The sequence below is a fragment of the Anomaloglossus baeobatrachus genome, chromosome 9 (assembly GCF_048569485.1).
Source record: "Anomaloglossus baeobatrachus isolate aAnoBae1 chromosome 9, aAnoBae1.hap1, whole genome shotgun sequence".
Classification (NCBI taxonomy): Eukaryota; Metazoa; Chordata; class Amphibia; order Anura; family Aromobatidae; genus Anomaloglossus; species Anomaloglossus baeobatrachus.
In genome coordinates, this window is record NC_134361.1 from 166,275,389 (window position 1) to 166,345,403 (window position 70,015).

Sequence of the window (70,015 nt, forward strand, 5' to 3'; positions counted from 1 at the left end):
CGAGTCGACTGTAAATTTTTTAAACGAATCTCTCCCGTCTTAACCACTGACGGTATCTTGAAACCAAAACTAAAACCATCACTCAACAATTCCGCCGACCCCCGATCCGGGTATCTACTTAGAAACGGCGCCATCCGATCTACCCTCACCGGGGTCCTCCCTTTTTGACGAAGACTCAGCGGCCTTTCCTTTTCCCTTCCGGAAGCACTTAAGGTGACTGTGGGCGCCACCACAGCCCGAACACTCGTGCTTGAATCGGCAGGAAGACCCAAACCGGCATTCCTTCTCATTAAACTGCCAGCAAACGCCCTTTTTGGGCCCCGACGAGGTGCCAAATGATCCCCCGCCGGTGCCCCCTGGAAAGGACTGTGATGCCGACTTCGGCGCAGCCATCAGCCGCATCCATAGACTAATTTCTTTGTGGTCCCACCGTAAACTGGGTCTGACCGCCTTCCTCTGGCGAAACTGCTCGTCATACCGTAGCCAAGCAGTCCCCCCATAGGTCCTATACGCCTCACAGATAGAATCCAGATAACAAAAAAGCGCCGTACAGTTATCCGGAGCCTTTTCCCCCACCACACCGGCCAGTATCACAAAGGCCTGCAACCAGTTCTGAAAAGTGCGGGGAATAAGGCGATAACGCCGCCGTTCTTCCTCGTCCTTTTTGCTCTCATCCGGTTTAACCCGATCCAGATTAAACTTTTCCAACGGAAGCAATGAGAATATTTCAACATATTCATCCTTCCATATTTTTTCCCTGGTCTCCTGCTTCAGATGCGCCCCCAACGGGCCATCAAAGCAAACATACACTTCCCCTCTCGCCTTGTCATCCAATCGAACAATGTCCACTGCAGCCGCAGCTGCGGCAGCGGGAGCCGCAGCTGGGGCCGCGGGAGCCGCCACCACCGGCTCACCAACCGCATTGCCACTAGCAACCCCTCCAACCGCAGGAGTCGCAACCTCCTGCCCCGTCGCTCCCTGCCACACCAAGCTAGGGCCCCCCACAGGGGCAAACAAACCCCTAACCAACCTCAACAACTCGGATGCCACACTGCCGTCACCCGTCACCACATTCACGACCCGCCCACCACTCGGACCACCAAGTAAACCACCCGTACCACCAACCACATTCACGCCCTGCACGCCATCCATATCACCAGACACACCATCCATAGCCAAACCAGATGCACGAGAAATAGAAGAAACCGTGGTCTTACCAGGCTGACTCCGAGAAGATCCCGAAACAGCCGTCACATGTCCTCCGCGTCGCACTCCAGCCGCCTCGCCGACCTCCACGATCTGGTCCCCGGTGCCGTCCTCCGCGCCGTCCTCCTCCAGGGTGGCCTCATCGTCCTCACTGGACCCAGGCCCAGGGAGCCCGCCGTCCGGCAGACTCGACCTTAGGCCCCGTCCGCCCGCAGCACCATCCATCCTCCGCGACGATCCAGACGCTGGCTCCGCCACATATACACCGCCTGGGGCATGCCGTCCGGCATCCCCGCGTGCTCCGGCTGATCCCGACGCCGTCCCATCGTTGTCCCTCCGCTGCGATCCCAGGCCGGGCCCCGCTGATCCGGGCCGTCTCCGCACGGACTCCCCCGCCGACACTGGGACCCCATGCTCCTGCAGGGGCCCCGCTCTGCTCCTGGACCTTGCTGCCGCCGCCACTGTGGCCTCATCTGCGCCCCGCGATCCCGCTGGCCCGCGCAACCCAGCTGGCCCCCGTGACCCCGCTGGCTCATACGACCCCGCTGGCCCACGCGACCCCGCCGACCCACGCGACCGCGCCGGCCCACGTGACCGCGGCGGGTCAGGTGACCGCACCGGGTCAGGCGAGCCTGCCGGATCGCGGGGACGCGCCGGGACGGGTGAGTACGTGGGGTCACATGACCGCGCCCGGTCAGGTGACAGCGCCCGGTCAGGTGACAGCGCCGCCCCACGTGACCGTGCTGCCCCACGCGACCGCGCCGGCTCACGCGACCGCGCCGCCCCACGTGACCGCGCCGCCCCACGTGACCGCGGCGGGTCAGGTGAGCGCGCTCGGTCAGGTGAGGCCGCCGGAGCACCAGGGGACGCCGGGTCACGTGAGCGCAGCGGAGCACGTGACCGCGCCGGGTCAGGTGACCGCGACGGGTCAGGTGACCGCGCCGGGTCACGCGGCCGCGACGCGCGCGTCACTGCCGTGCGCCGCGAACCGGAAGAGGAGGGGAGGCCGGCCGTGTCGCTCACCGCCCCGTTGCCTTGGCGCCCGCGGCCCGACTTCCGGCCGGGGCCTCGCGACGTTCCGGCTCCCGGATCCACCGCCGCACATCCACTTGGGTTCCGTCTCCGCTGCCGGCTCCTCGGCGTCATCTCCGGGCTGAGGCGCTCCGGGGGCCGAGTTCTTCGCTGCCGCTTCGGAGGCAGGGGGGTCCCATCTTCCTCGCCGACGCCGGACCATCGCTGGAGCTGCTCGTCCATCCAACGCTGCCCACGCTGCTCCGCCATCCTCTTCATCTGTGCCATGAAGTCCTCCATCTTCGGGATCCAGCCACAACGATTCCAGTCACCGTCCAGGTAGGAATGACCCACCCCCCCTCTGACCTGCCCTATATACTACCCCCTATAGCCACCACCCCCTGACCAATCAAACTGACCCCTGATCCTAACTGCCCCTTAGCACCACCCCCAAATTTCGCGCCCAAACTGACTTTCTCCATTAACCCCTTATTAACCCTATGGCCTGGCATCCCTCCTAGTCATGTAGCCCTCCCTTAAGCCCCTTCGGGTCAGCAGTCCGGGCTCTTCCTTTCATAGTATAAGAAGCATATATGTGAGATTATAAGATGTCAGTGGGGAGATGTGAAATGATGGGCCAGGGGCGCCTCTGACCTTGTAGTCGTGGCCCTGGAGGACTGACTTACCCCCGGCTCCACCATTACAGGAAAATCAGTCTCTGCTCTTGTGGGGCAGTGTGTGACGGTGTCTTCGCCGGATGGGACACAAACAGTCTTCAGGCAAAAGCTGGTGCTAATAAAAGATGACATTTATTTTCACAAGAAAAACAATCCGGTCAGCAGAATTCGGCACTTTCTGTGGAGCTGGGGACAACCTGCCCAAACGCGCCCTCTGGTGGGGATATGCCCTGGGTACTCCGCTTCTCCGGGCTCCCACTTCTAAGTCAAGCACACACTGGACCCACACCAGCGGATTCAGACCTTGAGGTTGCGTCCTCCTCCGTAACTCCGGCGTCCCCTGATGTTCCGCTCATACACACTGCCACCGATGATCACACACTGCTGTCCCGGATCCGACTCCCTTCCACACACACCGACCTTCCCTAGACATCCAGCCGACTCCTCCTTCCCCGGTGGCAACAGCCGTCCCACCTGGCCACTAGGGGGTGCCCTAACACTGCAACATATTACAATACACTTTTATTAAAACAGTTTTAACAATTCCGGGTTAACTATGCTGGTGCTGGTAGGGGGTAGGCCCACCCACTACATGCCTCCCCTCTTAAAATCCGAGCCTCCCGGCAAGGCTCTACTTATAAAACATGTAAATTCAACAACAACATAGCGTAAAAGACTACCCTTCGGCCCAGTCCACAATGGGCGACGCAATAGCGCTCCCGGTCTTTTGGAAACGCCCGGAGGCTCAACAGCGCTCCCGGTCTTACGACGGCGCCCGGAGGCTCAACAGCGCTCCCGGTCTTACGATGGCGCCCGGAGGCTCAACAGCGCTCCCGGTCTTACGATGGCGCCCGGAGGCTCAACAGCGCTCCCGGTCTTACGGTGGCGAGCAGCAGGCATATCAACTGCAAACTTGCACAAAACTTTAACTTTTGGAAACAAAGACTTCTGCCGGTCTAAGAACGCTACCGGTCTTCAACCAGATTAGCTGCGGAGCTCTATTCTGGAGGCCAGGATCGCTTCCACTCCTCCGCTTGTGCCTGTATGTAGGCTCCCAGAGATTGCCCCGGCTGGCGGCGTATTCTCCGGAAGGACACGGGGGCAAAAGGTGGCTCTGCTGACACAGCTTCATCAGCTCCCGGCGGGGATGATGGCGTCGCTACCCGGGATGGTGGTGGCGCAGGTGGCGGCGCGTCCACGACTATGACCGGTCTGTTGGTCACATTCTGACTCACCGCTACCACCGGAGCAGCTCTTTCCGGGTCGGCGATCGTGCCAGATGGTACTTCCGATGGAACCGCCAAGGTGCGCCTGGAGTGAGGGGCCGCGGTCGGCACCGGCTTTGGATGGTTCCGGCGCCGTTCCTGTTGTTCCTCCCACTCCAGCTCTTGCTGCCACTGGGCCGCTTCCCGGGCGGTCGGCATCCGCGTGACCCCCACCGCAAACAGGCCGCGGCTACCGGCATCGGGCAAAAATTGGACCTTCTCGCCCGGATACAGCGTGTGGAGACGTTTAGGCAGCCCCTCCACATCCAGGTGGACTCTATTATAGAAGTAGTCGTCCCCGGTGTTAACTTCGCGGATGAACCCGTAACCCTCCTGCTGATTAAACTTCACCACCACTCCGGTGGTGAATTGCAGGGCCAGCTCCTCAGCGCCGGGACCGGACAGCATCTCCCGGACAATGGTTTCGGCAAGGAGGCGTTCCCGGACAGGGTCGGGTGCCGGGGACGGAGCTCTGGGGTACGGTACGGTGGGCGGGACGATTACCGGGTCCCAGACGAAGCCCAGGTGGTCTTCCTCCAGTCGCTCGGCAGCCACTTCAGCCGGCTCCCGCACGGGGGCAGATGGTGCGGCGGCGGCGCCAAGCTGTGGGGTCTCCCAAGGGAAGTCCGTAATCCCCAAAGGCCGGCTTCCTGGTGGCGGCGTGGCATACGTCGCCCGTACTTCTGTAATGGTACTTCCGGTCTTCGCATCCCAGGTGGTTTTCCAGGACACCTTCTCAGGACGCGTGGAACCTCCCGGTCCGGTCGGAAGATCTGCAAGGGATGCCTCACTTGCGGGAGCAAACTTGGGGCGCCCCCGGCCTAGGCTGACCAGAGCCATGGTGGTAGCAAGTTCTTCCGGTTGTCCAGAAGCCTCCATCTCTGATCGCTGTACTGTAAATAGCGGCGGCGTCAAAGCTGAGACTGAGGAAAGAGGAGGCGGGCCTTTGTTTCCCGCTCTTAAACAGAATCCTCCCCCAGCCTCACGCATAATCTTGACTCCTCCGCGGCGGTACTTCTTTTTCTTCCGAGCACCGCCCACTTCGTATGTCTTCCTCAATGCCCTGGAGCTGGCGCCTCCCCTCTTTGGGCGGAGTACTCTGTACCTCTTCTTCGGCACCGGCCAGCCCCAGGCTCTTCTTTTGGCGCCAACTTTTCGCGCCTTTTCTTCAACTTCACAGATAACGGCCCGGTCCAACGCTGCGGGCACTGTGTACTCTTCCCACCAGGGGACTGGAAATCTTCTCCCGTAGTCGGGATCCTGTGCTCCAGGCACGACCTGATCCCCAGCTTCTTGGGTTCCTGGCAGGGAATTCGTATCCTGCCGACTACGCCACATGAAATGATGGGCCAGGGGCGCCTCTGACCTTGTAGTCGTGGCCCTGGAGGACTGACTTACCCCCGGCTCCACCATTACAGGAAAATCAGTCTCTGCTCTTGTGGGGCAGTGTGTGACGGTGTCTTCGCCGGATGGGACACAAACAGTCTTCAGGCAAAAGCTGGTGCTAATAAAAGATGACATTTATTTTCACAAGAAAAACAATCCGGTCAGCAGAATTCGGCACTTTCTGTGGAGCTGGGGACAACCTGCCCAAACGCGCCCTCTGGTGGGGATATGCCCTGGGTACTCCGCTTCTCCGGGCTCCCACTTCTAAGTCAAGCACACACTGGACCCACACCAGCGGATTCAGACCTTGAGGTTGCGTCCTCCTCCGTAACTCCGGCGTCCCCTAATGTTCCGCTCATACACACTGCCACCGATGATCACACACTGCTGTCCCGGATCCGACTCCCTTCCACACACACCGACCTTCCCTAGACATCCAGCCGACTCCTCCTTCCCCGGTGGCAACAGCCGTCCCACCCGGCCACTAGGGGGTGCCCTAACACTACAACATATTACAATACACTTTTATTAAAACAGTTTTAACAATTCCGGGTTAACTATGCTGGTGCTGGTAGGGGGTAGGCCCACCCACTACAGATGGATAGAGAGAGACAGACAGAGAGAGAAACAGACAGAGACAGACAGGGAAAGAGACAGAGAAATAGAGACAGACAGGGAAAGAGACAGACAGAGACAAACGGTGAAAGAGACAGACAGAGACAGACGGGGAAAAGGAGAGACAGACCTGGAAAGAGACAGGCAGATATGCAGACAGGTACAGAGACAGGAAGACAGGGAAGGAGAAGACAGCCAGAGAGACAGACAAAGATAGATGGAGAAAGACACTGACCTTGATAGAGACAGAAGGGGAAAGAGACAGAGAAATAGAGACAGACAAAGACAGGCAGACAGGGAAAGAGACAGACAGGAAAAGACACAGACAAAGAGACGGGGAGACAGACGGGGTAAGAGACAGACCTGGGAAAGAGACAGACCTGGAAAGAGACAGATGGGGAAAGAAGCAGAGAGATAGAGACAAAGAAAGAGACAGAGACAGGCAGCGAGGAAAGAGGCAGACCTGGAAAGAGGCAGACCTGGAAAGAGACAGACCTGGAAAGAGACAGACCTGGAAAGAGACAGACAGAGACAGACGGGAAAGAGACAGATGGGGAAAGAGACAGATCTGGAAAGATACAGACGGAGCACATTACTTAGCTAATTTAGTTAAATCTGTGTGGAATATCTGTGGTGTTGAAATATATGTTCTGAAATGCTTCTATTAGCTTAGTTTTTGCCTTTTAATAATTACATTTCTATCTATTTGTTTTGTTGTTTGTGTTTGCAGAATACATTTTTGTTAATGTATTCTATTTTGTTAACAGCAGTTATTAACACGGGTAAAACCGGGTAGTACAGCTAGTATAATAATAAAATTGTAACCTGTGGAGCTTATTGGACAACTTTTTATGATTAAATAAATAAATGGGGGAAAAAAACAGCGTGGGGTGCCCCTTATTTTTGATAACCAGCAAGGGAAAAGCAGACAGCTGGAGGCTGTTATTATGAGGCTGGAAAGGCCCATGATTATTGGCTCCTTCTTAGACTAAAAGTAACAGCCCGCAGCCACCCCAGAAGCGGCACATCACATTAGATGCACCAGTTCTGGCTCTTTGCCTCAGCTCTTCCTGATTACCCTGGTGCGGTACAGGCCAATAACCATGGGTCTTCCGAGACGAAAAATAGCAGCACTCAACCACCCCAGAAGAGGCGCATCACATTAGATGCGCCAATTCTAGCGCTTTGCATGGTTCTTCCCTGGCGTGGTGGCAATCAGGGTAATGGTAGTTAGGGTTAATGGCACCTGTGTAGTGTTAGCTGGCATCAAGCCCAGGGATTAGTAATGGAAAAGTATCTATCAGACATCGCCATTACAAACCCAGTAATAAAAAAAGATACACACGTAAAAAATACTTTATTAAAATAAACACTTTCCATCATTCAATACTTTACTAAAGAAAAAAAAAACAGCAGGACCACCGTAGTCCAAGGAATTTGCCATATTCCACAAATGGAAGCCTGAAAACATAAACATAGAGAAATAAAAACAAGACACAGTCCTTTGTTCACCAATTTATTAAAATGCAAAGTTCCCACCAAAGTCTGACATAGTCCAGTGCTTCCCAGGACGTTTCTCCACAATAAAAGACTATGGAGGCTCAGAATAAGGCTCAGAATGAGGCTCAGAACGAGACTCCATAGAATTTGAGAAGCAGCCGCTCCCGCCTCTTGCCGCACACAGCGAAACCCGGCAATTCTGATGAATGGTAATGTCAGGAACGTCACTTATATGCAGTTGTATACCTTCTATGTCCCCCAAAATGTACTCGTGCCCCTTTTCGTGTTTCTACACAATAGCAATGTCCCTTTTTGAACACAGTCAACTTGGAATTGTTTCGCTTTTGTGTTCCTACACAGCAAAAATGCCCTGTGTGTGCCCTACACAATAATAGTTCTTCTCTTAGGGCTGTACAGTTATATTACACCCTATGTGCCCCCTTTAGTCCCCAATACTGTTGTAATGTCCCCGAATGTTTACCCACACAATAATAATGGCCCTTTTTTCAGCCACATTAATTGGTATTGTTTGTCCTTTGTGCTCCTACAAAGTAAAAATTACCTCTCTGTGCCCCTATACAAATGTAATGTCCCCTTCCATCCCCCAACACAGTAGTAATGTCCCTCTTTGTTTCCCACTTATACTACAACATCTATCACAGGCAAAAGCTGCCCCCTCACTTCCTCCCAGCATGCTCTGCAGTGTGGATCTAATTTGCATATTGAATTATTGCACCATATCTCTTATTTTTTCCCTAATTAGCTTTTTTACAGTTTGATTTCTTCATTAATAGGATATTACCTAAAATCTTTCAGAATTTACTGTAAAAAAATAAATAAATTAAAAAAATAAATAAAATGATGTCCATAAGTTAAAATTTTTTAGGCCTATATATAGCGGTCAGGTCCACTATCAGTTAGAGCCTACTTTGGCAGCACATATACTTTGCTTTTGGCAGCACATTTACTAAACTTGGTACGATACAAAGAATATCAGCATAGCCCCTGCACAAGGATGACACGCAAATTCATGAAGCGTTCCATATTTTGACGCATTTATTAACCCAAATGTACTTTTTTTTCGTCAATTTTTGAGGTAAGAACATTTCTGGCCTTGTTAACCCCTTCAAGGTATGGCCATTTTGCTTTATTTCCTTTTCGTTTTTCGTCCTCTTCTTCCAAAAGCCCTAACGTATTGATTTTTCCACGTGAGGGCCGTGTGTTGTACTTTTGAATGACATCACTCATTTTTCCATGTAGTGTACTGGAAAATGGGGGAAAAAAATCCAAAAGTGGAGAAATTGTAATTTAAAAAGTGAAATTCCACAATTTAGGGGGTTTTTTTTGCTTTTTTCCTGTCACCACGTTTACAATTTGGTAAAAGTGACCCGGCATTATGATGCCTCAGGCCGGTGCGAGTTCGTAGATACAAAACATGTATACTTTTACTTTTATCTAAAGGGTGAAGAAAAAGCAGAAGTTTGTCCAAAAAAAGAATAGCGCCTTGTCGCCATGTTCGGAGACCTGTAGCATTCTCATTGTTCGGGATCTGGGGCTCAGTGACGGCTTTTTTTTTTGCGTTTTGAGCTGATGTTTTTAATTATACCATATTTGTATATGATGATTTGATCGCCTGTTATTGCATTTTAGTGCCATGTTGCGATGACCAAAAGACATCATTTTGTCATCTGGAATATTTTTTCTCGCTACACCTTGTACTAATCAGATTAATTGCTTTTATATTTTTATAGCCCAGGCATTTCTGAACTCAGTAATACCAAATATGTGTATTGTCGCACCCCGGGGCAGCCGAGCTGCTCGGATCCGGGCAATCCGTGGCTCGAGGGGTCCCAGATCCAGGGGCACGTCGATCAGTTTTTAAATAAAATGGGAAAAATAATAAAAATAGTCCGACTACGCCACACGCGGTGCGCGGCCAGGGATGTCATCTGCCGGTCTTCCCTGGGGGTGATGGATGGGGCAGCGTGGATGGTGAAGCCCTACGTGAGCAGGGCTTTTCCCCAGGGGTAGGTAGGGGTTAATGTGGAAGTGCAGTGAAATACCTCAGTCCAGACAGGGGAGTGCAGTTTGGTCGCTTTACTTACAGCTAGGTTCGGAATCTGGGGACGTGCTGGATCCCAGGTGCGCCCGAGTCCTGTGTCCCTGTGCCAGCTGACCTGGTGCCACTCGCCCACCGATGCACTTGTGTGTGTGTGTGTGGGTCCTCCCTGGCATGGAGCACTTGGAGGTCCTCCTGGTGTCTGGGTCCTGCCGCAGGCAGTTTGGACTATTTAAGGGAATATGTCCCGGTCCTCCCTTTGCTGCTTATGCCTCGGATGTTAATGGTGGCAGATGAGTCCTGGAAACCCACCCACCTGGCAGAGTTAATAGACGGCTTGAAGTCCCGGTCTGTTCTCGGATCTGCACCCCGTGCGTGCAAAGTACTAGGAGCCCTGGATTTCCACTCCCACAGCATTCCACTGTCCCTGGAGCTTGACCTCTCGTTCTCCAGATACTTTCTCCCCTGAGTGGCTGCTGTTTCTACTCAGGTCTTGGCGGGGTCTTTGCTACTTTCACTGTGTTTCAAGATTCCTTTGTCTGTCTTGACACCTTTACTGACAACTCATTCTCCTCCTTGCGACTGCTCACTTTCAGTCTCTCCAGCCCGCTAACTGACTTCTCCCACACTCCCCAGGCCATCCACTCCTCCCCCAGGTCTGATCTCTCCCTACCCAGTTGGCTGCCTGTTAGCTCACAGTGCCCAGCCCTGTCACCTGGTTCTATGGGAGTCTCCCGCCCTGGTTTTGGAGTGTATGTGTCCTGGTGTGCTGGTGTGTGTGTACTGACTGGCACAGTTATGTAGGACCCGAGCTGTTGCAGTGATGTTACCTTGTTTTGTGACACCTGGTTACCTCAGGGACGTCTCAGTTTTTTGTTTTGTTTTTTAGTTTTTCAATTGTTTTGCTTTCAATGAGGCAAAAGGGGGGTGATTTGAGCTTTAGCTTTTATTTTTTCATATTTTACATAATTATTTATTTCTTTAATTTTTTTTACTGATTTTATTAGTTGCCCTAGAGGACTTTATGACTGTACACTGCGATGGCTTTTCCTGTTCAGAGCGATGCTGCAGCATCGCTCTGATCAGGAGAAATGCTGGTCTCCTGAGAGTGCTGGCGCTCTGTTGTCTCTCACAGGAAGTGATTCATGACAGCATCAGGAGTAATAATCTGACCCCGAGCTGTCATGGAAATACAACGGCGCCCCGTGATCGCATCACGGGGCCACCGACGGTGGCGGGAGCAGAGTTTGACAGTGTGTTCTAAAGAGTTAACACACGCACGTCTGCTGATCAGATCCGCCGGAGCCCATGGTAACCGCAGGGACACGACCAATGGCGTACTAGTGACGGAGTTAAATAAATAAATAAATAAATAAATTACCGTCGTTAATTAAAAAACTTGCATGGGTTCCCTGCTATGATTGGTAACCAGCCAAGGAAAAGCAGACAGATAGGGCCTGATAGGCTGGGAAGGTCCATGGTTATTGGCTCGTCCAAGCCTAAAACTAGCAGCCTGCAGCTGCGGGAGAAGTGGAGCATCACACTAGATGCTCTAATTCTGACGCTTTGTCTGCCTCTTCCTGATTGCCATGGTGCAGTGGCAATCGGAGTAATGGTAGCTGGGGTTGACGTCAGCTGTGTAATGTCAGCTGGCAGCAAGCCCATGGGATAGTAATGGAGAGGCGTCTATCAGGTACCCCTATTAATAACCCAGTAATTAAAAAAGACAACATACACAATTTAACAAAATGATTTATTAAAATGAACACTTTCCATCATTCACTACTTTATTAAAACAAACAAAAAAAAAAGCAGGACCGCCGTAGTCCAAGGAATCCGCCATAGTCCACAAATGGGAACCTGAGAAAGATAAACAGAGAGAAAATAAAAACAAGAGACTGTCCCCTGTGAGCCACTGTATAGTATTAGTAGCCCCATGTACAAAAGTAATGCTTATCAATGAGCCCCTCTACAGTAGTAATGACCTGATGTACAGTAGTAATGCCCCCTGTGTTCCCCAGTACATGAGTAATGCCTCCTGTACAGTAATAATGCCCTCTGTGAGCCCCTGTACAATTATAATGCCCCTGTACAGCAGTAATGTCCCATTGTACAGTAGTAATGCTCTCTGTGAGCTCCTGTACACTAGTAATGCCCCCATGTACAGCAGTAATGCCCTCATTCACAATAGTAATGCCCCCTGTACAATAGTAGTGCCCCCTTGTGCAGTAGTAATGCCCCATGATCAGTAGTAATGCCCACTTGTGACCCCATGTACAGTAGTAATGCCCCCTGTACAGTAGTAATGCCCCCTGCACAGTAGTAATGCCCCCTGTACAGTAGTTATACCCCCTGCACAGTAGTAATGCCCCCTGTACAGTAGTAATGCCCCCTGTACAGTAGCAATGCCCCCTGTACAGTAGTAATGCCCCCTGTACAGTAGTTATGCCCCCTGGACAGTAGGAATGCCCCCTGTAGAATAGCAATGCCCCCAAGATCAGTAGTAATGCCCACCTTTGACCCCATGTACAGTAGTAATGCTCCGTTGTGCAGTAGTAATTTCCCCTGTGAGCCCCACTACAGTAATAATGCCCCCCTGTACAGTAGTATTGCCCAACTGTCACCCCCATGTACAAAAATAATGCCCCCTCGTACAGTAGTATTGCCCCCTGTGAGGAGCCTCTGTACAATACTAATACCTCCTTTACAGTAGTAATGCCTCTTGTGAGCCCCTGTAAAATTGGAATGCCCCCTGTGCGTGCAGTAGTAATGCCCCATGTACCTTAGTAATTCCCCCGTGTGGCCCTGTACAATAGTAATGCCCGTTGTACAGTAGGAAATAGGCCCCATGTTCTCCCAGGATCCTGTGCGGCGGCGCGGATCTCATTAGCATATTAATTAGTGACAAATTATTACCTATTTTTTCCCTGATTACATTTATTACACTTTAACTGCAACATTCATAGAGTGCTACCTAAAACCTTTCAGAATTAACTGATTTTAAAAATAATCTCCCTAAGTTAAAATATTTACTTTTATAGGACTATATATAGCGGATACGTCGGATGGCAGTTTGTGCTAGCTTCGGCAGCACATATGCTGAAATTGGAACGATACAGAGAAGATTAGCATGGCCCCTGCGCAAGGATGACACGTATAATCGTGAAGCGTTCCACATTTTCACGCATTTCTCAACCCCAAGTTTTTGTTCCCCTCATCTCCCAACATTTCTGGCCTTGTTAACCCCTTACGTTTTTTCGCTTTTCCTCTCCTTCTTATTCCAAAAGCCATAACGTTTTTTTATTTTTTCGACAATATAGCTATGTTTGGCCTTGTTTTTTGATAGAAAAGTTGACCTTAATACTATTAATTTATAATTTTATTCTTTAGATAGCGCTATTAATTCCACAGTACTTTACATACATCAGGAACACTGTCCCCATTGGGGCTCACAATCTAGAGTCCCTATCTGTATGTCTTTGGAGTGTGGGAGGAAACCAGAGTACCCAGAGGAAACCCACGCAAACACAGGGAGAACATACAAACACCTTGCAGATAGAGTCCTTGGTGGGTTTTGAACCCAGGACCCCAGTGCTGCAAGACTGCAGTGCTAACCACTGAGCCACCGTGCTGCCCGTGACTGACATCTTTGATTTTATTTTCTTTTTATTTTATAAAGTAGTGGAAAATGGTAAAAAAAAATTCCAAGTTCGGTGAAATTGCTAACAAAGTGAAAGTCCGCATTGTTTTGGGGTTTTTTACTTTCCATGTTCACCATATGGTAAATCAGACTTCGCAGCATGATTGCCCAGGTCAGTACGAGTTCTTAGATACCAAATATGTATAATTTTTTTTTTTTATTTAAATGGTCAAAAAAAATTCAGAAATATGTAAAAAACAAATAAATTTACCTTTTCGCGATATTTTACAGGACCGTAATGTTTTTATTTTTTGGGGATCTGGGACTATGGGAAGGCTTATTTTTTGTGCCCTGAGCTGACTTTTTACTGATAAAACTGGGGGTAGATATGTGTTTTATTACAATTTAGGCTATGTGCACACGTAAAGTATTTTGTGCAGCTCCACTTCTGCATCTTTTTGCAGGAAAACACGTTTTTGTACAAGGTTGTGCACTTGCACTACATCGGATTCCCTGGACTATGTCAGATTCCCTGGACTACGTCAGACCTGCCTGGGTTTTTATTTTAAATATATTGGTCAACCAGGGAAAGAGTTGGAGAGTGGGGTTTTTTCAAATAAACTATTTGTGTGTTTTTTCTTTTTACTTATCGGGTTAATAATGGGGGTGATTGATTGACGTCTCTTCATTAATAACTCCTAGACTTGATGACAGCTGACATTACAAAGCTGACATCAACCCCAAAAATATATTACCCTGATAGCCACCACACCAGGGCAATCGAGAAGAGTCAAGCAAAGCTCCAGAATTGGCGCATCTAATGTGGTGCAGAAATTCTGGAGTGGCTGCGGGCTGCTATTTTTAGGTTGGGAAGGGCCAAATAACTATGGGCCTTCGCAGCCTGATAATATCAGCCCCCTGCTTTCTGCTTTACCTTGACTGATTATCAAAAATAGGGGGAATCCCACGTAATATTTTAAAATTATTTATTTATTTATTAGGTTAAACAAGACTAAAAACATTGTTTAGTGCCACGTGAAAGGCTCTAAATGGTGCAAATGTATAATATGTAGGGGGGTTGTGACATTATATATCTGTAGGATAGCAATCTATTTTGTCTAAAATATTTCTATCATCTATCTAGCTTTATCTTTTATATTTTTATTTTATATTTGTACATGTGTTTTTGTGTATTTTTAGATGTTGAATTCTTTGCTTTTGACAAAATTCTGTTTTCTCTGCTGTCTTTATTTCAACAAACTGTATTATTAAGACAAAAACACGTCAAAACTGCATCAAAACACATGTAATAAAAATGCAAGGCAAAAGCGCAAATAAGCTAAGGTACTGAATTGGTGCAGAAATTCTGCAGTGTCAAAAACTCAACAAACCCTTGTCATGGGAACCCTGGGGTATGTGCACACATTAGTATTTGGTGCAGTCATTTCTGCACCATTTCTGCATCTCTTGGCAGGAAAAACGCAGCAGAAAAAAACCCCGTTTCCGATACGTTTTTCTGGTGTTTTTGGACAGCAATTGCTATAGAGATAGATAATAGATATAGAAAAGACAGTACACGGACAAATAAACATATAATTGCACAACCTCCAGACATCTAATATATAAAGCTGAATGTGTGTATGTATGTGTGTGTGTATGTCCGGGATTGGCATCTGCACCGTCGCAGCTACAGTCATAAAATTTTGAACACTCACACGTCTGGACCCCGAGAGCGTCATAGGCTATGTTGTGAGGCGAAATTTTAACCCCGCGCGTTCCAATTTACCAATCAATTTTGCCCTTGTCTACATAATGGGGAAAAAGTGAAACGAAAAGTGTATCCGCACCGTCGCATTTACAATCACAAAATTTTGCACAGACACCTCATGTGACCCAGGGAACGTCGTAGACTATGTTTTGACAGGAAAATCTAACCCCGCGCTTTACAGTTACTCTCTGAAAAACATGCCTTCATTAAAGTAAATGGAGCCTGGAACTTCAGGTTATTAGTAGCAGGTTTGAGTGGTTGCTACAGGAACAAAAGACATTCATAGTATAAGAAGCGTATATGTGAGATAATAAGATGTCAGTGGGGAGATGGATAGAGAGAGACAGACAGAGAGAGAATCAGACAGATACAGACAGGGAAAGAGACAGAGAGATAGAGACAGACAGGGAAAGAGACAGACAGAGACAAACGGTGAAATAGACAGACAGAGACAGACGGGGAAAAGGAGAGACAGACCTGGAAAGAGACAGACCTGGAAAGAGACAGACCTGGAAAGAGACAGGCAGATATGCAGACAGGTACAGAGACAGGAAGACAGGGAAGGAGAAGACAGCCAGAGAGACAGACAAAGACAGATGGAGAAAGACACAGACCTTGATAGAGACAGATGGGGAAAGAGACAGAGAAATAGAGACAGACAAAGACAGGCAGACAGGGAAAGAGACAGACAGGAAAAGACACAGACAAAGAGACGGGGAGACAGACGGGGTAAGAAACAGACCTGGAAAGAGACAGATGGGGAAAGAAGCAGAGAGATAGAGACAGACAAAGAAAGAGACAGAGACAGGCAGCGAGGAAAGAGGCAGACCTGGAAAGAGGCAGACCTGGAATGAGACAGACCTGGAAAGAGACAGACCAGGAAAGAGACAGACCTGGAAAGAGACAGACCTGGAAAGAGACAGACAGAGACAGACGGGAAAGAGACAGACGGGGAAAGAGACAGATCTGGAAAGAGACAGACGGAGCACATTACTTAGCTAATTTAGTTAAATCTGTGTGGAATATCTGTGGTGTTGAAATATATGTTCTGAAATGCTTCTATTAGCTTAGTTTTTGCCTTTTAATAATTATATTTCTATCTATTTGTTTTCTTGTTTGTGTTTGCAGAATACATTTTTGTTAATGCATTCTATTTTGTTAACAGCAGTTATTAACACGGGCGAAGCCGGGTAGTACAGCTAGTATAATAATAAAATTGTAACCTGTGGAGCTTATTGGACAACTTTTTATGATTAAATAAATAAATGGGGGAAAAAAACAGCGTGGGGTGCCCCTTATTTTTGATAACCAGCAAGGGCAAAGCAGACAGCTGGAGGCTGTTATTATGAGGCTGGAAAGGCCCATGATTATTGGCTCCTTCTTAGACTAAAAGTAACAGCCCGCAGCCACCCCAGAAGCGGCACATCACATTAGATGCACTAGTTCTCGCTCTTTGCCTCAGCTCTTCCTGATTACCCTGGTGCGGTACAGGCCAATAACCATGGGCCTTCCCAGACGAAAAATAGCAGCACTCAACCACCCCAGAAGAGGCGCATCACATTAGATGCACCAATTCTAGCGCTTTGCATGGTTCTTCCCTGGCGTGGTGGCAATCAGGGTAATGGTAGTTAGGGTTAATGGCACCTGTGTAGTGTTAGCTGGCATCAAACCCAGGGATTCGTAATGGAAAAGTATCTATCAGACATCGCCATTACGAACCCAGTAATAAAAAATGATACACACGTAAAAAATACTTTATTAAAATAAACACTTTCCATCATTCAATACTTTACTAAAGAAAAAAAAACAGCAGGACCACCGTAGTCCAAGGAATCTGCCATATTCCACAAATGGAAGCCTGAAAACATAAACATAGAGAAATAAAAACAAGACACAGTCCTTTGTTCACCAATTTATTAAAATGCAAAGTTCCCACCAAAGTCTGACATAGTCCAGTGCTTCCCAGGACGTTTCTCCACAATAAAAGACTATGGAGGCTCAGAATAAGGCTCAGAATGAGGCTCAGAACGAGACTCCACAGAATTTGAGAAGCAGCCGCTCCCGCCTCTTACCGCGCACAGCGAAACCCGGCAATTCTGATGAATGGTAATATCCGGAACGTCACTTATATGCAGTTGTATACCTTCTATGTCCCCCAAGATGTACTCGTGCCCCTTTTCATGTTCCTACACAATAGCAATGTCCCTTTTTGAACACAGTCAACTTGGAATTGTTTCGCCTTTGTGTTCCTACACAATAAAAATGCCCTGTGTGTGCCCTACACAATAATAGTTCTTCTCTTAGGGCTGTACAATTATACTACACCCTATGTGCCCCCTTTAGTCCCCAATACTGTTGTAATGTCCCCGAATGTTTACCCACACAATAATAATGGCCCTTTTTTCAGCCACATTAATTGGTATTGTTTGTCCTTTGTGCTCCTACAAAGTAAAAATTACCTCTCTGTGCCCCTATACAAATGTAATATCCCCTTCCATCCCCCAACACAGTAGTAATGTCCCTCTTTGTTTCCCACTTATACTACAACATCTATCACAGGCAAAAGCTGCCCCCTCACTTCCTCCCAGCATGCTCTGCAGTGTGGATCTAATTTGCATATTGAATTATTGCACCTTATCTCTTATTTTTTCCCTAATTAGCTTTTTTACAGTTTGATTTCTTCATTAATAGGATATTACCTAAAATCTTTCAGAATTTACTGTAAAAAAATAAATAAATTAAAAAAATAAATAAAATGATGTCCATAAGTTAAAATATCCCATTTTTTTAGGCCTATATTTAGCGGTCAGGTCGGATATCAGTTTGAGCTTGCTTTGGCAGCACATATACTTTGCTTTTGGCAGCACATTTACTAAACTTGGTACGATACAAAGAATATCAGCATGGCCCCTGCGCAAGGATGACACGCAAATTCGTGAAGCGTTCCATATTTTGACGCATTTATTAACCCAAATGTACTTTTTTTCGTCAGTTTTTGAGATAAGATCATTTCTGGCCTTGTTAACCCCTTCAAGCCATGGCCATTTTGCTTTATTTCCTTTTCGTTTTTCGTCCTCTTCTTCCAAAAGCCCTAACGTATTGATTTTTCCACGTGAGGGCCGTGTGTTGTACTTTTGAATGACATCACTCATTTTTTCCATATAATGTACTGGAAAATGGGGGAAAAAAATCCAAAAGTGGAGAAATTGTAATTTAAAAATGAAATTCCACAATGTAGGGGTTTTTTTTTCTTTTTTTCTGTCACCACGTTTACAATTTGGTAAAAGTGACCCGGCATTATGATGCCTCAGGCCGGTGCGAGTTCGTAGATACAAAACATGTATACTTTTACTTTTATCTAAAGGGTGAAGAAAAAGCAGAAGTTTGTCCAAAAAAAGAATAGCGCCTTGTCGCCATGTTCGGAGACCTGTAGCATTCTCATTGTTCGGGATCTGGGGCTCAGTGACGGCTTTTTTTTTTGCGTTTTGAGCTGATGTTTTTAATTATACCATATTTGTATATGATGATTTGATCGCCTGTTATTGCATTTTAGTGCCATGTTGCGATGACCAAAAACCATCATTTTGTCATCTGGAATATTTTTTCTCGCTACACCTTGTACTAGTCATATTAATTGCTTTTATATTTTTATAGCCCAGGCATTTCTGAACTCAGCAATACCAAATATGTGTATTGTCGCACCCCGGGGCATCCGAGCTGCTCGGATCCGGGCAATCCGTGGCTCGAGGGATCCCAGATCCAGGGGCACGTCGATCAGTTTTTAAATAAAATGGGAAAAATAATAAAAATAGCCCGACTACGCCACACGCGGTGCGCGGCCAGGGATGTCATCTGCCGGTCTTCCCTGGGGGTGATGGATGGGGCAGCGTGGATGGTGAAGCCCTACGTGAGCAGGGCTTTTCCCCAGGGGTAGGTAGGGGTTAATGTGGAGGTGCAGTGAAATACCTCAGTCCAGACAGGGGAGTGCAGTTTGGTCGCTTTACTTACAGCTGGGTTCGGAATCTGGGGAGGTGCTGGATCCCAGGTGCGCCCGAGTCCTGTGTCCCTGTGCCAGCTGACCTGGTGCCACTCGCCCACCGATGCACTTGTGTGTGTGTGTGTGTGGGTCCTCCCTGGCGTGGAGCACTTGGAGGTCCTCCTGGTGTCTGGGTCCTGCCGAAGGCAGTTTGGACTATTTAAGGGAATATGTCCCGTTCCTCCCTTTGCTGCTTATGCCTCGGATGTTAATGGTGGCAGATGAGTCCTGGAAACCCATCCACCTGGCAGAGTTAATAGATGGCTTGAAGTCCTGGTCTGTTCTCGGATCTGCACCCCGTGCGTGCAAAGTACTAGGAGCCCTGGATTTCCACTCCCACAGCATTCCACTGTCCCTGGAGCTTGACCTCTCGTTCTCCAGATACTTTCTCCCCTGAGTGGCCGCTGTTTCTACTCAGGTCTTGGCGGGGTCTTTGCTACTTTCACTGTGTCTCAAGATTCCTTTGTCTTGACACCTTTACTGACAACTCATTCTCCTCCTTGTGACTGCTCACTTTCAGTCTCTCCAGCCCGCTAACTGACTTCTCCCACTCTCCAGGCCATCCACCCCTCCCCCAGGTCTGATCTCTCCCTACCCAGTTGGCTGCCTGTTAGCTCACAGTGCCCAGCCCTGTCACCTGGTTCTATGGGAGTCTCCCGCCCTGGTTTTGGAGTGTATGTGTCCTGGTGTGCTGGTGTGTGTGTACTGACTGGCACAGTTATGTAGGACCCGAGCTGTTGCAGTGATGTTACCTTGTTTTGTGACACCTGGTTACCTCAGGGACGTCTCAATTTTTTGTTTTGTTTTTTAGTTTTTCAATTGTTTTGCTTTCAATGAGGCAAAAGGGGGGTGATTTGAGCTTTAGCTTTTATTTTTTCATATTTTACATAATTATTTATTTCTTTAATTTTTTTTTACTGATTTTACTAGTTGCCCTAGAGGACTTTATGACTGTACACTGCAATGGCTTTTCCTGTTCAGAGCGATGCTGCAGCATCGCTCTGATCAGGAGAAATGCTGGTCTCCTGAGAGTGCTGGCATTCTGTTGACTCTCACAGGAAGTGATTCATGACAGCATCAGGAGTAATAATCTGACCCCGAGCTGTCATGGAAATACTACGGCGCCCCGTGATCGCATCACGGGGCCACCGACGGTGGCGGGAGCAGAGTTTGACAGTGTGATCGAAAGAGTTAACACACGCACGTCTGCTGATCAGATCCGCCGGAGCCCATGGTAACCGCAGGGACACGACCAATGGCGTACTAGTGACGGGGTTAAATAAATAAATAAATAAATTACCGTCGTTAATTAAAAAACTTGCATGGGTTCCCTGCTATGTTTGGTAACCAGCCAAGGAAAAGCAGACAGATAGGGCCTGATAGGCTGGGAAGGTCCATGGTTATTGGCTCGTCCAAGCCTAAAACTAGCAGCCTGCAGCTGCGGGAGAAGTGGAGCATCACACTAGATGCTCTAATTCTGACGCTTTGTCCGCCTCTTCCTGATTGCCATGGTGCAGTGGCAATCGGAGTAATGGTAGCTGGGGTTGATGTCAGCTGTGTAATGTCAGCTGGCAGCAAGCCCATGGGATAGTAATGGAGAGGCGTCTATCAGGCACCCCTATTAATAACCCAGTAATAAAAAAAGACAACATACACAATTTAACAAAATGATTTATTAAAATAAACACTTTCCATCATTCACTACTTTATTAAAACAAACAAAAAAAAATAGCAGGACCACCGTAGTCCAAGGAATCCGCCATAGTCCACAAATGGGAACCTGAAAAAGATAAACAGAGAGAAAATAAAAACAAGAGACTGTCCCCTGTGTGCCACTGTATAGTATTAGTAGCCCCATGTACAAAAGTAATGCTTATCAATGAGCCCCTCTACAGTAGTAATGACCTGTTGTACAGTAGTAATGCCCCCTGTGTTCCCCAGTACATGAGTAATGCCTCCTGTGCAGTAATAATGCCCTCTGTGAGCCCCTGTACAATTATAATGCCCCTGTACAGCAGTAATGTCCCATTGTACAGTAGTAATGCTCTCTGTGAGCTCCTGTACACTAGTAATGCCCCCATGTACAGCAGTAATGCCCTCATTCACAATAGTAATGCCCCCTGTACAACAGTAGTGCCCCCTTGTGCAGTAGTAATGCCCCATGATCAGTAGTAATCCCCACTTGTGACCCGTTGTACAGTAGTAATGCCCCCTGCACAGTAGTAATGCCCCCTGTACAGTAGTAATGCCCCCTGTACAGTAGTTATGCCCCCTGCACAGTAGTAATGCCCCCTGTAGAATAGCAATGCCCCCAAGATCAGTAGTAATGCCCCCTGTACAGTAGTAATGCCCCCTGTACAGTAGTTATGCCCCCTGCACAGTAGCAATGCCCCCTGTTCAGTAGTAATGCCCCTGTACAGTAGTTATGCCCCCTGCACAGTAGTAATGCCCCCCGTAGAATAGCAATGCCCGCAAGATTAGTAGTAATGCCCACCTTTGACCCCATGTACAGTAGTAATGCTCCGTTGTTCAGTAGTAATTTCCCCTGTGAGCCCCAGTACAGTAATAATGCCCCCCTGTACAGTAGTATTGCCCAACTGTCACCCCCATGTACAAAAATAATGCCCCCTCGTACAGTAGTATTGCCGCCTGTGAGGAGCCTCTGTACAATACTAATACCTCCTGTACAGTAGTAATGCTCCGTTGTGCAGTAGTAATTTCCCCTGTGAGCCCCACTACAGTAATAATGCCCCCCTGTACAATAGTATTGCCCAACTGTGACCCCCATGTACAAAAATAATACCCCCTCGTACAGTAGTATTGCCCCCTGTGAGGAGCCTCTGTACAATACTAATACCTCCTGTACAGTAGTAATGCCTCTTGTGAGCCCCTGTAAAATTGGAATGCCCCCTGTACAGTAGTAATGCCCCATGTACCTTAGGAATTCCCCTGTGTGGCCCTGTACCATAGTAATTCCCGTTGTACAGTAGGAAATAGGCCCCATGTTCTCCCAGGATCCTGTGCGGCGCGGATCTCATTTGCATATTAATTAGTGACAAATTATTACCTCTTTTTTCCCTGATTACATTTATTACATTTATTACACTTTAACTGCAACATTCATAGAGTGCTCCCTAAAACCTTTCAGAATTAACTGATTTTAAAAATAATCTCCCTAAGTTAAATTATTTATTTTTATAGGACTATATATAGCGGATACGTCGGATGGCAGTTTGTGCTCGCTTCGGCAGCACATATGCTGAAATTGGAACGATACAGAGAAGATTAGCATGGCCCCTGCGCAAGGATGACACGTATAATCGTGAAGCGTTCCACATTTTCACGCATTTCTCAACCCCAAGTTTTTGTTACCCTCATCTCCCAACATTTCTGGCCTTGTTAACCCCTTACGTTTTTTCGCTTTTCCTCTCCTTCTTATTCCAAAAGCCAGAACGTTTTTTTATTTTTTCCGCAATATAGCTATGTTTGGGCTTGTTTTTTGAGGGAAAACTTGACCTTAATACTAATAAATTATAAATGTATTCATTTATATATCGCTATTAATTCCACACTTTATATACATCAGGAACACTGTCCTCATTGGGGCTCACAATCCAGAGTCCCTATCTGTATGTCTTTGGAGTGTGGGAGGAAACCAGAGTACCCAGAGGAAACCCACGCAAACACAGGGAGAACATACAAACTCCTCGCAGATAGTGTCCTTGGTGGGTTTTGAAACCAGGACCCCAGTGCTGCAAGACTGCAGTGCTAACCACTGAGCCACCGTGCTGCCCGTGACTGACATCATTGATTTTACATTTTTTTTTATTTTATAAAGTAGTGGAAAATGGTAAAAAAAATTCCAAGTTCGGTGAAATTGCTAACAAAGTGCAAGTCCGCATTGTTTTGGGGTTTTTTACTTTCCATGTTCACCATATGGTAAATCAGACTTTGCAGCATGATTGCCCAGGTCAGTACGAGTTCTTAGATACCAAACATGTATAATTTTTTTTTTATTTAAATGGTCAAAAAAAAATCAGAAATATGTAAAAAAACAAATAAATATACCTTTTCGCGATATTTTCCAGGACCGTAATGTTTTTATTTTTTGGGAATCTGGGACTATGGGAAGGCTTATTTTTTGGGCCCTGAGCTGACTTTTTACTGATAAAACCGGGGGTAGATATGTGTTTTATTACAATTTAGGCTATGTGCACACGTAAAGTATTTTGTGCAGCTCCACTTCTGCATCTTTTTGCAGGAAAACACGTTTTTGTACAAGGCTGTGCACTACATCGGATTCCCTGGACTATGTCAAATTCCCTGGACTACGTCAGACCTGCCTGGGTTTTTATTTTAAATATATTGGTGAACCAGGGAAAGAGTTGGAGAGTGGGGTTTTTTCAAATAAACTATTTGTGTGTGTTTTTTCTTTTTACTTATCGGGTTAATAATGGGGGTGATTGATTCACGCCTCTTCATTAATAACTCCTAGGCTTGATGACAGCTGACATTACAAAGCTGACATCAACCCCAAAAATATATTACCCTGATAGCCACCGCACCAGGGCAATCGAGAAGAGTCAAGCAAAGCTCCAGAATTGGCGCATCTAATGTGGTGCAGAAATTCTGAAGTGGCTGCGGGCTGCTATTTTTAGGTTGGGAAAGGCCAAATAACCATGGGCCTTCGCAGCCTGATAATTTCAGCCCCCTGCTTTCTGCTTTACCTTGACTGATTATCAAAAATAGGGGGAATCCCACGTAATATTTTAAAATTATTTATTTATTTATTAGGTTAAACAAGACTAAAAACATTGTTTAGTGCCACGTGAAAGGCTCTAAATGGTGCAAATGTACACCTCATGACATGTATGACATGTATGACACCTCATGTGACCCAGGGAAAGTCGTACACTATGTTTTGACAGGAAAATCTAACCCCGCGCTTTACAGTTACTCTCTGAAAAACATGCCTTCATTAAAGTAAATGGAGCCTGTAACTTCAGTTTATTAGTAGCAGCTGTGAGTGGTTGCTACAGGAACAAAAAACATTCATAGTATAAGAAGCGTATATGTGAGATAATAAGATGTCGGTGGGGAGATGGATAGAGAGACAGACAGAGAGAGAATCAGACAGAGACAGAAAGGGAAAGAGACAGAGAGAGACAAACGGTGAAAGAGACAGACGGGGAAAAGGATAGACAGACCTGGAAAGAGACAGACCTGGAAAGAGACAGACCTGGAAAGAGACAGGCAGATATGCAGACAGGTACAGAGACAGGAAGACAGGGAAGGAGGAGACAGCTAGAGAGACAGACAAAGATAGATGGGGAAAGACAGAGACCTTGATAGAGATAGATGGGGAAAAAGACAGAGAAATAGAGACAGACAAAGACAGGCAGACAGGGAAAGAGACAGACAGGAAAAGACACAGACAAAGAGACGGGGAGACAGACGGGGTAAGAGACAGACCTGGGAAAGAGACAGACCTGGAAAGAGACAGATGGGGAAAGAAGCAGAGAGATAGAGACAGACAAAGAAAGAGACAGAGACAGGCATACGAGGAAAGAGGCAGACCTGGAAAGAGACAGACCTGGAAAGAGACAGACCTGGAAAGAGACAGACGAGGAAAGAGACAGACAGAGACAGACGGGAAAGAGACAGATGGGGTAAGAGACAGATCTGGAAAGAGACAGACAGAGCACATTACTTGGCTAATTTAGTTAAATCTGTGGGAATATTTGTGGTGTTGAAATATATGTTGTGAAATACTTCTATTAGCTTAGTTTTTGCCTTTTAATAATTACATTTCTATCTATTTGTTTTGTTGTTTGTGTTTCCAGAATGCATTTTTGTTAATGTATTCTATTTTGTTAACAGCAGTTATTAACACGGGCGAAGCTGGGTAGTACAGCTAGTATAATAATAACATTGTAACCTGTGGAGCTTATTGGACAACTTTTTATGATTAAATAAATAAATGGGGGGAAAAAACAGCGTGGGGTGCCCCTTATTTTTGATAACCAGCAAGGGCAAAGCAGACAGCTGGAGGCTGTTATTATGAGGCTGGAGAGGCCCATGATTATTGGCTCCTTCTTAGACTAAAAATACCAGCCCGCAGCCACCTCAGAAACGGCACATCACATTAGATGCACCAGTTCTGGCTCTTTGCCTCAGCTCTTCCTGATTACCCTGGTGCGGTACAGGACAATAACCATGGGCTTTCCCAGACTAAAAATACCAGCCCGCAGCCACCCCAGAAAAGGCGCATCACATTAGATGCGCCAATTCTAGCGCTTTGCATGGTTCTTCCCTGGCGTGGTGGCAATCAGGGTAATGGTAGTTGGGGTTAATGGCACCTGTGTAGTGTTAGCTGGCATCAAGCCCAGGGATTAGTAATGGAAAAGTATCTATCAGACATCGCCATTACGAACCCAGTAATAAAAAAATATACACACGTAAAAAATACTTTATTAAAATAAACACTTTCCATCATTCAATACTTTACTAAAAAAAAAAAAACCAGCAGGACCACTGTAGTCCAGGGAGTCTGCCATATTCCACAAATGGAAGCCTGAAAACATAAACATAGAGAAATAAAAACAAGACACAGTCCTTTGTTCACCAATTTATTAAAATGCAAAGTTCCCACCAAAGTCTGGCATAGTCCAGTGCTTCCCAGGACGTTTCTCCACAATAAAAGACTATGGAGGCTCAGAATAAGGCTCAGAATGAGGCTCAGATTGAGACTCCATAGAATTTGAGAAGCAGCCGCTCCCGCCTCTTGCCGCGCACAGCGAAACCCGGCAATTCTGATGAATGGTAATGTCAGGAACGTCACTTATATGCAGTTGTATACCTTCTATGTCCCCCAAAATGTACTCATGCCCCTTTTCGTGTTCCTACACAATAGCAATGTCCCTTTTTGAACACAGTCAACTTGGAATTGTTTCGCCTTTGTGTTCTTACACAGTAAAAATGCCCTGTGTGTGCCCTACACAATAATAGTTCTTCTCTTAGGGCTGTACAATTATACTACACCCTATGTGCCCCCTTTAGTCCCCAATACTGTTGTAATGTCCCCGAATGTTTACCCACACAATAATAATGGCCCTTTGTTTCAGCCACATTCATTGGTATTGTTTGTCCTTTGTGCTCCTACAAAGTAAAAATTACCTCTCTGTGCCCCTATACAAATGTAATATCCCCTTCCATCCCCCAACACAGTAGTAATGTCCCTCTTTGTTTCCCACTTATACTACAACATCTATCACAGGCAAAAGCTGCCCCCTCACTTCCTCCCAGCATGCTCTGCAGTGTGGATCTAATTTGCATATTGAATTATTGCACAATATCTCTTATTTTTTCCCTAATTAGCTTTTTTACAGTTTGATTTCTTCATTAATAGGATATTACCTAAAATCTTTCAGAATTTACTGTAAAAAAAAAAAAATAAATTAAAAAAATAAATAAAATGATGTCCCTAAGTTAAAATATCCCATTTTTTTAGGCCTATATATAGCGGTCAGGTAGGATATCAGTTTGAGCTTGCTTTGACAGCGCATATACTTCGCTTTTGGCAGCACATTTACTAAACTTGGTACGATACAGAGAAGATCAGCATAGCCCCTGCGCAAGGATGACACGCAAATTCGTGAACCGTTCCATATTTTCACGCATTTATTAACCCAAATGTACTTTTTTTTCGTCAATTTTTGAGGTAAGAACATTTCTGGCCTTGTTAACCCCTTCAAGCCATGGCCATTTTGCTTTATTTCCTTTTCATTTTTCCATGTAGTGTACTGGAAAATGGGGAAAAAAAATCCAAAAGTGGAGAAATTGTAATTTAAAAGTGAAATTCCACAATGTAGGGGTTTTTTTGTTTTTTTTTGTCACCATGTTTACAATTTGGTAAAAGTGACCCGGCATTATGATGCCTCAGGCCGGTGCGAGTTCGTAGATACAAAACATATATACTTTTACTTTTATCTAAAAGGTGAAGAAAAAGCAGAAGTTTGTCCAAAAAAAGAATAGCGCCTTGTCGCCATGTTCGGAGACCTGTAGCATTCTCATTGTTCGGGATCTGGGGCTCAGTGACGGCTTTTTTTTTTGCGTTTTGAGCTGATGTTTTTAATTATACCATATTTGTATATGATGATTTGATCGCCTGTTATTGCATTTTAGTGCCATGTTGCGATGACCAAAAACCATCATTTTGTCATCTGGAATATTTTTTCTCGCTACACCTTGTACTAATCAGATTAATTGCTTTTATATTTTTATAGCCCAGGCATTTCTGAACTCAGCAATACCAAATATGTGTATTGTCGCACCCCGGGGCAGCTGAGCTGCTCGGATCCGGGCAATCCGTGGCTCGAGGGGTCCCGGATCCAGGGGCACGTCGATCAATTTTTAAATAAAATGGGAAAAATAATAAAAATAGTCCGACTACGCCACACGCGGTGCGTGGCCAGGGATGGCATGGCCACCGCTGCCGTTCTTTCCTGGGGGTGATGGATGGGGCAGCGTGGATGGTGAAGCCCTACGCGAGCAGGGCTTTTCCCCAGGGGTAGGTAGGGGTTAATGTGGAGGTGCAGTGAAATACCTCAGTCCAGACAGGGGAGTGCAGTTTGGTCACTTTACTTACAGCTGGGTTCGCAACCTGGGGATGTGCTGGATCCCAGGTGTGCCCGAGTCCTGTGTCCCTGTGCCAGCTGACCTGGTGCCACTCGCCCACCGATGCACGTGTGTGTGTGTGTGAGTGTGTGTGTGTGTCCTCCCTGGCGTGGAGCACTTGGAGGTCCTCCTGGTGTCTGGGTCCTGCCGCAGACAGTTTGGACTATTTAAGGGAATATGTCCCGGTCCTCCCTTTGCTGCTTATGCCTCGGATGTTAATGGTGGCAGATGAGTCCTGGAAACCCACCCACCTGGCAGAGAATAGACGGCTTGAAGTCCCGGTCTGTTCTGGAATCTGCACCCCGTGCGTGCAAAGTACTAGGAGCCCTGGATTTCCACTCCCACAGCATTCCACTGTCCCTGGAGCTTGACCTCTCGTTCTCCAGATACTTTCCCCCCTGAGTGGCTCCTGTTTCTACTCAGGTCTTGGCGGGGTCTTTGCTACTTTCACTGTGTCTCAAGATTCCTTTGTCTTGACACCTTTACTGACAACTCATTCTCCTCCTTGCGACTGCTCACTTTCACTCTCTCCAGCCCGCTAACTGACTTCTCCCACTCTCCCCAGGCCATCCACTCCTCCCCCAGGTCTGATCTCTCCCTACCCAGTTGTCTGCCTGTTAGCTCACAGTGCCCAGCCCTGTCACCTGGTTCTATGGGAGTCTCCCGCCCTGGTTTTGGAGTGTATGTGTCCTGGTGTGCTGGTGTGTGTGTACTGACTGGCACAGTTATGTAGGACCCGAGCTGTTACAGTGATGTTACCTTGTTTTGTGACACCTGGTTACCTCAGGGGCGTCTCAATTTTGTTTTGTTTTTCAGTTTTTTAATTGTTTTGCTTTCAATGAGGCAAAAGGGGGGTGATTTGAGCTTTAGCTTTTATTTTTTCATATTTTACATAATTATTTATTTCTTTAATATTTTTTACTGATTTTACTAGTTGCCCTAGAGGACTTTATGACTGTACACTGCGATGGCTTTTCCTGTTTAGAGCGATGCTGCAGCATCGCTCTGATCAGGAGAAATGCTGGTCTCCTGAGAGTGCTGGCGCTCTGTTGACTCTTTACAGGAAGTGATTCATGACAGTATCAGGAGTAATAATCTGACCCCGAGCTGTCATGGAAATACAACGACGCCCCGTGATCGCATCACCGGGCCACTGACGGTGGCGGGAGCAGAGTTTGACAGTGTGATCTAAAGGGTTAACACACGCACGTCTGTTGATCAGATCCACTGGAGCCCATGGTAACCGCAGGGACACGACCGATGGCGTACTAGTGACTGGGTTAATAAAAAAATTACCGTAGTTAATTAAAAAACTGGCATGGGTTCCCTGCTATGTTTGGTAACCAGCCAAGGAAAAGCAGACAGCTAGGGGCTGATAGGCTGGGAAGGTCCATGGTTATTAACTCGTCCAAGCCTAAAACTAGCAGCCTGCAGCTGCGGGAGAAATGGAGCATCACACTGGATGCTCTAATTCTGACGCTTTGCCCGCCTATTCCTGATTGCCATGGTGCAGTGGCAATCAGAGTAATGGTAGCTGGGGTTGATGTCAGCTGTGTAATGTCAGCTGGCAGCAAGCCAAGGGGATAGTAATGGAGAGGCTTCTATCAGGCACCCCCTTTAATAACCCAGTAATAAAAAAAGACAACATACACAATTTAACAAAATGATTTATTAAAATAAACACTTTCCATCATTCACTACTTTATTAAAACAAACAAAAAAAAAATAGCAGGACCGCCGTAGTCCAAGGAATCCGCCATAGTCCACAAATGGGAATCTGAAAAAGATAAACAGAGAGAAAATAAAAACAAGAGACTGTCCCCTGTGAGCCACTGTATAGTATTAGTAGCCCCATGTACAAAAGTAATGCTTATCAATGAGCCCCTCTACAGTAGTAATGACCTGATGTACAGTAGTAAGGCCCCCTGTGTTCCCCAGTACATGAGTAATGCCTCCTGTGCAGTAATAATGCCCTCTGTGAGCCCCTGTACAATTATAACGCCCCTGTACAGCAGTAATGTCCCATTGTACAGTAGTAATGCTCTGTGAGCTCCTGTACACTAGTAATGCCCCCATGTACAGCAGTAATGCCCTCATTCACAATAGTAATGCCCCCTGTACAATAGTAGTGCCCCCTTGTGCAGTAGTAATGCCCCATGATCAGTAGTAATGCCCACTTGTGACCCCATGTACAGTAGTAATGCCCCTTGTACAGTAGAAATGCCCCCTGCACAGTAGTAATGCCCCTTGTACAGTAGTAATGCCCCCTGTACAGTAGTTATGCCCCCTGTACAGTAGCAATGCCCCCTGTACAGTAGTAATGCCCCCTGTACAGTAGTAATGCCCCCTGTACAGTAGCAATGCCCCCTGTACAGTAGTAATGCCCCCTGTACAGTAGTTATGCCCCCTGTACAGTAGTAATGCCCCCTGTACAGTAGTAATACCCCCTGTACAGTAGCAATGCCCCCTGTACAGTAGTAATGCCCCCTGTACAGTAGTTATGCCCCCTGTAGAATAGCAATGCCCCCAAGATCAGTAGTAATGCCCACCTTTGACCCCATGTACAGTAGTAATGCTCCGTTGTGCAGTAGTAATTACCCCTGTGAGCCCCAGTACAGTAATAATGCCCCCCTGTACAGTAGTATTGCCCAACTGTCACCCCCATGTACAAAAATAATGCCCCCTCGTACAGTAGTATTGCCCCCTGTGAGGAGCCTCTGTACAATACTAATACCTCCTTTACAGTAGTAATGCCTCTTGTGAGCCCCTGTAAAATTGGAATGCCCCCTGTGCAGTAGTAATGCCCCATGTACCTTAGGAATTCCCCCGTGTGGCCCTGTACAATAGTAATGCCCGTTGTACAGTAGGAAATAGGCCCCATGTTCTCCCAGGATCCTGTTCGGCGCGGATCTCATTTGCCTATTAATTAGTGACAAATTATTACCTATTTTTTCCCTGATTACATTTATTACACTTTAACTGCAACATTCATAGAGTGCTACCTAAAACCTTTCGTTAGTTTTTGTTACCCTCATCTCCCAACATTTCTGGCCTTGTTAACCCCTTACATTTTTTCGCTTTTCCTCTCCTTCTTATTCCAAAACCCAGAACGTTTTTTTATTTTTTCGACAATATAGCTATGTTTGGCCTTGTTTTTTGATAGAAAAGTTGACCTTAATACTATTAATTTATAATTTTATTCTTTAGATAGCGCTATTAATTCCACAGTACTTTACATACATCAGGAACACTGTCCCCATTGGGGCTCACAATCTAGAGTCCCTATCTGTATGTCTTTGGAGTGTGGGAGGAAACCGGAGTACCCAGAGGAAACCCACGCAAACACGGGGAGAACATACAAACTCCTTGCAGATAGTGTCCTTGGTGGGTTTGAACCCAGGACCCCAGTGTTGCAAGACTGCAGTGCTAACCACTGAGCCACCGTGCTGCCCGTGACTGACATCTTTGATTTTACTTTTTTTTTTTATTTTATAAAGTAGTGGAAAATGGTAAAAAAAAATTCCAAGTTCGGTGAAATTGCTAACAAAGTGCAAGTCCGCATTGTTTTGGGTTTTTTTACTTTCCATGTTCACCATATGGTAAATCAGACTTCGCAGCATGATTGCCCAGGTCAGTACGAGTTCTTAGATACCAAACATGTATAATTTTTTTTTTTTATTTAAATGGTCAAAAAAAATTCAGAAATATGTAAAAAACAAATAAATTTACCTTTTCGCGATATTTTCCAGGACCGTAATGTTTTTATTTTTGGGGGATCTGGGACTATGGGAAGGCTTATTTTTTGTGCCCTGAGCTGACTTTTTACTGATAAAACCGGGGGTAGATATGTGTTTTATTACAATTTAGGCTATGTGCACACGTAAAGTATTTTGTGCAGCTCCACTTCTGCATCTTTTTGCAGGAAAACACGTTTTTGTACAAGGTTGTGCACTACATCGGATTCCCTGGACTCTGTCAGATTCCCTGGACTACGTCAGACCTGCCTGGGTTTTTATTTTAAATATATTGGTGAACCAGGGAAAGAGTTGGAGAGTGGGGTTTTTTCAAATAAACTATTTGTGTGTGTTTTTTCTTTTTACTTATCGGGTTAATAATGGGGGTGATTGATTGACGCCTCTTCATTAATAACTCCTAGACTTGATGACAGCTGACATTACAAAGCTGACATCAACCCCAAAAATATATTACCCTGATAGCCACCGCACCAGGGCAATCGAGAAGAGTCAAGCAAAGCTCCAGAATTGGCGCATCTAATGTGGTGCAGAAATTCTGGAGTGGCTGCGGGCTGCTATTTTTAGGTTGGGAAGGGCCAAATAACCATGGGCCTTTGCAGCCTGATAATATCAGCCCCCTGCTTTCTGCTTTACCTTGACTGATGATCAAAAATAGGGGGAATCCCACGTAATATTTTAAAATTATTTATTTATTTATTAGGTTAAACAAGACTAAAAACATTGTTTAGTGCCACGTGAAAGGCTCTAAATGGTGCAAATGTATAATATGTAGGGGCGTTGTGACATTATATATCTGTAGGATAGCAATCTATTTTGTCTAAAATATTTCGATCATCTATCTAGCTTTATCTTTTATATTTTTATTTTATATTTGTACATGTGTTTTTTGTGTATTTTTAGATGTTGAATTCTTTGCTTTCTTTATTTCAACAAACTTTATTATTAAGACAAAAACACGTCAAAACTGCATCAAAACACATGTAACAAAAATGCAAGGCAAAAGCGCAAATAAACTAAGGTACTGAATTGGTGCAGAAATTCTGCAGTGTCAAAAACTCAACAAACACTAGTCATGGGAACCCTGGGGTATGTGCACACATTAGTATTTGGTGCAGTCATTTCTGCACCATTTCTGCATCTCTTGGCAGGAAAAACGCAGCAGAAAAAAACCCCGTTTCCGATATGTTTTTCTGGTGTTTTTGGACTGCAATTGCTATAGAGATAGATAATAGATATAGAAAAGACAGTACACGGACAAATAAACATATAATTGCACAACCTCCAGACATCTAATATATAAAGCTGAATGTGTGTATGTATGTGTGTTTGTGCAGTGGCGTAACTAGAGTTTGATGAGCCCTGGTGCAAAGTTCAGACCTGGGCCTCCCCTCCACGTACACCGACACTTAGGGTACGGGATAATGACACTGACACTCGGGGTACAGGATAATGATGCTGACACTTGGCTCTTACCCACAGCACCCACCTTTCCCATTATCTGAAATCCCTTTATCAGTACCCAGCTTTCCTATGTTCTGATATCCATCTTTTCCTCGGCACACTGCTTCCCCATGCTCTGCTATACATCTTTCCCTCAGCACCCAGATTTCCCATATCAGAGCATGGGAAAGCTGGGTGCTGAGAAATGATGTATAGCAGAGCATGTGAAAGCTGGGTGCTGAGAGAAGATGTATAGCAGAGCATGGGAAAGCTGGGTGCTGAGGGAAAAGAGCCTTTTTCCCTGAGCACTAAACGTTCCCATCCCCTGCTTGTATCTTTGTTCCCCCTTGTATATAGTTCTCCAAATACAATAATGGCACCCACATAGCCTTCCATATAGTATAAAGGGTCCCACATAACCCTTCATATATTAGAATACCCTTCCATAGTCCTCCATGTATTATAATTCACCCCATAGTACTCAATATATAATAATGCACCACATAGTCCTCCATATATTATAATGCACCCCCATAATCCTCCATGTATAAAGTAGCCCTTTAATTATTATCATGAATTTCTCATAGTTCTCTACGTATTATAATTCACCCCATAGTTCTCCATATATTATACTGCACCACATAGTCCCCAATGTTTTATACTGCACCCCCATAGTCCATGTATAAGGTAGCCTCCATAGTCCTCCATATATTATAATGTAGCCCCATAATCCTATATGTATTATAACGCAACCCCATAAAACTTCATATTGCATTATGCAGCCCCATATTCCATTTATAAGGTGTCCTTCATTTTGTATTATGCAGCCCCCCAGACCTCCATATATAATAATGCAGCCAGACTCTCCATGCCTCCATGTATAATAATGCAGTCAGCCACCTCAGGCCTCTATGTATAATATAGCAGCCAGCCTCTCCAGGCCTCCATGTATAACAATGCACCCAGCCTCCTCTGGCCTCCATGTATAATGCAGTATCTCCAGGCCTCCACGTATGATGCAGTATCTCCAGGCCTCCATGTATAATGCAGTATCTCCAGGCCTCCATGTATAATGCAGCCTCTCCAGGCCTCCCTGTATAATGCAGCCTCTCCAGGCCTCCATGTATAATAATGCAGCCTCCCCAGACCTCCATGTATAATAATGCAGCCTCCCCAGACCTCCATGTATAATAATGCAGCCTCCCCAGACCTCCATGTATAATAATGCAGCCTCCCCAGACCTCCATGTATAAAGCAACCTCCTCAGACCTCCATGTAGAAAGCAGCCTCTCCAGGCCTCCATATATAATGCAGCCTCCTCAGACCTCCATGTATAAAGCAGCCTCTCCAGGCCTCCATGTATAATAATGCAGCTTCCCCAGAACTGCCTTCCCAAGCCTCTGGCCACCGTTTACTCACTTATATTAGAAAAAAAAAACAAAAACAACAAGTACTCACCTTCTCTCTTCCTTCCACCGCTGCTGTCCTCCCCGCTGCTCGTTCTCCCGGTGCTGCGGTCGGCGTCCTCCCATCCTGCACTCTGTGCACTCAGCACAGCAGTCGCTCGGGAGTGACGTCACCGCACAGGGGGAGAATGGTGATGCATAGCGCGGCACCGGCCGCGCTATGCTTCATCATTACTGTGCGCGGTGACGGGGGAGACGCCGCAGCCGCTGACACCAGGTAGGGGGCCCTGGTGCCACCGCTGACACCAGGCAGGGGGGCCCGGTGTCAGCGGCGGCAGCGGGTCAAATAGAGGCCGCGTGGTCTGTGACAGATCAGCGCGGCTCCTCTCACACTGACAGGAGCTGGCTGCTGATCTGCCTGGCGGCCGCCGGGCCCCTAGCCTCACGGGCCTGGTCGCGATCGCGACCGCTGCGACCGTGGTAGTTACGCCACTTTGTTTGTGTGTGTATGTCCGGGATTGGCATCTGCACCGTCACAGCTACAGTCACAAAATTTTGCACACTTGTGGCACCCCAGGGTTGCCACAGTAACAACACAAAGGGTTAACTCCCCACACACAACACCAAGACCTCCTGGCCAGAAGGGGGAGACCAAGCTGCTTCCCTGTATATTCTGGTGGAGGGAGGAAATGGTCAGAAGTAGTTTCAGTTTGGAAGTTCAGTGCAGAGCACTGAGGAGACAGGATCTCTGCAGGTTGGAAGCTGGCTTTAGCTCACCTCAGGATCCACTGACCAATTCCAGGCCTAGCTGAGGGTCTGAGGAAAGGAGAAAGAGTACACAGAGGAACATTCCTGGGAGACAGAGCATTGCAGAGCTCATCCCCAGTGGAGCACACAGAACGGATGCTGGATCCGAGACTGCAGGTTACATACTGCACAGTGAACACCAGAGAAGTGAGGATTCCACATTCTCTATCTGTACCACAGACACAAGCAACAAGCGCAGAGTTCAGGAACATACTAGTAAGGACTAGAGTTGCCTGTCAGGTCGGTACCGAGGAGCACAGAGCCAGCTGCATAGTTCACGCAGCAGCAGGGCCACAGACACACAGTGCAGGCAAGGAAGCCAAAACGGCCCGGCTGGGTGGGAGAAGCCCTGAACCCCTCACAGACTCCGTGGACAGTACTCTGCTGAATAACATCATCAGTAAAAGACAAAGAAACTGCAAAACCGTGAGTCTGCCTGTTTATTGTGCTCGTGTCCTGCACTCCCCCCATAGACTTACACACTGCCCCGGGGAAAAGGCTCTACCCGTGGGGAGCCGTCCCATCTCAAGCTGCCTTCCATCACCCCGGAGGTTCTGCAGCAGCGGTGGTCATCTCTGATCACATTCCACGGGTGGCGTCACGAACATAACCCCCCTTTTTATTGTGGAACCAGGGAGCACAGACCGGGTCACGACACCGTGATCCCCTTTCCAGAAGCGACCCCTTGGCCCGGTTCTGGGTATCCCCTTAACCCCTGGCGACACAACTTTGGCGTCACGAACAGGATGCGGACTGGACCCGGCTGCAACCCGGGTGACGTGTGCCTGTAAAGACTTATTGCATCGCATAAAAGACTTGCACTGTGAATTGTTGCAACAAAGAACGGACTTTAAACTTTGCAAAGATACCTGGAAAAATCCATAAACATCATTGGTAAAATTTTCCAGGCGCCATCTTTAATCACGCCATTACCTGCTACGCGCGGGAAAACATCGCGCCTAAACTAAGACTCCGCCCACCGCTTGCAGAGGAGGTGCGCTCGGTGCTGCGACCCGAACGAAAACGCAGAAAAGTGTCCCAGGCTTGCTGTCAAGAAGACTGGTGAAATTAACTAAGGGGGCGCAAAGATGTCGCAGCAGGGAGACGCTGTTGTACCCGGCGGTGCAGCGGCACCTATCATGCCGTTCCTGATGCCGTACACCCCGGGTGCAGTGTGGCTGCCGCAGTACTCAGGTGAGCCCAGCACACTTAATGACTTTATCGGAAAGCTAAAAATCTACTTCAGCATGTACCCCCTGACAGAAGCCCAGCGTGTTGGTATGCTTATGGGACAGTTAACTGGCAATGCCCAGCGGGAGGCTACATCCTGGCCGGACGATGCAAAGGACACTGTAGAGCATATAATAGCTGGACTAAAAGCAGCTTTTGAATCCACTGCTGGCAGCCGGGCTAAAATGAGGTTCTTTGGATGCAAGCAAAAACCTAGAGAGAGCGCAAGAGACTTTGCCTTAAACTTGCAGGAGGCGCTCAGAGCACTTAAATTAGCAGAACCTGCCTTAGCCCCTGGAGCAGATAAGCTGCTGATAGACCAATTCCTGGATGGACTCTCATCCCCTTCCCACCGGGGACAACTGAGCATGATGGTGATCCAGGATCCAGGACTAACATTTGCCCAGCTAAAGGATAGAGCCATCCGCCTCCAGCAGGTGGAGGAGCCGCAGGATATAGACTCTGTTCAACACCTTACAGTGGCACCCCAGCAGCCAGTAGTGCCGGTGACATCGGCCATGTCAGCGGCTGTTGCTAACCACCTGGAGCCGATCACTAATGAGGCTCTACATCAAAAGCTTGAAGCCCTTACAGACACTATTGCTTCCATGGCTAGAATCGTCCAGGAGCTGCGTGGATCCAAGTCTGCACCCAAGATTGAGCTGGCGACCAGCAAGGAGGATGTCCCATGGGTGAGGCCTAGGAGATACCAAGCGACGAGAGGACGACCCAGCGACCGCTACCAGCCGGATGGACAGCCCATTTGCCGCCGTTGCAATGAGCCAGGTCACTTTGCCCGTGAATGTGCTTTAAATGGGGATCCCCTGGGGAGGCGGGCCGCTCCTCAGGAATGAACTCTCAAGGTCCTTCACCCTGGCACGACAAGTATGTGGGGGGACGTCCAGTCATCCCCATCGTGCTGGATGGCATTCCGCTCAACGCCTTGCTGGACACTGGTTCCCAAATATCATCAATTCCGCATGTCCTTTATAAGAGGTACTGGGCTGATTCAGACGTTAGCAGTGGTCCATCTAATGTTGCATTGAATATATGGGCTAGCAATGGTGAATTAGTGCCACAGGTTGGTTTCAGAGAAATGACCATTAAGATTGGGAGAGTAGAATTGCAGAATCAGGGTATTATCATTGTTGATGTTGACCGACGAGAACGTGAACCAACTATGCTGCTAGGAATGAATGTAATTGAAAATTGTTTTGCAGAGGTAATTACTGTCTTGCAGCAGATCGTCGAGACTGCCAAACCTGGGCAACAGAGACTCCTGCAGAAGGAAATTAAAGCCTTGATGCTGAAGCAGCAGGTAGAAATGTCAGGAGGTGAAATTGGCAGTGCAAGGGTAAGTGACCCAATACCTATTGTAATTCCTCCCAAAACTGAAATGCTGGTCTGGTGTAGAGCCGCAATAGGCATCAGAGGGCGAGACTATCAGGCCCTGGTAGAACCCGTGTACTCAGACAGTAGGCCCACTGTACTGACGGCCAGAGGAATAGTTGAGGTACATCGGGGAAGAGTGCCAATACGCCTTCTAAATTGTGGGGAAGATGAGGTCACCCTACCAAAGTATGCTACCATGGCTAAGCTATATACGGTTGATAACAACGCCATCACCACCGTTGAGCCCTTGAAGCCGTCAAGTCAGGCGGAAGACAATGGCTCAGAGGGAAAGCTGGAGGATTGGTGCCAAAAGCTACATGTAGGTACCGATTCTACACCCTCCCATCAAAAGCATGGAGTATACCGAGTAGTGAAAGAATATGAACAAATATTCAGCAAACACCCATTAGACTTTGGGCAGATCAAAGGGGTAGAGCACACTATACCCACAGGTAACCATCCACCCATAAAGGAGAGGTATAGACCAGTACCACCAGCTCACTACCAATGCGCCAAAGACATGCTCAAAGAAATGAAAGAAGCAGGTGTAATAAGAGACAGTTGTAGCCCCTGGGCAGCCCCACTAGTGCTAGTTAAGAAAAAAGATGGGACCATGAGGATGTGTGTAGACTACAGACGGATCAACCGCATTACACACAAGGATGCATACCCATTACCTAGGATAGAAGAGTCATTGGCTGCATTAAAATCCGCTACTTACTTTTCCACCCTAGATCTGACTAGTGGGTATTGGCAAGTTCCTGTGGCAGAGGCTGATAAGGAGAAGACAGCGTTCACCACGCCGATGGGCCTCTGTGAGTTCAATTGTATGCCGTTTGGACTCTGCAACGCGCCTGGTACCTTCCAGCGAATGATGGAGTGCTGCCTAGGACATAAGAACTTTGAAACTGTCCTCCTGTACCTGGATGACGTCATAGTCTACTCCAAGACCTATGAACAGCATCTACAAGACCTGGCGGAAGTGTTTGAAGCCTTATCCGGATACGGCATGAAAATCAAGCCATCCAAGTGTCACCTTCTAAAGCCAAGGGTACAGTACCTGGGACATGTCGTGAGCTCAGAAGGGGTAGCACCAGATCCTGAAAAAGTTACCGTGATCAGAGATTGGCCAAGACCCACCAGCGTGAAAGAGGTGAGGCAATTCCTGGGACTGGTGGGCTACTATAGAAGATTTATAAAAGGGTTCACGAAGCTAGCAGCTCCCCTACAAGACATCCTGGTAGGACAGTCAAAGAAGTCTGCAGCCCGAAATCCTCCTTTCCAGTGGAGTGATGAGAGAGAAGAGTCCTTTAAGAAGTTGAAGTGGGCACTGACAGGAGAAGAGATTCTGGCATATCCAGATTACCATCAACCCTTCATTTTGTACACGGATGCCAGCAACGTAGGACTGGGAGCCGTATTGTCTCAAAAGCAGGAAGGCAAGGAGAAAGTTATTGCTTTTGCAAGCAGGAAGCTCCGGCCTACAGAAAGAAACCCAGAGAATTACAGCTCCTTCAAGTTAGAACTACTGGCAGTAGTTTGGGCTGTAACAGAGCGTTTCAAACACTACCTGGCAGCTGCAGAATTTACCATCTTTACTGACAACAATCCGTTGACCCACCTGGACTCTGCAAAATTAGGTGCGCTGGAACAGCGATGGATAGCCCGACTGTCAAACTACAACTTTGTCATCAAGTACAGGGCAGGCCACAAGAATGGGAATGCAGATGCCTTATCCCGGATGCCACACTCGGGGAACGTGGAAGAGGAACCGGAGGGACTGGAAGAAATTGAGCTGCCGGCCTTTCACCGTCCTAAGGTGGGACAGTATCAACCGAGTGTCTACCAAAAACAACAGCAGGCAACTCTCAATCCATTAGCACACCACGGATGGGCTGACACACAAGACAGCGATCCAGCTGTGAAGCTAGTGAAAGAACTGCTTACACAACAAGGTGCTTACCCTAATCAGAATGCCCCAGCTGAGACGCAACATCTCTGGAAGGAGAGAGGTAAATTGTTCCTGTACCAAGGGAAGCTCTGTAGAAGGCACACCAATCCAAAAACACATGAGTTGGTCTGGCAGATCATCGTGCCCAAGAGAGACGTCAAGATGGTTCTGGAAGCTTACCACAACGGTGCTGGTCATTTTGGTTGGAAAAAGTTGGAAGTGCTCTTAAGAGAAAGATTCTACTGGGTTGGCATGAGAAAATCAATTGAAGATTGGTGTAGAAAATGCGGACCGTGCAACCTAAGAAGAAAGGATCAACAGAACCAGAGAGCTCCACTTCAGTCCATAGTAACCAAGCAACCACTCGAGCTAGTTGCATTAGACCACGTCAAGTTGTCACCAAGCCGGTCTGGCTATGTCTATGCCTTAACCATCGTGGACCATTACTCACGCTTCTTAGTGGTGGTACCCGTGAAAGACCTTACAGCTAGAACAGCAGCTAAAGCTTTTCAGACGTACTTTTGCAGACCCCATGGTTACCCAGAACAAGTCCTTGCAGATCAAGGTCCAGCTTTTGAATCACAGATTTTCCAAGAATTCTGCAACATGTATGGCTGTAAGAAGATCCGCACAACAGCATACCATCCCCAAACAAATGGCTTATGTGAGAAGATGAACCATATTGTGATTGACCTGTTGAAGACCTTACCAGAGTCAGAAAGAAATCAATGGCCAGAGAAATTGCCAGACTTGGTGGACTTGTACAATCATGTCCCGGTGAGTTCTACAAACTGCACCCCCGCTTACCTCATGCGTGCAAGGCCCGGTAAACTGCCAATTGATTTAGATATGGGAATTCTGAAGCCAGATGCGGAACTTCAAGAATCCAATTGGGATACCCTACGTCAGCAGCAGTATCGCCAAGTACAAGAGTGCGTAGAGAAAAGTCTCCAACAAGCTAGGGGAAGACAGGAGAGAACCTTCAACCAGCATGCTCTAGCAACCCCATTGCAACCTGGTGACCAAGTTCTCAAGAGGAAACGGCGCACAAACAAATTGGATAATCAGTGGGAAACCACCCCATATACAGTCTTACCATCCAGTATGGATAATCCCAAAGTGTGTCTCATCAGTAAGGATGAAGGAAGGACATCAGCTGTCGTGTCAAGAGATCAACTCAAACCGTGTCCTGAAACCCTGAAGACACCAGAAGTCACCTTACCCATACAGGTACAACCTGTCAAGAAGGAAGAAGATGTATTCCATACAGTCTTAGGAGATTTCCCAAAAACATGGCCAAATTACCATGGAGCAGTAGTAGTCCCAATGATCGCCTTCCCTCAAGTGGCAGAATCAACATCAGAATCCATACCACAAGAAGTCTCAAGACAAGAAGAACTGGAAGTTGAAACCGTAGAGGAAGAACAGATTCCTGGTCCCAGTGAGCTTGCCAGTCCTACAGTCAGCCCCCCATCCTCACAAGTATTAGAAACACCAAATAGGTACACTTCCACCCACACCATTATGCTAAGTACACCCAGTACAGCAGCAGTACGCAGATCACAGCGTAGTACTCAGGGTCAGATACCAGCAAGATATAAGGACTAATGTGAAATTGCATATAAAATGTACATATGTTATAATGTTTATATGAAAAACCGTAACAGTTTAGTGTACAGAAAAGGTGAGAGAAGAGTGGTGTAAGGTGGCAGCACGGAGAGTTACAACTTGATCACATTGTTGGTGGCCCGAGGGCCGTGAGGCCTACTGCACTTATGACCAGAGTAGAGACACCTTTAAGAAGTGTTTGTTGATTGAAATGTTTATTTAATTGCAACGTTAAGACCAAAAGCCCAGTACCTACAGAGACTATACTGTATGAACACTTATATATTTTTGAACATTTTGGACTCTTTTTGAACTTTAAGGTTTTTGTATTTTTTCATTTTGAGACTCTGTATATATATAATTGTTGTGATAACTTGTTTGTTTGTTTCACAGTCCCGGAGTACTGTTCTTCACTAAGGGGGAATGTGGCACCCCAGGGTTGCCACAGTAACAACAAAAAGGGTTAACTCCCCACACACAACACCAAGACCTCCTGGCCAGAAGGGGGAGACCAAGCTGCTTCCCTGTATATTCTGGTGGAGGGAGGAAATGGTCAGAAGTAGTTTCAGTTTGGAAGTTCAGTGCAGAGCACTGAGGAGACAGGATCTCTGCAGGTTGGAAGCTGGCTTTAGCTCACCTCAGGATCCACTGACCAATTCCAGGCCTAGCTGAGGGTCTGAGGAAAGGAGAAAGTGTACACAGAGGAACATTCCTGGGAGACAGAGCATTGCCGAGCTCATCCCCAGTGGAGCACACAGAACGGATGCTGGATCCGAGACTGCAGGTTACATACTGCACAGTGAACACCAGAGAAGTGAGGATTCCACATTCTCTATCTGTACCACAGACACAAGCAACAAGCGCAGAGTTCAGGAACATACTAGTAAGGACTAGAGTTGCCTGTCAGGTCGGTACCGAGGAGCACAGAGCCAGCTGCATAGTTCACGCAGCAGCAGGGCCACAGACACACAGTGCAGGCAAGGGAGCCAAAACGGCCCGGCTGGGTGGGAGAAGCCCTGAACCCCTCACAGACTCCGTGGACAGTACTCTGCTGAATAACATCATCAGTAAAAGACAAAGAAACTGCAAAACCGTGAGTCTGCCTGTTTATTGTGCTCGTGTCCTGCACTCCCCCCATAGACTTACACACTGCCCCGGGGAAAAGGCTCTACCCGTGGGGAGCCGTCCCATCTCAAGCTGCCTTCCATCACCCCGGAGGTTCTGCAGCAGCGGTGGTCATCTCTGATCACATTCCACGGGTGGCGTCACGAACATAACCCCCCTTTTTATTGTGGAACCAGGGAGCACAGACCGGGTCACGACACCGTGATCCCCTTTCCAGAAGCGACCCCTTGGCCCGGTTCTGGGTATCCCCTTAACCCCTGGCGACACACACTCACACGTCTGGACCCCGAGAGCGTCATAGGCTATGTTGTGAGGCGAAATTTTAACCCCGCGCGTTCCAATTTACCAATCAATTTTGCCCTTATCTACATAATGGGGAAAAAGTGAAACGAAAAGTGTATCCGCACCGTCGCATTTACAATCACAAAATTTTGCACAGACACCTCATGTGACCCAGGGAACGTCGTAGACTATGTTTTGACAGGAAAATCTAACCCCGCGCTTTACAGTTACTCTCTGAAAAACATGCCTTCATTAAAGTAAATGGAGCCTGGAACTTCAGGTTATTAGTAGCAGCTGTGAGTGGTTGCTACAGGAACAAAAGACATTCATAGTATAAGAAGCGTATATGTGATGTATATGTGATGTATAATAAGATGTCAGTGGGGAGATGGATAGAGAGAGACAGAGAGAGAGAATCAGACAGAGACAGACAGGGAAAGAGACAGAGAGATAGAGACAGACAGGGAAAGAGACAGACAGAGACAAACGGTGAAAGAGACAGACAGAGACAGACGGGGAAAAGGAGAGACAGACCTGGAAAGAGACAGACCTGGAAAGAGACAGACCTGGAAAGAGACAGATATTAACAACACATATCTCAAACTTGGAGCAATAAATATTAACACCAAACCGGCCGGAATGAGGCGGGAAGGGTGTCAGCACTACTCAGAGTACTAATCAAACACAGGAGAAACAAGAGTAAAGTGCAATATCCATACTTTATTAAGACAAACACAACAAGGAGTGATTAAAAGAAGAGTATACTACCAAACCAATAGGGATGCAATGACAATAGTCCCTTTATCATAAAAAATTACAGTCCATGATATTACATAGGAGTCTAAGCTAGTGATGAGCGAGTATGCTTGTTACTACTCGGTACTCGCACGAGTATCACTGTACTCGGGCTACTCGGCGGGTACCGAGTAATCTCGCGATACTCGTGCTGTACTCGTGGTCTTCATCCCTGCATGTTGGCGCTATTTTGAGAGCCAGCCCTCATGCAGGGATTGGCTGGCAGACCACTGCAATGCCACAGCCCTGTTAGTTGTGGAATTGTAGTGATTGGCCGGCCCGCACAGCGTGACCGAGCCTTTATACCGGCGGGCGCGCTGTGCTCTGCACACAGCCATCTCATATTCCCTGCTTTCCCCGCCCACAGGCGCCTATGATTGGTTGCAGTGAGACACGCCCCCACGCTGAGTGACAGGTGTCTCACTGCAACCAATCACAGCAGCCGGTGGGCGTGTTTATACTGTGCAGTAAAATAAATAAATAATTTAAAAAAACGGCGTGCGGTCCCCCCAATTTTAATACCAGCCAGATAAAGCCATACAGCTGAAGGCTGGTATTCTCAGGATGGGGAGCTCCACGTTACTCACCTCAGTTGCTGTGTGAAGCTGACCGGAGCGGCGGTGTATTCTGCAGCTCCTGTCACCTTCATGCAGCACAGCTGGATGCGACGCTGGAGGACTGTGGAGTACGCCGGACATGGAGGGTTTGTCGGGGTTAATAAATTGGTTATGAGGGACTTTGTTAGTGTTTTTTATTTCTAATAAAGGATTTTTCGGGTGTGTGTGTTTTTTAACTGTAATTTACAGATTAATCATGGAAGGAATCTCGGGGAGACGCCTGACATGATTAATCTAGGATTTAGTGGCAGCTATGGGCTGCCATTAACTCCTTATTACCCCGATTTGCCAACGCACTAGGGTAAATCAGGAAGAGTCGGGTACAGTCCCAGAACTGTCGCATATAATGTATGCGGCAATTCTGGGCGGCTGCCGACTGATATTGTTAGGCTGGGGGGCTCCCCATAACGTGGAGCTCCCCATCCTGAGAATACCAGCCTTCAGCCGTATGGCTTTATCTGGCTAGTATTAAAATTGGGGGGACCGCACGCCGTTTTTTTAAATTATTTAATTATTTATTTCACTGCACAGTATACACACACCCACCGGCTGCTGTGTTTGGGTGCAGTGAGACACCTGTCACTCAGCGTGGGGGCGTGTCTCACTGCAACCAATCATAGGCGCCGAAAAGCAGGAAAGCAGGGAATACGAGATTGTTTAATGAGCGGCCGGCTTTTTCAAAAGAGGAAAAGCCGCCGGAGTTTAGTGAACAGCTGTGCAGCGCCGCGCCGGTGATCGGGGAACGGTAAGTAAGAGAGAGGGGGGAGACTGACCGACAGACTGTGAGAGGGGGACAGACAAGACAGAGAGAGACCGACAGAGCGAGACCGACCGACGGGAGATAGAATGAAAAAAAAATGACCGACATCGCTAGTAAAAAGCACAAAACGTGCGTTTTGGACATCGGAGTGCCACACAATGTTTTACGTAAAATCTTTCATGTGTTAATCTCAAAAAGTAACATACACCAGCTCTTCGTCTTAGTAATGATCCTGCCAAGGTATAAGATCTAAATGACCCTCACTCTCTCTTTCCTCTACCTGCCAATGGAGATGCAACATAAAGTCACAATACACCCTAAAGGTAATGAGGTGCCCCCATTCCTCGGCGGCTTTCCCTTCTATGATGTCCCTAGTCTCCCTTGTATTATAATATAGTCTAGAGGTTATAACTTCAATTGTCAGGAGAGATAGGAAAATTAAACTTATCTGAGAGATACTTGAGTCAAAAATTAGTCCCTCAGCAGTCCTTTTTTCATAATGTAGAGGCGTCCGGGCTTTCCATGGTCCTCAACCCAATAACATAGATTCACACAGTCTCAACGCGTTTCTCCCCATAAAATTAGTTAGGGTTCATCAGGAGACAAATGAGAAATAACTGGCCCAATCGCCTGTGGAACAAACATATATCAGAACCCCAAATCCAAACCACAACACAGAGAGTCTTAAGAACACATGGAAGACATACCTGATACCTGTTAAGGGGGCTACTCATTCAGCAGCACACACCTCTCCATGTGGATATATATAATGGACGCCTTACCATGTGGCTGGCTCTCCTTAAATACCAACAAATAGGGGCTGTCCTACTAGGCAACCGCCTCCAGGAACGCCCCATTACCTGGGGAACCCTGAATGTATATTACATATGCAGTCAATTAGGTGCCGTCCTACTAGGCAACCGCCTCCAGGAACGCCCCGTTACCTGGGAAACTCCGGATGTATATTACACGTGCAGTCACCATTCTGACAAACCGGAAGTCATGCCGGAAGTCCGCGTTCCCATATGATCCATCCGGGTCACAGGGCTCCACTGGCTGCGTCACCGTCGCGTCACAGGGGTTGTCCTGCCAGGCAATTGCCTCCAGGACCGCCCCATTGCCCGGGAAACCCCGGAGGTATAATGCACGTAAACTCACCATATAGATGAAACCGGAACCCATACCGGAAGTAAACAAACCCACATGACCCGTCCGGGTCATGTGACTCCACACACTGCGTCATCGGATCATCACAGCTTCCTCCCGGTGAGCATGGGGGACCCGGAAGTGACGTACAGTCCGATTCGTCCCATATCCCAGCTCACGCTGCCCAAGCGTGACCTCCGTTTTCCCTGAAATGGCGATGTCTGTATTAGGGTAATTAAATTGTTATCTATATATGCCAGTTTTCCCCTGTACAGTACCGATAGGCTGTGGCTCGGTTTTGGCTTTGCAATTGACCAGCACTGTAATCAGGATTGGAAGGGGTGGAGATGTGTGGAGAGGGTGTGGGGGACGGCCGCGCTGTCAGTTGATATTGTGGCGACGCCCCACTTGGGCAGTGTGAGCTGGGATATGGGACGAATCGGACTGTACGTCACTTCCGGGTCCCCCATGCTCACCGGGAGGAAGCTGTGATGATCCGATGACGCAGTGTGTGGAGTCACATGACCCGGACGGGTCATGTGGGTTTGTTTACTTCCGGTATGGGTTCCGGTTTCATCTATATGGTGAGTTTACGTGCATTATACCTCCGGGGTTTCCCGGGCAATGGGGCGGTCCTGGAGGCAATTGCCTGGCAGGACAACCCCTGTGACGCGACGGTGACGCAGCCAGTGGAGCCCTGTGACCCGGATGGATCATATGGGAACGCGGACTTCCGGCATGACTTCCGGTTTGTCAGAATGGTGACTGCACGTGTAATATACATCCGGGGTTTCCCAGGTAACGGGGCGTTCCTGGAGGCGGTTGCCTAGTAGGACGGCACCTAATTGACTGCATATGTAATATACATTCAGGGTTCCCCAGGTAATGGGGCGTTCCTGGAGGCGGTTGCCTAGTAGGACAGCCCCTATTTGTTGGTATTTAAGGAGAGCCAGCCACATGGTAAGGCGTCCATTATATATATCCACATGGAGAGGTGTTTGCTGCTGAATGAGTAGCCCCCTTAACAGGTATCAGGTATGTCTTCCATGTGTTCTTAAGACTCTCTGTGTTGTGGTTTGGATTTGGGGTTCTGATATATGTTTGTTCCACAGGCGATTGGGCCAGTTATTTCTCATTTGTCTCCTGATGAACCCTAACTAATTTTATGGGGAGAAACGCGTTGAGACTGTGTGAATCTATGTTATTGGGTTGAGGACCATGGAAAGCCCGGACGCCTCTACATTATGAAAAAAGGACTGCTGAGGGACTAATTTTTGACTCAAGTATCTCTCAGATAAGTTTAATTTTCCTATCTCTCCTGACAATTGAAGTTATAACCTCTAGACTATATTATAATACAAGGGAGACTAGGGACATCATAGAAGGTAAAGCCGCCGAGGAATGGGGGCACCTCATTACCTTTAGGGTGTATTGTGACTTTATGTTGCATCTCCATTGGCAGGTAGAGGAAAGAGAGAGTGAGGGTCATTTAGATCTTATACCTTGGCAGGATCATTACTAAGACGAATTATGGAATAATTGTTTTGTTCCTCTGGGCGGATATTTTGGAGCTGTCCCATGGTCCTGGGATTATGTTTTTTGTGTGTGTTATATCTTGTCACAGGTGGAACTTTTTGAATTTTAATGAATTTCAATAAACAGTGTTTTTATAAAATTTAAATTAAGGTAGCATTCTGGTTCTATATTGATTTTCTACCTACGCAATAGGTTTCTAAGTGTTCAAATACACCAGCTCTATCTCACTATTGGGTATGTGCCCTTAACATTTCCGCCATGAAAATTCATTTTGGTGTCATTTTGGAAGGTTTTCTGGTGAGTCCGTAAAAATGGCGTAAAACTCGGACAAAATTGTTCACAGCTGTGACTTTTGAGTGATAAATGCTTCAAGGGGTCTTCCCCATGCTGTTGCTATGTCATTTGAGCACTCTTCTGAGACTTTTGTGACATTTTTAGGGTTTCTACATGCTGCCGGGGGTCATTTCAGAAAAATACTCGGGTCTCCCATAGGATAACATTGGGCTCGGTGCTCGGGCCGAGTACACGAGTATCTTGGGATGCTCGGCCCGAGCCTTGAGCACCCGAGCTTTTTGGTACTCGCTCATCACTAAGTCTAACCAGTAAATATTGGAATATAGGGTAGGTAAGGACTAACCAGAAATACAATCAGGACTAAGGGAAGCAATAAAGATGAGAAATGGGGGCTGTGTGGGATATGCAGTGCAGGTGAGTCATCACGGAATCTCCGGCAGGAGGCAGGGAGAGACCGTGATGGCTACAGAGTCAGGCACCAACAAATGGTAAAATCACAATTAAAGTTTACATGGCAGTAAAAAGCCATGTAAAAGGGCACAGAATGAGATTTGCTTCTCTTACCTAAAGTGCAAGTGCAGGATAGCGAGAGTCTCAGTGTGCCTGAGGTGCCAGTCAGCCCACGTACAGTCCCTTTAGCAAGTGGATTCCCTAAAGTGCGCCCAGGATCTCCATCCTGTGTTTGATTAGTACTCTGAGTAGTGCTGACAACCTTCCCGCCTAAATCCGGCCGGTTTGGTGTTTATATTTATGGCTACAAGTTTGAGATATGTGTTGTTAATATGTGTTTCTGTGCTTCTCACAGATTGTTCTCAATTGAGCATGGATTTCCGCGCCCGAGACCGGGCATGGTCTCTACATTTTGACACCGTTTTGACACCAGTGATGCTAATTCTTCTAATTGTGATACATTAATTTTTAAATATAAGGAGTTATTGAAGAGGAGACTGAGGATCTGTTGGAATCGTGCCCTACTTTGATTTGTAGTCAGAAACTGAAGAAATTTAATAGGGACCTGGGAGACTATACCAGCTCCACAACATATAGGTGGCAGATTAGATCTAGGACGGGACTTCGTGGGAGGACCTTATCTCGTGGACAGTCCGCCTCCCTAACATCATTATCCTCGTTCGGAGATTCATCTGAGACCTCAGGGGGCGGCAACGAGGCAGAATCGAGCATCGGTGCTCGAGTTAAATCATCTCGTAACAGGCAGACCACCAAGCAAGGGGGAAAAATAGGCTTCAGGTGATTCTTCTGCCCACACACCATCCACAATACGCGCCATCCCGACCGGCCAATTCTTGAGGACGAGGCGGATTTGTTCCTCCGACGCTGTCTTTGAGTCACAATCGGCCGATCTCGGATGCCGCTTCAGAGACCGAGGCTACAGCAATCGCTGTATCAGGAGGGGTTATTTACGGGCAAAGCGGACTTCACGTCAACAGCTGCTTAATTATGTGCCTAAACACCAACAATCTGACCCTCCTGTTTTATAGGCACCCACAATAGCCATTGGCAAACCATGCGAGAGATCCTTAAGAAGTATTGGCCTGTTCTACGATCGGATCCCATTTTGGCGGACCTGCTCCCTCCTGGTCCACTGATGACGGCCCGTCAATCCAAAAACCTCCGCAACATCCTGGTGAGAAGCCATTATGTCCCTCCAATTGTCAATCCCTTTAGTACTCGTGGCCCCCTGATGGGCTGTTACCCATGTGGCCGCTGCCTAGCCTGCCCGAACATCCTCCGTGCCACTTCGTTCACTTCTTCCGATGGAACGAGAACTTTGAATATTCGGTGCCATATCACGTGTGCTACAACACACGTGATTTATTACACCACCTGTCCGTGCTTCCTCGTGTACATCAGCCTCACCTCGCGTGAGTTGCGGGTGCGCACGAAGGAGCACGTAAGGGATATAAGTGCGGCTAGGGATGCAATTGACATCACTTTGCTTAAAACGCTCCCTCGACACTTTCGGAAATTTCATAACAGTAATCCATCTGGCCTAAAGGTACGGGGGATCGATGTTGTTCGTGGCGGGTCTCGCGGTGGTGACCTGAAGAAGCGGCTTGCTCAGGTTGAGGCCAGGTGGATTACTATCTTGGACACCTTAGTCCCTAAGGGACTTAACGAAAACATCAGTTTCGTGTCCTTTTTATAACATGTGTTTCGACTCCACCATCATCCTCGTGTCTCCTCTTCGAGTTATTCCTCTTTTTATTATATATGTTGGTTTTAATATTTGTATTATTTTATTGCATCCTTCTCTGTTGTTACTACCGTGAGCAATCTTTTGGCTCATTGGTGGTGATCCCAGACTGGTGGTTCCTTTTTTAGAGAACTAATTTTTTCCTCCTCCTTTTTTATATTAGTTATCCACTGGTGCGGTCCGGTCTTGCGACCTGTTGAAATCCTATTCTATGAATTGGATGAAGACATCTGACTTAGTTGCATTGCAGTTTGAAGACCCGGATGAAGATTTTTTTGCTTTTCATTGAGCATATACTGACTTTTATCTTTATGTGTTACATACTATATGTGCTTTACATAGTGATCTTACATCCTGGTGCTTCTAGTTATGGGTGTATTTCCCACTGCCCATTTGAGGGCCTCCCCTTCCAATATGCCCCGGGTTCCCTAAGTGACTTTATCCTCTGTACCTTGGTCACGAAACTATTACTGGGCAATTGCGATACAGTATGGCGGCCTATTTGGCTACCTGCATGTTATCTGATGTAACGTTTTGGCCTTATGCTTCTGCGTGAGACTGTGTGGCTAGGTGCTCTTGCTTTGTTTCCGGGGTTACGCGTCCCCTGGATCAGGCAGGAGCGCCGGCTTCAGAGGTCACGTAGGATGGGGGCGTGTAGCAATGCACGCCCCTTTCCCAGCCTGGCCTTGGGTGGTGGGGCGTGGTAAGGGGGTTGATGCATCCCCTGGACCACGTGGGGCCCTCGGGCTTGGTTGTGTATCATAATGCATAGACGTCACACCATATCCTGGCGGCCATTGGCAGAGGCATCTGCCACCTGACATAACTGCACCGGTAGTATAGGAGAGGCTGAGGCCTCATAACGAATAATGACTTCCGGTGCAATGTATCATGGTGCATAGGCGTCACGCCATATCCTGGTGGCCATTGGCTGAGTCATCTGCCACTCGACACAACTGCACCGGTAGTATAGGAGAGGCTGAAACCTCTTAATGAATGACGACTTCCGGTGCAGCGGACACTAGGGGGATATATCTCCCTTTTGTCACTACAACCTCCATGTCTCTGATTCACATTATGTGTCAGAAACTGGTCATTTCCGGGGTTGGCGGCCGGATGTTTCGACCTTTATTATGACTTCCGGTGCGGCGGTTACTAGGGAAATGCGTCCCTGACCACCGCACGGAACCCTTTGTAATGCACTAACCACGTCATTTCCGGCCTCAGCAGGTCTGACTCATATGAGGTTATTATAGGAGGGCTTTTTAAAGGGACCTCTGGTTCTGGGCTCACCACTTAGGCTCCCCACCTTGAAAAAGCTACATTTATCCGCGAAACGCGCGTTGGATGGAGATCCTGGGCGCTCTTTAGGGACTCCACTTGCTAAAGGGACTGTACGTGGGGTGACTGGCACCTCAGGCACACTGAGACTCTCGCTATCCTGCACTTGCACTTTAGGTAAGAGAAGCAAATCTCATTCTGTGCCCTCTTACATGGCTTTTTACTGCCATGTAAACATTAAGTGATTTTACCATTTGTTGGTGCCTGACTTTGTAGCCATCTGTTAGGACCAGGAGGACGGGTAGGCCCAGGAGGTGGATCCACTGGACTGATCACCCCACCGAGGGCAAGGTGCCCGGTAGCCGGAGCACTACGGGTAGCAGGACTGTCCGTTCAGAGGAGTGGAGTGAAGAAGTCCCTGGGACCACGGAGTCTCTGAAGGTAGTCCAGGTGACGGAGCTCAGGTTCGGAGGCCGAGATGATGTCAGGCAGAGTTCGGAACCAGCTGAGCGAGGAGGTCAGTCACCACACGGATCCAGGGATCGGAGACGGTAGGGACTGACAAGATGGCGGACAGTCACCGTTCGGGGTTCTGGAACCGTCAGGACCGGTTGGCGAGACAGGAGCGACTCTACAAGAGAGATAAGTGAGTACGGGACAAAGCACAGGGAGACCTGACTCCTAGCTTAGCAAACACGAAGAACAGGCCCCGCCCACTTGGAAAGGATCCCCCTATATACCCTGTACCTGGATCTTCAATATCCTGTTGGAGGACGCTGGCCCTTTAAAAGAGGGTCAATGACCGCGCGCGCGCCCTAATGCGCATGCGCGAGGCCCAGGTGCCAGAAGCCAGAGCAGGAAGCGGTGCACAGGAGGCAGGAGTGCCGGGCTGGCTCAGCATCGCAGACGGGCGCCGGGAGCGGTGACCGGGTTGCCTGGAGGACGCAGGTGAGGGAGCATGGAGGCTGTGGAGCGGGGGACCGGGGAGCGTGGCACGGGATCGGGGAAGCGTGGCACGGGAGCCGGGAAGCATGGCAGGGGAGCTGGGAAATGTGGCAGGGGAGCCAGGGAGTGTGGCAGGGGAGCCGGGGAGCGTGGCAGGGGAGCCGGGGAGCGTGGCAGGGGAGCCGGGGAGCGTGGCAGGGGAGCCGGGGAGCATGACAGTACCCCCTCCCCCACGCCCCCCTCCCCGCAACCGGGACAGGAAGGCATGTATCAGAGGAGTACCCACATTCTCCCGGGGTTCCCAGGACCTATCCTCAGGACCATACCCAGCCCAGTCCACCAGGAAGAACTGTCGGCCCCGCACAGTCTTCATGGCCACGATATCCCTTACCGCATAGATGTCATCGTCAGCAATAGGAGGAGGAGCAGAACTGGCAGCAGCGGAGAAGGGGCCAAGGACAACCGGCTTGAGCAGGGAGACGTGGAAGGAGTTGGGTATCCTCATCGAGGCCGGGAGCTGCAGCTTGTAGGAGACCTCATTGATCTTGCCGATGATTTTAAATGGCCCGATGTATCGAGGACCCAGCTTGTACGATGGTAGCTTCAATCGGACATATTTGGAAGCAAGCCAGACCAGATCTCCTGGGAAGAAACACGGAGGATCCAGACGCCTCTTATCCGCGTGTCTCTTCATCCGCAGGGAAGCGCGTCCAAGGGACGTCTTGACAGAGTCCCAAATTGTTGAAAAGTCACGGACTACGGTATCAGCAGCAGGGACATCCGAGGAAGAAGATACAGGTAATGGGACGGAAGGCTGAAGTCTGTAAATGACATGGAAGGGAGAGCTGGAGGAGGACTCACTGACGTGATGGTTATGGGAGAATTCAGCCCAGGAAAGGAGCGTGGACCAATCGTCGTGATGGGTGTTAACGTAGTGACGCAAGAAGGAGGTCAGGATCTGATTGACTCGTTCCACTTGGCCATTCGACTGAGGATGGTAGGCCGAAGAAAAGTCCAGAGCCACTCCCAGATGTTTGCAGAGAGCCCTCCAGAAGCACGAGGTAAACTGAGTTGCTCTGTCGGACACAATGTGTGATGGAAAGCCATGCAACAGGAAGATGGGCTGTATATAGGCGTCCGCGAGCTCCTGGGCAGAGGGCAGTCCAGCCATAGGGACGAAATGAGCCATCTTGGAGAAACGGTCCACCACGACCCATATGACCGTGTGTCCGGAGGACAAGGGCAAGTCCGTAATAAAGTCCATTGCAATGTGTTGCCACGGAACGGAGAGAATTGGCAGCGGCAGAAGACGACCATATGGCAGGTGTTTGGGCGTCTTGTTCCGGGCACAAGAGGAGCAGGCTGAGACAAAGGACGTGACGTCCGTGCGAAGGGATGGCCACCAATAGTGACGTACAATTGTACTCCATGTTCTCTTCTGACCGGCATGGCCGGCTATTTTCGAGGCATGGCCCCAGTGCAAGACTTTTCGTCTGTCAGTTTCAGAGACATAGGTCTTCCCGGGCGGTATCTGGGCAAGAGTGACAGGAGCCACCGGAATGACTTTACTTGGACAGATGATGGGTTGGGATGTCTCCTCCTCCTGTTCCATGGGCACGAATGACCTGGACAAGGCATCTGCTCGCACATTCTTATCCGCGGGCCAAAAATGGAGTTGGAAATCGAACCTGGCAAAGAACAAGGACCACCTGGCTTGTCGTGGGTTCAGTCGCTGAGCAGACCGCAGGTATTCCAGGTTCTTGTGGTCCGTGTAAATGATGACGGGGTACACTGCTCCCTCCAGTAGGTAGCGCCATTCTTCCAGAGCCAGCTTGACTGCTAATAGCTCTCGGTCACCGATGGTGTAGTTGCGTTCAGGCACTGAGAAGCTCTTGGAGAAGAAACCGCAAGTAACCATCTTCCCGGTGGAGGACTTCTGCATGAGCACTGCCCCAGCTCCAGAGGAGGAGGCATCCACCTCCAAGGTGAACTGTCGGTTTAACTCAGGACGGTGGAGCACAGGAGAGGAAGCAAATGCCCGCTTCAGGGAGCCAAACGCGGCGTCTGCCGCCGGTGACCAGTCCTTCGGATTAGCCCCCTTCTTGGTCAAGGCAGAGAGAGGCGCAGTCAGGGCAGAGAAGTGAGGGATGAACTGACGGTAATAGTTCGCAAAGCCAAGAAAACGTTGAATTGCCTTCAGTCCGGAAGGAGGGGGCCAGTTGAGAATGGAAGAGACCTTCTCCGGGTCCATCTGCAGGCCGGTATCGGAGATTACGTAACCCAGGAAGGGAAGAGAAGATTGCTCGAAGACACACTTCTCGTACTTGGCGTACAGGCGATTCTCTCTCAGTCTTTGTAGTACCAGCTGCACGTTCTCTCTGTGGGTCTGGAGGTCCGGACAGAAGACCAGGATGTCATCCAGCTATACCACCACACAGACGTAGAGAAGGTCCCGGAACACGTCGTTCACTAATTCTTGAAAGACTGCCGGTGCGTTACACAGGCCGAAGGGCATCACACAATACTCGTAGTCCCCATCGCGAGTGTTAAATGCAGTCTTCCATTCGTCCCCAGAGCGGATGCGGACCAGGTTGTAGGCACCACGAAGATCCAACTTGGTAAACACACGAGCTCCTCTAAGCCGATCAAACAATTCGGGGATGAGTGGCAGGGGGTATTTATTCTTTACGGTGATTTGGTTCAATCCCCGGTAGTCAATGCAGGGGCGCAGGTCGCCCTCTTTCTTCTTAACGAAGAAGAAGCCTGCTCCAGCAGGAGAGGAGGATCTCCAGATAAATCCCCTAGCCAGGTTCTCAGTGATGTAGGCAGACATGGCTCTTGTTTCAGCAGGGGACAAAGGATAAGGACAAAGGACAAAAGACTAAAAAAACAGCAGTGTGGTTCCCGGGAGTAGGTCGATGGCACAGTCGTAAGGACGATGTGGCGGCAGTACCTCTGACTTTTTTTATCAAAAACGTCCGCGAAGGACCAATAGGCCGAAGGCAGTCCTGGTAGGGACTCTGGAACTGGAGGTCGTCGGATGGGCTGTATGGACTTCAGGCAGTTCTCGTGGCAAGAAGAGCCCCATCGGGTAATTTCGCCAGCTGACCGACGGTTCGTGTGTCCGTAACCAGGGGAGTCCCAGCAGGACTTGATGAGACATGTGCGGGAGGACGTAGAGAGTGATTTTCTCGGTGTGCAGGGCACCGATACGTAGTTCTACCGGCTTGGTGATCCACGAGATGGTGTCAGAGAGGGGTCTCCCGTCTACAGAGGCAATCACGAGGGGTTTGTCAAGTGGAGTAACCGGCACCTGGTACTTGTCCACCGTGGCCTGCTGGATGAAATTGCCTGCTGCCCCGGAATCGAGGTACGCCTCTGCCGTGAACCGCGTCTCTCCCGCTGTCACTTGAAGAGTCCACGTAACCGGGTCTGAGAGAGTCCCAGTACCTAGGGTGGCCTCTCCTACCAACCCTAGGCTTTGGAGTTTCCCGGCCTCTCTGGACAGGAACGTAGCAGGTGTGTGCCCTCTCCGCAGTAGAAGCAGAGGCCCTTGGCGAGCCGTTCTGCTCGGCATTGTTCGGACTGCCGCAAACGATCAATCTGCATGGCCTCGTGGACAGAGACGCCAGACGCCGCCGACTGAGGTACGACGGGCTTCTGTGGAGGAGAGGAATGTCGTATCGGACGTCTCTCACAGAACACCTCTTTGGATCATTCCTGAAAACGGAGGTCCACGCGGGAGGCTAGTGCGATCAGGGCATCCAGGGTGGAAGGAACATCGCGGCCGGCCAGCTCGTCCTTAATACGACCGGAGAGTCCTTCCCAGAAGGCGGCGGTTAGAGCCTCATTGTTCCACCCTAATTCTGAGGCCAAGGTGCGGAAGCGGATGGCATATTGACCCACCGTCAAGGTCCCCTGACGTAACCTGAGGAGTGATGAGGCGGACGGGTTTGTCAAAGGTGGTTCTAAAGGCCTGCAGGAATTCCTGGATGTTAGTAGTTATAGGGTCCTCCTTCTCCCACAAGGGGTTCATCCAGGCCAGTGCCTCACCTTCTAGATGGGACATCACAAACGCCACCTTGGCTTGGTCGGAGGCAAACAGATGCGGAAGCAGCTTAAAGTGGAGGGAGCACTGATTCAAGAATCCTCTGCAGGTCTTAGGATCTCCGGCATATCGGGGTGGAGAGGCCAAGCGGAGTTTAGAGGCTTCCGAGGAAGCTGCCACGGGAACTGCGGCCGTGGACTGTGCTGGTGAAGACTGAGATGCCAGGGACGTGGCGGTTGCTTGCAGCGTATTCCGGCGGGTGTCCACCAAGGACATGAAGGCCAGCATGCGGGACTGGGTCTCGCGCTGTCGTCCGAGTTCCTGCTGCAATCCGGCCAGCTGGGACGCTAGTGCTTCGGCGGGATCCATGGCCTGTTCTTACTGTTAGGACCAGAAAGACGGGTAGGCCCAGGAGGTGGATCCACTGGACTGAGCACCCCACCAAGGGCAAGATGCCCGGTAGAGGGAGCACTACGGGTAGCAGGACAGTCCGTTCAGAGGAGTGGAGTGAAGAAGTCCCTGGGACCACGGAGTCTCTGAAGGTAGTCCAGGTGACGGAGCTCAGGTTCGGAGGCCGAGATGATGTCAGGCAGAGTTCGGAACCAGCTGAGCGAGGAGGTCGGTCACCACACGGATCCAGGGATCGGAGACGGTAGGGACTGACGAGATGGCGGACAGTCACCGTTCGGGGTTCTGGAACCGTAAGGACCGGTTGGCGAGACAGGAGCGACTCTACAAGAGAGATAGGTGAGTACGGGACAAAGCAAAGGAGGACCTGACTCCTAGCTTAGCAAACACGAAGAACAGGCCCCGCCCACTTGGAAAGGATCCCCCTATATAACCTGTACCTGGATCTTCAATATCCTGTTGGAGGACGCTGGCCCTTTAAAAGAGGGTCAATGACCGCGCGTGCGCCCTAATGTGCATGCACGAGGCCCGGGTGCCAGAAGCCAGAGCAGGAAGCGGTGCACAGGAGGCAGGAGTGCCGGGCTGGCTCAGCATCGCAGACGGGCGCCGGGAGCGGTGACCGGGTTGCCTGGAGGACGCAGGTGAAGGAGCATGGAAGCTGTGGAGCGGGGGACCGGGGAGTGTGGCACGGGAGCGGGGAAGCGTGGCACGGGAGCCGGGAAGCATGGCAGGGGAGCCGGGAAGCGTGGCAAGAGAGCCGGGGAGCGTGGCAGGGGAGCCGGGGAGTGTGGCAGGGGAGCCGGGGAGCGTGACAGTACCCCATCCCCCACGCCCCCCTCCCCGCAACCGGGACAGGAAGGCACGTATCAGAGGAGTACCCACACCACCATCACGGTCTCTCCCTGCCTCCTGCCGGAGATTCCGTGATGACTCACCTGCACTGCATATCCCACACAGCTCCCATTTCTCATCTTTATTGCTTCCGTTAGTCCTGATTGTATTTCTGGTTAGTCCTTACCTACCCTATATTCCAATATTTATTGGTTAGACTCCTATGTAATATCATGGACTGTAATTTTTTATGATAAAGGGACTATTGTCATTGCATCCCTATTGGTTTGGTAGTATACTCTTCTTTTAATCACTCCTTGTTGTGTTTGTCTTAATAAAGTATGGATATTGCACTTTACTCTTGTTTCTCCTGTGTTTGACTGGAAAGAGACAGGCAGACATGCAGACAGGTACAGAGACAGGAAGACAGGGAAGGAGGAGACAGCCAGAGAGACAGACAAAGATAGATGGGGAAAGACACAGACCTTGATAGAGACAGATGGGGAAAGAGACAGAGAAATAGAGACAGACAAAGACAGGCAGACAGGGAAAGAGACAGACAGGAAAAGACACAGACAAAGAGACGGGGGAGACAAACGGGGTAAAAGACAGACCTGGGAAAGAGACAGACATGGAAAGAGACAGATGGGCAAAGAAGCAGAGAGATAGAGACAGACAAAGAAAGAGACAGAGACAGGCAGACGAGGAAAGAAGCAGACCTGGAAAGAGACAGACCTGGAAAGAGACAGACCTGGAAAGAGACAGACGAGGAAAGAGACAGACAGAGACAGACGGGAAAGAGACAGACGGGGAAAGAGACAGATCTGGAAAGAGACAGACGGAGCACATTACTTGGCTAATTTAGTTCAATCTGTGTGGAATATGTGTGGTGTTGAAATATATGTTGTGAAGTGCTTCTATTAGCTTAGTTTTTACCTTTTAATAATTACATTTCTATCTATTTGTTTTGTTGTTTGTGTTTGCAGAATACATTTTTGTTAATGCATTCCATTTTGTTAACAGCAGTTATTAACCCGGGTGAAGCCGGGTAGTACAGCTAGTATAATAATAAAATTGTAACCTGTGGAGCTTATTGGACAACTTTTTATGATTAAATAAATAAATGGGGGAAAAAAACAGCGTGGGGTGCCCCTTATTTTTGATAACCAGCAAGGGCAAAGCAGACAGCTGGAGGCTGTTATTATGAGGCTGGAAAGGCCCATGATTATTGGCTCCTTCTTAGACTAAAAATACCAGCCCGCAGCCACCCCAGAAGTGGCACATCACATTAGATGCACCAGTTCTGGCTCTTTGCCTCAGCTCTTCCTGATTACCCTGGTGCGGTACAGGCCAATAACCATGGGCCTTCACAGACTAAAAAAAAATAGCAGCCCGCAGCCACCCCAGAAGAGGCGCATCACATTAGATGCGCCAATTCTAGCGCTTTGCATGGTTCTTCCCTGGCGGGTGGTAATCAGGGTAATGGCAGTTGGGGTTAATGGCACCTGTGTAGTGTTAGCTGGCATCAAGCCCAGGGATTAGTAATGGAAAAGTATCAGACATCGCCATTACAAACCCAGTAATAAAAAAAGATACACACGTAAAAAATACTTTATTAAAATAAACACTTTCCATCATTCAATACTTCACTAAAGAAAAAAAACCAGCAGGACCACCGTAGTCCAAGGAATCTGCCATATTCCACAAATGGAAGCCTGAAAACATAAACATAGAGAAATAAAAACAAGACACAGTCCTTTGTTCACCAATTTATTAAAATGCAAAGTTCCCACCAAAGTCTGGCATAGTCCAGTGCTTCCCAGGACGTTTCTCCACAATAAAAGACTATGGAGGCTCAGAATAAGGCTCAGAATGAGGCTCAGAACGAGACTCCATAGAATTTGAGAAGCAGCCGCTCCCGCCTCTTGCCGCGCACAGCGAAACCCGGCAATTCTGATGAATGGTAATGTCAGGAACGTCACTTATATGCAGTTGTATACCTTCTATGTCCCCCAAAATGTACTCGTGCCCCTTTTCGTGTTCCTACACAATAGCAATGTCCCTTTTTGAACACAGTCAACTTGGAATTGTTTCGCCTTTGTGTTCCTACACAGTAAAAATGCCCTGTGTGTGCCCTACACAATAATAGTTCTTCTCTTAGGGCTGTACAATTATACTACACCTTATGTGCCCCCTTTAGTCCCCAATACTGTTGTAATGTCCCCGAATGTTTACCCACACAATAATAATGGCCCTTTTTTTCAGCCACCATTCATTGGTATTGTTTGTCCTTTGTGCTCCTACAAAGTAAAAATTACCTCTCTGTGCCCCTATACAAATGTAATGTCCCCTTCCATCCCCCAACACAGTAGTAATGTCCCTCTTAGTTTCCCACTTATACTACAACATCTATCACAGGCAAAAGCTGCCCCCTCACTTCCTCCCAGCATGCTCTGCAGTGTGGATCTAATTTGCATATTGAATTATTGCACCATATCTCTTATTTTTTCCCTAATTAGCTTTTTTACAGTTTGATTTCTTCATTAATAGGATATTACCGAAAATCTTTCAGAATTTACTGTAAAAAAATAAATAAATTAAAAAAATAAATAAAATGATGTCCCTAAGTTAAAATATCCCATTTTTTTAGGCATATATATAGCGGTCAGGTCGGATATCAGTTTGAACTTGCTTTGGCAGCACATACACTTTGCTTTTGGCAGCACATTTACTAAACTTGGTACGATACAAAGAAGATCAGCATGGCCCCTGCTCAAGGATGACACGCAAATTCGTGAAGCGTTCCATATTTTGACGCATTTATTAACGCAAATATATTTTTTTTTCGTCAATTTTTGAGGTAAGAACATTTCTGGCCTTGTTAACCCCTTCAAGCCATGGCCATTTTGCTTTATTTCCTTTTCGTTTTTCGTCCTCTTCTTCCAAAAGCCCTAACGTATTGATTTTTCCACGTGAGGGCCGTGTGTTGTACTTTTGAATGACATCACTCATTTTTTCCATATAATGTACTGGAAAATGGGGGAAAAAAAATCCAAAAGTGGAGAAATTGTAATTAAAAAATGAAATTCCACAATTTAGGGGTTTTTTTTTTGCTTTTTTCCTGTCACCACGTTTACAATTTGGTAAAAGTGACCCGGCATTATGATGCCTCCGGCCGGTGCGAGTTCGTAGATACAAAACATGTATACTTTTACTTTTATCTAAAGGGTGAAGAAAAAGCAGAAGTTTGTCCAAAAAAAGAATAGTACCTTGTCGCCATGTTCGGAGACCTGTAGCATTCTCATTGTTCGGGATCTGGGGCTCAGTGACGGCTTTTTTTTTTGCATTTTGAGCTGATGTTTTTAATTACACCATATTTGTGTATGATGATTTGATCGCCTGTTATTGCATTTTAGTGCCATGTTGCGATGACCAAAAACCATCATTTTGTCATCTGGAATATTTTTTCTCGTTACACCTTGTACTAATCAGATTAATTGCTTTTATATTTTTATAGCCCAGGCATTTCTGAACTCAGCAATACCAAATATGTGTATTGTCGCACCCCGGGGCAGCTGAGCTGCTCGGATCCAGGCAATCCGTGGCTCGAGGGGTCCCAGATCCAGGGGCACATCGATCAGTTTTTAAATAAAATGGGAAACATAATAAAAATAGTCCGACTACGCCACACGCGGTGCGCGGCCAGGGGTGGCATGGCCACCGCTGCCGTTCTTCCCTGGGGGTGATGGATGGGGCAGCGTGGATGGTGAAGCCCTACGCGAGCAGGGCTTTTCCCCAGGGGTAGGTAGTTGTTAATGTGGAGGTGCAGTGAAATACCTCAGTCCAGACAGGGGAGTGCAGTTTGGTCGCTTTACTTACAGCTGGGTTCGCAACCTGGGGACGTGCTGGATCCCAGGTGCGCCCGAGTCCTGTGTCCCTGTGCCAACTGACCTGGTGCCACTCGCCCACCGATGCACTTGTGTGTGTGTGTGTGTGTGTGTGTGGGTCCTCCCTGGCGTGGAGCACTTGGAGGTCCTCCTGGTGACTGGGTCCTGCCGCAGGCAGTTTGGACTATTTAAGGGAATATGTCCCGGTCCTCCCTTTGCTGCTTATGCCTCGGATGTTAATGGTGGCAGACGAGTCCTGGAAACCCACCCACCTTGCAGAGTTAATAGACGGCTTGAAGTCCTGGTCTGTTCTCGGATCTGCACCCCGTGCGTGCAAAGTACTAGAAGCCCTGGATTTCCACTCCCACAGCATTCCACTGTCCCTGGAGCTTGACCTTTCGTTCTCCAGATACTTTCTCCCCTGAGTGGCTGCTGTTTCTACTCAGGTCTTGGCGGGGTCTTTGCTACTTTCACTGTGTCTCAAGATTCCTTTGTCTTGACACCTTTACTGACAACTGATTCTCCTCCTTGCGACTGCTCACTTTCAGTCTCTCCAGCCCGCTAACTGACTTCTCCCACTCTCCCCAGGCCATCCACTCCTCCCCCAGGTCTGATCTCTCCCTACCCAGTTGTCTGCCTGTTAGCTCACAGTGCCCAGCCCTGTCACCTGGTTCTATGGGAGTCTCCCGCCCTGGTTTTGGAGTGTATGTGTCCTGGTGTGCTGGTGTCTGTGTACTGACTGGCACAGTTATGTAGGACCCGAGCTGTTACAGTGATGTTACCTTGTTTTGTGACACCTGGTTACCTCAGTGGCGTCTCAATTTTGTTTTGTTTTTTAGTTTTTTAATTGTTTTGCTTTCAATGAGGCAAAAGGGGGATGATTTGAGCTTTAGCTTTTATTTTTTCATATTTTACATAATTATTTATTTCTTTAATATTTTTTACTGATTTTACTAGTTGCCCTAGAGGACTTTATGACTGTACACTGCGATGGCTTTTCCTGTTCAGAGCGATGCTGCAGCATCGCTCTGATCAGGAGAAATCCTGGTCTCCTGAGAGTGCTGGCATTCTGTTGACTCTCACAGGAAGTGATTCATGACAGCATCAGGAGTAATAATCTGACCCCGAGCTGTCATGGAAATACAACGGCGCCCCGTGATCGCATCACGGGGCCACTGACGGTGGCGGGAGCAGAGTTTGACAGTGTGATCTAAAGGGTTAACACACGCACGTCTGCTGATCAGATCCGCCGGAGCCCATGGTAACCGCAGGGACACAACCAATGGCGTACTAGTGACGGGGTTAAATAAATAAATAAATTAGTTGATTAAAAAACTGGCTTGGGTTCCCTGCTATGTTTGGTAACCAGCCAAGGAAAAGCAGACAGCTAGGGGCTGATAGGCTGGGAAGGTCCATGGTTATTGGCTTGTCCAAACCTAAAACTAGCAGCCTGCAGCTGCGGGAGAAGTGGAGCATCACACTAGATGCTCTAATTCTGACGCTTTGCCCAACTCTTCCTGATTGCCATGGTGCAGTGGCAATCGGAGTAATGGTAGCTGGGGTTGATGTCAGCTGTGTAATGTCAGCTGGCAGCAAGCCCAGGGGATAGTAATGGAGAGTCGTCTATCAGGCACCCCCATTAATAACCCAGTAATAAAAAAAGACAACATACACAATTTAACAAAATGATTAATTAAAATAAACACTTTCCATCATTCACTACTTTATTAAAACAAAAAAAAAAAAAATAGCAGGACCACCGTAGTCCAAGAAATCTGCCATAGTCCACAAATGGGAACCTGAAAAAGATAAACAGAGAGAAATAAAAACAAGAGACTGTCCCCTGTGAGCCACTGTATAGTATTAGTAGCCCCATGTACAAAAGTAATGCTTATCAATGAGCCCCTCTACAGTAGTAATGACCTGATGTACAGTAGTAATGCCCCCTGTGTTCCCCAGTACATGAGTAATGCCTCCTGTACAGTAATAATGCCCTCTGTGAGCCCCTGTACAATTATAATGCCCCTGTACAGCAGTAATGTCCCATTGTACAGTAGTAATGCTCTCTGTGAGCTCCTGTACACTAGTAATGCCCCCATGCACAGCAGTAATGCCCTCATTCACAATAGTAATGCCCCCTGTACAATAGTAGTGCCCCCTTGTGCAGTAGTAATGCCCCATGATCAGTAGTAATGCCCACTTGTGACCCCATGTACAGTAGTAATGCCCCCTGTACAGTAGTAATGCCCCCTGTACAGTAGTAATGCCCCCTGTACAGTAGTTATGCCCCCTGCACAGTAGTAATGCCCCCTGTACAGTAGTTATGCCCCCTGCACAGTAGCAATGCCCCCTGTACAGTAGTTCTGCCCCCTGCACAGTAGTAATGCCCCCTGCACAGTAGTAATGCCCCCTGTACAGTAGTAATGCCCCCTGCACAGTAGCAATGCCCCCTGTACAGTAGTAATGCCCACTGTACAGTAGTTATGCCCCCTGTACAGTAGTAATGCCCCCTGCACAGTAGTAATGCCCCCTGCACAGTAGTAATGCCCCCTGTACAATAGCAATGCCCCCAAGATCAGTAGTAATGCCCACCTTTGACCCCATGTACAGTAGTAATGCTCCGTTGTGCAGTAGTAATTTCCCCTGTGAGCCCCAGTACAGTAATAATGCCCCCCTGTACAGTAGTATTGCCCAACTGTGACCCCCATGTAGAAAAATAATGCCCCCTCGTACAGTAGTATTGCCCACTGTGAGGAGCCTCTGTACAATACTAATACCTCCTGTACAGTAGTAATGCCTCTTGTGAGCCCCTGTAAAATTGGAATGCCCCCCTGTGCAGTAGTAATGCCCGTTGTACAGTAGGAAATAGGCCCCATGTTTTCCCAGGATCCTGTGCGGCGCGGATCTCATTTGCATATTAATTAGTGACAAATTATTACCTATTTTTTCCCTGATTACATTTATTACACTTTAACTGCAACATTCATAGAGTGCTACCTAAAACCTTTCAGAATTAACTCATTTAAAACATAATCTCCCTAAGTTAAAATATTTATTTTTATAGGACTATATATAGCGGATACGTCGGATGGCAGTTTGTGCTCGCTTTGGCAGCACATATGCTGAAATTGGAACGATACAGAGAAGATTAGCATGGCCCCTGCGCAAGGATGACACGTATAATCGTGAAGCGTTCCACATTTTCACGCATTTCTCAACCCCAAGTTTTTGTTACCCTCATCTCCCAACATTTCTGGCCTTGTTAACCCCTTACATTTTTTCGCTTTTCCTCTCCTTCTTATTCCAAAAGCCATAACTTTTTTTACTTTTTCGGCAATATAGCTATGTTTGGGCTTGCTTTTTGAGGGAAAACTTGACCTTAATACAATTAATTTATTCATTTATATAGCACTATTAATTCCACACTTTACATACATCAGAAACACTGTCCCCATTGGGGCTCACAATCTAGAGTCCCTATCTGTATGTCTTTGGAGTAGGGGGGGAAACCAGAGTACCCAGAGGAAACCCACGCAAACACAGGGAGAACATACAAATTCCTTGCAGATAGTGTTCTTGGTGGGTTTTGAACACAGGACCCCAGTGCTGCAAGACTGCAGTGCTAACCACTGAGCCACCGTGCTGCCCGTGACTGACATCATTGATTTTACATTTTTTTTTATTTTATAAAGTAGTGGAAAATGGTAAAAAAAAATTCCAAGTTCGGTGAAATTGCTAACAAAGTGCAAGTCCGCATTGTTTTGGGGTTTTTTACTTTCCATGTTCACCATATGGTAAATCAGACTTTGCTCATTCTTAGATGCCAAACATGTATAATTTTTTTTTTGTTTTAAATGGTCAAAAAACCCTCAGAAATATGTAAAAAACAAATAAATTTACCTTTTCGCGATATTTTACAGAACCGTAATGTTTTTATTTTTTGGGGATCTGGGACTATGGGAAGGCTTATTTTTTGTGCCCTGAGCTGACTTTTTACTGATAAAACCGTGGGTAGATATGTGTTTTATTACAATTTAGGCTATGTGCACACGTAAAGTATTTTGTGCAGCTCCACTTCTGCATCTTTTTGCAGGAAAACACGTTTTTGTACAAGGTTGTGCACTTGCACTACATCGTATTCCCTGGACTATGTCAGATTCCCTGGACTACGTCAGACCTGCCTGGGTTTTTATTTTAAATATATTGGTGAACCAGGGAAAGAGTTGGAGAGTGGGGTTTTTTCAAATAAACTATGTGTGTGTTTTTTCTTTTTACTTATCAGGTTAATAATGGGGGTGATTGATTGACGCCTCTTCATTAACCCCTTCAGCCCCCAGCCTGTTTTCACCTTAAAGACCCGGCCATTTTTTGCAATTTTGACCAGTGTCACTTTGACAGGTTATAACTCTGGAACACTTCAACGGATCCTGGTGATTCTGAGATTGTTTTTTCGTGACATATTGTACTTCATGTCAGTGGTAAATTTAGGCCGATATGTTTTGCGTTTATTTGTGAAAATTTCGGAAATTTGGCGAAAATTTTGAAAATTTCGCAATTTTCAAAATTTGAAATTTTATGCCCATAAATCTGAGAGATATGTCACACAAAATAGTTACTAAATAACGTTTCCCACTTGTCTGCTTTACACCAGCGCAATTTTTGAAAAAAAAAAAAATTCCGTTAGGAAGTTAGAAGGGTCAAAGTTCATCAGCAATTTCTCATTTTTCCAACAAAATTTACAAAAAAAAATTTTTTAGGTACCACATCACATTTGGAGTGATTTGAGAAACCTAGGCGACATAAAATACCCCAAAGTGACCCCATTCTAAAATCTGCACCCCTCACTCTGCTCAAAACCACATCCAAGAAGTTTATTAACCCTTTAGGAGCTTCACAGCAGCCAAAGCAATGTAGAAGAAAAAATGAAAATTTTACTTTTTTAACACAAAAATGTTACTTTAGCCATAAAAATTAGTATTTTCACAAGGGTATCAGGAAAAATGCATCATAAAATGTGTCGTGCATTTTCTCCTGAGTACGCAGATACCTCATATGTGGTGGAAATCAAATGTTTGGGCACACGGCAGGACTCGGAAGGCAAGGAGCGCCATTTGAATTTTTTGAGTGCAAAATTAGCTGCACTCATTAGCGGACACCATGTCGGGTTTGAAGACTCCCTGAGGTGCCTAAACAATAGAGCTCCCCCATAAGTGACCCTATTTTGGAAACTAGAGCCCTCAAATATTTTTCTAGATGTTTGTGTGCACTTTGAACCCCTGGGGGCTTCACAGAAGTTTATAACGTTGAGCCGTGAAAAGAATTTTTTTTATTTTTGCCACAAAACTGTTGCTTCAACCAGGTAGCTTTTTTTTATCACAAGGGTATCAGGAAAAAATGCACCATAAAATGTATTGTGCATTTTCTCCTGAGTACGCAGATACCCCATATGTGGTGGAAATCAAATGTTTGGGCACACGGCAGGACTCGGAAGTCAAGGAGCGCCATTTGAATTTTTGAGTGCAAAATTAGCTGCACTCATTAGCGGACGCCATGTCGGGTTTGAAGACTCCCTGAGGTGCCTAAACAATGGAGCTCCCCCATAAGTGACCCCATTTTGGAAACTAGAGCCCTCAAATATTTTTTCTAGATGTTTGATGTGCACTTTGAACCCCTGGGGGCTTCACAGAAGTTAATAACGTTGAAACGTGAAAAGAAAAAAAAATTTTTTTACCACAAAACTGTTGCTTCAACCAGGTAGTTTTTTTTTATCACAAGGGTATCAGGAAAAAATGCACCATAAAATGTATTATGCATTTTCTCCTGAGTATGCAGATACCTCATATGTGGTGGAAATCAAATGTTTGGTCACACGGCAGGACTCGGAAGGCAAGGAGCGCCATTTCACAGCAAAATCGGTTGGAATTATTAGCGGACGCCATGTTGCGATTGGAGACCCCCCTGAAGTGCCTAAACAATGGAGCTCCCCCACAATTGACCCCATTTTGGAAACTAGACCTCTCATGGAATTTATCTAGCTGTTTAGTGAGCACTTTGAACCCCTGGAGGCTTCACAAACGTTTGTAATGTTCAGCCGTGAAAATATTTTATTCTTTTTTTTACCACAAAATTGTTTTTTCAAACAGGTAGCTTTTTTTTCACAAGGGTATCAGGAAAAAATGCACCATAAAATGTATTGAGCAATTTCTCCTGAGTACACAGGTACCTCATATGTGGTGGAAATCAATTGTTTGGGCGTACGGCGGGGCTCAGAAGAGAAGGAGCGCCATTTCACAGTAAAATTGATTGGAATTATTAGCAGACGCCATGTTGCATTTGGAGACCCCCTGAGGTGCCTACACAATGGAGTTCCCCCACATGTGATCCCATTTTGGAAACTAGACCCCCCCATACAAAAAAAATAGTTTGGCGAAATAAAAAATACAGACATCAGTAAAAAAAAAAAAATGAATAAAAAAAAAAAATATGAGTGCCTGCCACTAAGACCAGTGCCAAACGTGAGAGCAATGCACGAGTCTCGCATCGCATCATCCACTCCAGTCTGGAAGAGAGCAACTGCGCTGGATAATGCGATGCGAGAGGGCGGGGCGGCAGATGAGAAAGGGTGCAGCGGATGGAAGATGAGAAAGGGCGCAGCGGATGGAAGATGGGAAAGGGAGCAGCGGATGGAGGAGCGGCAGAGGATGGGAAAGGGCGCAGCGGATGATGGGAAATGGCACAGCGGATAGAGGATGGGAAAGGGCGCAGCGGATGGATGATGGGAAATGGCGCAGCGGATGGAGGAGCGGCGGAGGATGGGGGGAGGGAGGTGAGATGGGGATACCTACCTTACAGGATGGATCTAGGCAGCAGGATCACAGCAGACAGAAGAGGCAGCAGATGAAAGAGGCAACAGATTGAGGAGTGTGAGAGGGGGCAGTAGATGAAGAGGATGGGAGAGAGCAGGCAGCAGGTCGGGGAGGGGGGCAGAGTCTGATGGGAGAGAGAGATGGCACATAGAGGAGGGGGGCCCCGGGGGGAGGGGGGCCCCCAGAACATGGAGGGGGAGGGTGGCCCCCAGAACATGGAGGGGGGAGGGTGGCTTGCAGCACATGTGGGGGGAGGGTGGCTTGCAGCACATGTGCTGCAAGCCACCCTCCCCCCACATGTGCTGCAAGCCACCCTCCCCCCACATGTGGCGAGCGTGGCGGCGGGGACAGTGGCGAGCGTGGCGGCGGGGACAGTGGCGAGTGTGGCGGCGGGGACAGTGGCGAGCGTTGCGGCGGGGACAGTGGCGGGCGGGGCGATCGGGGACAGCGGTGGATCGGGAGCAGCGGCGGGGCGATCGGAGACAGCGGCGGGGCTGGCGGTGGCGGGCGGGGCGGGCAGGGCGATCGGAGACAGCGGCGGGTCTGGCGGTGGCGGGCGGGGCGATCGGAGACAGCGCCGGGGCTGGCGGTGACGATCGGGGCCGCGGCGGGGCTTGCGGTGGCGGGCGGGGCGATCGGAGACAGCGGCGGGGCTGGGGCTGGTGGGCGGGGCGATCAGAGACAGCGGCGGGGCTGGCGGTGGCGGGCGGGGCGATCGGAGACAGCGGCGGGGCTGGCGGGGCGATCGGAGACAGCGGCGGGGCTGGCGTTGGCGGGCGGGGCGATAGGAGACAGCGGCGGGGCTGGCAGGGCGATCGGGGACAGAGGCGGGCGGCGGGGGCAGCAACTTACCGATGGGAACCCTCAGGGACCTACACAGGTCACCTTGGAGAGATCGGTCACAAGACCGGTCTCTCCAATCAGAGCTGGGGGCGGGTGAAGCACCAATCACCCAGCTCCAGCCAATGGCCAGTGCTACAGCAGCACTGATCAGGGCTGGATTTCAATGTTCTAGCCATTTTCAATGGCTGGAACATTACAGTGACTGTAATTGGCTGAGCAGCGTTCGTCAGCCAATCACAGCCTCTGTAGGTTCGGGGAGGAGGCACCACCCCTCCTGAGGTCAGGCAGAGGTCACCTCCTTCCCGAATCTACTGTTTAATTAAACAAATTGGACTCCCCGGGGCTCCGGGACCGTGATTTCGCCATGACGTACTGGGTACGTCATGGGTCGTTTAGCACCATGTCACCATGACATACCCAGTACGTCAAAGGTCGTTAAGGGGTTAATAACTCCTAGGCTTGATGACAGCTGACATTACAAAGCTGACATCAACCCCAAAAATATATTACCCTGATAGCCACCGCACCAGGGCAATCGAGAAGAGTCAAGCAAAGCTCCAGAATTGGCGCATGTAATGTGGTGCAGAAATTCTGGAGTGGCTGCGGGCTATTTTTATGTTGGGAAGGGCCAAATAACCATGGGCCTTCGCAGCCTGATAATATCAGCCCCCTGCTTTCTGCTTTACCTTGACTGATTATCAAAAATAG

The 70,015-nt window shown here is 47.9% G+C and overlaps 7 non-coding genes across 7 annotated transcripts; all 7 read left to right on the top strand.

The window, feature by feature from the left end:
* The first annotated feature begins 8,606 nt into the window (after positions 1-8,606).
* Positions 8,607-8,710, top strand: LOC142253822 (U6 spliceosomal RNA). Its single transcript, XR_012726854.1, has one exon. It is a non-coding gene; the product is annotated as a U6 spliceosomal RNA (small nuclear RNA).
* A 4,084-nt stretch (positions 8,711-12,794) lies between these two features.
* LOC142253794 (U6 spliceosomal RNA) lies at positions 12,795-12,901 on the top strand. The gene has a single exon (XR_012726829.1). It is a non-coding gene; the product is annotated as a U6 spliceosomal RNA (small nuclear RNA).
* Positions 12,902-17,978: 5,077 nt separating this feature from the next.
* On the top strand, positions 17,979-18,082 carry LOC142253812 (U6 spliceosomal RNA). Its single transcript, XR_012726845.1, has one exon. It is a non-coding gene; the product is annotated as a U6 spliceosomal RNA (small nuclear RNA).
* A 4,316-nt stretch (positions 18,083-22,398) lies between these two features.
* On the top strand, positions 22,399-22,505 carry LOC142253783 (U6 spliceosomal RNA). Its single transcript, XR_012726818.1, has one exon. It is a non-coding gene; the product is annotated as a U6 spliceosomal RNA (small nuclear RNA).
* Positions 22,506-26,733: 4,228 nt separating this feature from the next.
* On the top strand, positions 26,734-26,837 carry LOC142253807 (U6 spliceosomal RNA). The gene has a single exon (XR_012726840.1). It is a non-coding gene; the product is annotated as a U6 spliceosomal RNA (small nuclear RNA).
* A 33,584-nt stretch (positions 26,838-60,421) lies between these two features.
* LOC142253805 (U6 spliceosomal RNA) lies at positions 60,422-60,525 on the top strand. Its single transcript, XR_012726838.1, has one exon. It is a non-coding gene; the product is annotated as a U6 spliceosomal RNA (small nuclear RNA).
* Positions 60,526-64,696: 4,171 nt separating this feature from the next.
* On the top strand, positions 64,697-64,803 carry LOC142253789 (U6 spliceosomal RNA). The gene has a single exon (XR_012726824.1). It is a non-coding gene; the product is annotated as a U6 spliceosomal RNA (small nuclear RNA).
* The last annotated feature ends 5,212 nt before the right edge of the window (positions 64,804-70,015 follow it).